General features: G+C 42.1%; 3 protein-coding genes across 4 annotated transcripts; all 3 read left to right on the plus strand.

The window, feature by feature from the left end:
* Nucleotides 1-12,300: 12,300 nt before the first annotated feature.
* LOC106565770 (red-sensitive opsin-2) lies at nt 12,301-16,455 on the plus strand. Its single transcript, XM_014133267.2, has 6 exons — nt 12,301-12,433; nt 13,456-13,752; nt 13,957-14,125; nt 14,209-14,374; nt 14,512-14,751; nt 15,806-16,455. Exons 1-6 carry the CDS (start codon nt 12,343-12,345, stop codon nt 15,902-15,904), a joined length of 1,062 nt encoding a protein of 353 aa, XP_013988742.2. The 5' UTR covers nt 12,301-12,342; the 3' UTR covers nt 15,905-16,455.
* Nucleotides 16,456-17,089: 634 nt separating this feature from the next.
* On the plus strand, nt 17,090-20,020 carry LOC100136940 (long wave-sensitive opsin). 2 transcript variants are annotated; one of them, XM_014133083.2, is made up of 7 exons: nt 17,090-17,240; nt 17,357-17,473; nt 17,777-18,073; nt 18,248-18,416; nt 18,506-18,671; nt 18,798-19,037; nt 19,261-20,020. In XM_014133083.2, exons 1-7 carry the CDS (start codon nt 17,117-17,119, stop codon nt 19,357-19,359), a joined length of 1,212 nt encoding a protein of 403 aa, XP_013988558.2. In that variant the 5' UTR covers nt 17,090-17,116; the 3' UTR covers nt 19,360-20,020. The 2 variants fall into 2 exon arrangements, with proteins under 2 accessions (XP_013988558.2, NP_001117177.1); NM_001123705.1 differs by lacking the exon at nt 17,090-17,240 and having other exon boundaries at nt 17,371-17,473; nt 19,261-19,359.
* Nucleotides 20,021-33,034: 13,014 nt separating this feature from the next.
* gnl3l (G protein nucleolar 3 like) lies at nt 33,035-47,702 on the plus strand. Its single transcript, XM_014133266.2, has 15 exons — nt 33,035-33,298; nt 33,403-33,443; nt 34,128-34,232; nt 34,360-34,476; nt 34,582-34,665; nt 34,843-34,978; nt 35,083-35,186; nt 35,368-35,512; nt 38,206-38,293; nt 38,377-38,554; nt 38,646-38,788; nt 38,893-39,029; nt 39,123-39,289; nt 47,239-47,413; nt 47,611-47,702. The coding sequence occupies exons 1-15, from the start codon at nt 33,283-33,285 to the stop codon at nt 47,676-47,678; spliced, it is 1,704 nt and encodes a 567-aa protein (XP_013988741.1). The 5' UTR covers nt 33,035-33,282; the 3' UTR covers nt 47,679-47,702.
* Nucleotides 47,703-53,028: the final 5,326 nt, after the last annotated feature.

Raw genomic sequence — 53,028 nt, forward strand, 5'->3', positions numbered from 1 at the left:
TGCAGCACTAACCTTTGACAATCTTCCTCAGATGACACTCCTAGGACATCATGTTACACAATACATGCATTTTTTTGTTCGATAAAGTTCATATTTATATATAAAAACAGCATTTTACATCGGCGCGTGACGTTCAGAAAATACTTTCCCTCAAATGCTTCCGGTGAATCAGCGCTACAATTTACAAAATTACTATTCGAAAACATTGTTAAAATGTAATATTTTCATTCAAAGAATTATAGATTAACATCTCGTGAATGCAACCGCATTGCCAGATTTAAAAATAACTTTACTGGAAAATCACACTTTGCAATAAACGACGTGGTATGCTCAGAAAAATAGGCTAGGCGATACATGTTAGCGCCATCTTGGATCCATCAACCATCAAAATACTATTGTAAATATTCCCTTACTTATGCTTTCCACCTAACTACCCCTACTGCATTCAACAGCACTGCACCCCCCACAGCTACTCGCCCAAGCCTCCCCCATTTCTCCTTCTCCCAAATCCATTCAGCTGATGTTCTGAAAGAGCTGCAAAATCTGGACCCCTACAAATCAGCTGGGCTTGACAATCTGGACCCTTTCTTTCTAAAATTATCTGCCGAAATTATTGCAACCCCTATTACTAGCCTGTTCAACCTCTCTTTCGTGTCGTCTGAGATTCCCATAGATTGGAAAGCAGCTGCTGTCATCCCCCTCTTCAAAGGAGGTGACACTCTTGACCCAAATTGCTACAGACCTATATCCATCCTACCCTGCCTTTCTAAGGTCTTCGAAAGCCAAGTTAACAAACAGATTACCGACCATTTCAAATTCCCACCGCACCTTCTCTCCGCTATGCAATCTGGTTTCAGAGCTGGTCATGGGTGCACCTCAGCCACGCTCAAGGTCCTAAACGACATCGTAACCGCCATCGATAAGAAACAATACTGTGCTGCCGTATTCATTGACCTGGCCAAAGCTTTTGACTCTGTTAATCACCACATCCTCATCGGCAGACTCAGTAGCCTTGGTTTCTCAAACGATTGCGTCGCCTGGTTCACCAACTACTTCTCTGACAGAGTTCAGTGTGTCAAATCGGAGGGCCTACTGTCTGGACCTCTGTCAGTCTCTATGGGGGTACCACAGGGTTCAATTCTTGGGCCAACTCTTTTCTCTGTATACATAAATGATGTCGCTCTTGCTGCTGGTGAATCTCTGATCCACCTCTACGCAGACGACACCATTCTGTACACTTCTGGCCCTTCTTTGGACACTGTGTTAACAACCCTCCAGACGAGCTTCAATGCCATTCAACTCTCCTTCCGTGGTCTCCAACTGCTCCTAAACACAAGTAAAACTAAATGCATGCTCTTCAACCGATCGCTGCCTGCACCTGCCCGCCTGTCCAGCATCACTTCTCTGGACGGTTCTAACTTAGAATTTGTGGACAACTACAAATACCTAGGTGTCTGGTTAGACTGTAAACTCTCCTTCCAGACTCACATCAATCATCTCCAATCCAAAGTGAAATCTCGAATTGGCTTCCTATTTCGCAACAAAGCATCCTTCACTCATGCTGCCAAACATACCCTCGTAAAACTGACCATCCTACCAATCCTCGACTTCGGCGATGTCATTTACAAAATAGCTTCCAATACCCTACTCTACAAGCTGGATGCAGTCTATCACAGTGCCATCCGTTTTGTCACCAAAGCCCCATATACTACCCACCACTGCGACCTGTACGCTCTCGTTGGCTGGCCTTCGCTTCATAATCGTCGCCAAACACATTGGCTCCAGGTCATCTACAAGACCCTGCTAGGTAAAGTCCCCCCTTATCTCCGCTCACTGGTCACCATAGCAGCACCCACCTGTAGCACGCGCTCCAGCAGGTATATCTCTCTGGTCACCCCTAAAGCCAACTCCTCCTTTGGTCATCTCTCCTTCCAGTCCTCTGCTGCCAATGACTGGAACGAACTACAAAAATCTCTGAAACTGGAAACACTTATCTCCCTCACTAGCTTTAAGCACCAGTTGTCAGAGCAGCTCACAGATCACTGCACCTGTACATAGCCCATCTATAATTTAGCCCAAACTACTACCTCTTCCCCTACTGTATCTATTTATTTTATTTATTTTGCTCCTTTGCACCATATTATTTATATTTTATCTCTGAACTTTCTTCAAACTACAAATCTACCATTCCAGTGTTTTTCTTGCTATACTTTATTTACTTTGCCACCATGGCATTTTTTTGCCTTTACCTCCCTTATCTCACATCATTTGCTCACATTGTATATAATCTTATTTTTTTTTTTTTTTTTTCTACTGCATCATTGATTGTATGTTGTTTTACTCCATGTGTAACTCTGTGTTTTTTTATGTTGTCGAACTGCTTTGCTTTATCTTGGCCAGGTCGCAATTGTAAATGAGAACTTGTTCTCAACTTGCCTACCTGGTTAAATAAAGGTGAAATAAATAAATAAATAAATAAAAACCTTTGATTATCTTCATCAGAAGGCACTTCCAGGAATCCCAGGTCCACAACAAATGTAGTTTTGTTCGAAAAAGTTAATAATTTACGTCCCAATAGTTCCTTCTTGTTAGCGCTTTCCGAAGGCTACTCATAATGTACTGAAGCGCGCGGGACTTGTCGTCACGAATGTGCAAAAAATATATATTTACGTTCGTTCAAACATGTCAAACGTTGTATAACATAAATCTTTAGGGCCTTTTTCAACCAGAGCTTCAATAATATTCAAGGCGGACGATTGCATTGTCTTACTAAACGTTTCGAAAGGGGAGGGTAGCCAGGGGCGCCCGCGTCATAATGGTAATGGCCCTCCCCCTGTGACCAACTTCCAAAGCCTCTCTTTGGGTCAGTTTCTACCATAGAAGACTCAAACCACTTTGTAAAGACAGTCGATATCTAGTGGAAGCCTTAGGAAGTGCTAAATGATTAATAAGTCCCTGTGTGTTTCAATGGAAATGGTTTGAAGTTATTCCACACGTAAGATTTCCATTTCCTGTTAGGATTTGTCTCAGGGTTTTGACTGCCATATGAGTTCTGTTATACTCACAGACACCATTCAAAGAGTTTTAGAAACTTTAGAGTGTTTTCTATCCAAATCTACTAATTATATGCATATTCTAGTTACTGGGCAGGAGTAGTAACCAGATTAAATCGGGTACGTTTTTTATCCGGCCGTGCAAATACTGCCCCCTATCCCCAACAGGTTAAACAGAAGGTGCTGTGAATTTTGGGGCTGCTCTGAAATTTGTGATATTTGGCTTCTAAACAAGTTGGAAAAAGTGGGTGTGGTGTCAGTTTGTATCAGTTTGGCGTCAGAATGATATCTAATTGACTGATGTACGGTGACGTGCTTACTGACTTGCTGGCTGACTTCCATTTGCAATATGTTTAAACAGTGATAGACCATCACCAAATTGACATTCTGAAATCAACACCAACGAGCGATGGAGAGGAACCAGAATCCCTGCCCGGCCATCCCGAGTTCATCGGGCCAGTCAATTTCACATTCCTGCAGTATTTTCGAGCATGTCAAATTCGTGATGGTAAACGCCCATTGAAACATATTGCAAATAGACAGCTGTGCACCTGGTGATTGGAATGGGTTACCAGGAGCACATTTTAAAAATGGTTTTTAATGCCTTTAGGAGGAGCAAGGGGTCTACGGTTGGGTAGGGAGCACCACCCACCCGTACCCATCCAATAGGTGGCGCCCCTGGTCATTTTGGACATTTTAAAAAAAAAAAATCATTTAAAAACAAAAGTCCCACTTCTCCATCATCATACATGACAAATAGACCATCTAGGTTGGCTTAACAAAGTGCTATATATCATTTGGGCAGTATAAATGCCATCTGGACATGGTTCACTGACTTTTGACTTCGACTTTTTACTTCCTATGATATCATATTGCAAATGGACAAAACATCCTGATTTGGCACTTTCAATACTTTCATATTGCATTTGGATATTTCTTATGGCATTTGTCAATGGTTCACTGACTTTTGACTTCGACTTTTGACTTCCTATGAAATCATATTGCAAATGGACAAAACATATGCCTTATGGACAAGTAAAAAAAATGACAAAAAAATATGACAAAAGTATGTTCATACAGTTGTTATACATGTATAATTGACAAAATAATCGAAAGAATTTCCAAAAACGGTCCAGAAAGCACTTTTTTACAGAATGAGCAGCAGCTACGTTTGGCTACATTAGCGGAATTCCCGCGAGAGAGTAACGGTTAATGTGATAGGATGTTAATTATTTGACTAGGCTACCTGTATTTGACATTGTGTTGTTATTTTGATAAACACTAGATGGTTTAATTTTATTTATGGCAGTGAAACGAGGCTACTCAGTGGGGGAAAAAAACTCGCCTAAATGTATTGCCCAGTTGGAAAATATAAATGTTTGAAAATTGTTTGAAAATGTGAAGATTTTTTTTTTTGTACAAAAAAATCTTCACATTTTCAAACAATTTTCAAACATTAATATATATATACAGTTGAAGTCGGAAGTTTACATACACCTTAGCCAAATACATTTAAACTCAGTTTTTCACAATTCCTGACATTTAATCCCAGTAAAAATTCCCTGTTTTAGGTCAGTTAGAATCACCACTTTATTTTAAGAATGTGAAATGTCAGAATAATAGTAGAGAGAATGATTTATTTCAGCTTTTATTTCTTTCATTACATTCCCAGTGGGTCAGAAGTTTACATACACTCAATTAGTATTTGGTAGCATTGCTTTTAAATTGTTTTTCTTGGGTCAAATGTTTCAGGTAGCCTTCCACAACCTTCCCATAATAAGTTGGGTGAATTTTGGCCCATTCCTCCTGACAGAGCTGGTGTAACTGAGCCAGGTGTGTAGGCCTCCTTGCTCGCACACACTTTTCAATTCTGCCCACAAATTTTCTATGGGATTGAGGTCAGGGCTTTGTGATGGCCACTCCAATGCCTTAACTTTGTTGTCCTTAAGCCCTTTTGCCACAACTTTGGAAGTATGCTTGGGGTCATTGTCCATTTGGAAGACCCATTTGCGACCAAGTTTTAACTTCCTGACTGATGTCTTGAGATGTTGCTTCAATATATCCACATAATTTTTCTTCCTCATGATGCTATCTACTTTGTGAAGTGCACCAGTCCCTCTTGCAGCAAATTCACCCCCACAACATGATGCTGCCACCCCCGTGCTTCACGGTTGGGATGATGTTCTTCGGCTTGCAAGCTTCCCCCTTTTTCCTCCAAACATAACGATGGTCATTATGGCCAAACGGTTCTATTTTTGTTTCATCAGACCAGAGTACATTTCTCCAAAAAGTACGATCTTTGTTGCCATGTGCAGTTCCAAACCATAGTCTGGCTTTTTTATGGCAGTTTTGGAGTAGTGGCTTCTTCCTTGCTGAGCGGCCTTTCAGGTTATGTCGATATAGGACTTGTTTTACTGTGGATATATATATTTTGTACCTGTTTCCTCCAGCATCTTCACAAGGGCCTTTGCAGTTGTTCTGGGATTGATTTGCACTTTTCACACCAAAGTACGTTCATTTCTAGAAGACAGAACGCGTCTCCTTCCTGAGCGGTATGATGGCTGCGTGGTCCCATGGTATTTATACTTGCATACTATCTTTTGTACAGATGAACATGGTACCTTCAGGCGTTTGGAAATTGCTCCCAAGGATGAATCAGACTTGTGGAGGTCTACAATTTTTTTTCTGAGGTCTTGACTGATTTCTTTTGATTTTCCCATGATGTCAAGCAAAAAGGCACTGAGTTTACATTTACATTTACATTTAAGTCATTTAGCAGACGCTCTTATCCAGAGCGACTTACAAATTAGTGCATTCACCTTATGATATCCAGTGGAACCACTTTACAATAGTGCATCTAAATCTTTTAAGGGGGGGGGGTTAGAAGGATTACTTTATCCTATCCAAGGCATTCCTTAAAGAGGTGGGGTTTCAGGTGTCTCCGGAAGGTGGTGATTGACTCCGCTGTCCTGGCGTCGTGAGGGAGCTTGTTCCACCATTGGGGTGCCAGAGCAGCGAACAGTTTTGACTGGGCTGAGCGGGAACTGTGCTTCCTCAGAGGTAGGGAGGCGAGCAGGCCAGAGGTGGATGAACGCAGTGCCCTTGTTTGGGTGTAGGACCTGATCAGAGCCTGAAGGTACGGAGGTGCCGTTCCCCTCACAGCTCCGTAGGCAAGCACCATGGTCTTGTAGCGGATGCGAGCTTCAACTGGAAGCCAGTGGAGAGAGCGGAGGAGCGGGGTGACGTGAGAGAACTTGGGATGGTTGAACACCAGACGGGCTGCGGCGTTCTGGATGAGTTGTAGGGGTTTAATGGCACAGGCAGGGAGCCCAGCCAACAGCGAGTTGCAGTAATCCAGACCGGAGATGACAAGTGCCTGGATTAGGACCTGCGCCGCTTCCTGTGTGAGGCAGGGTCGTACTCTGTGAATGTTGTAGAGCATGAACCTACAGGATCGGGTCACCGCCTTGATGTTAGTGGAGAACGACAGGGTGTTGTCCAGGGTCACGCCAAGGTTCTTAGCACTCTGGGAGGAGAACACAAGGGAGTTGTCAACCGTGATGGCGAGATCATGGAACGGGCAGTCCTTCCCCGGGAGGAAGAGCAGCTCCGTCTTGCCAAGGTTCAGCTTGAGGTGGTGATCCGTCATCCACACTGATATGTCTGCCAGACATGCAGAGATGCGATTCGCCACCTGGTTATCAGAAGGGGGAAAGGAGAAGATTAATTGTGTGTCGTATGCATAGCAATGATAGGAGAGACCATGTGAGGATATGACAGAGCCAAGTGACTTGGTGTATAGCGAGAATAGGAGAGGGCCTAGAACAGAGCCCTGGGGGACACCAGTGGTGAGAGCACGTGGTGCGGAGACAGATTCTCGCCACGCCACCTGGTAGGAGCGACCTGTCAGGTAGGACACAATCCAAGCGTCGGCCGCGCCGGAGATGCCCAACTCAGAGAGGGTGGAGAGGAGGATCTGATGGTTCACAGTATCAAAGGCAGCAGATAGGTCTAGGAGGATGAGAGCAGAGGAGAGAGAGTTAGCTTTAGCAGTGCGGAGAGCCTCCGTGACACAGAGAAGAGCAGTCTCAGTTGAATGACCAATCTTGAAACCTGACTGATTTGGATCAAGAAGGTCATTCTGAGAGAGATAGCAGGAGAGCTGGCCAAGGACGGCACGTTCAAGAGTTTTGGAGAAAAAAGAAAGAAGGGATACTGGTCTGTAGTTGTTGACATCGGAGGGATCGAGTGTAGGTTTTTTCAGAAGGGGTGCAACTCTCGCTCTCTTGAAGACGGAAGGAACGTAGCCAGCGGTCAAGGATAAGTTGATGAGCGAGGTGAGGTAAGGGAGAAGGTCTCCGGAAATGGTCTGGAGAAGAGAGGAGGGGATAGGGTCAAGCGGGCAGGTTGTTGGGCGGCCGGCCGTCACAAGATGCGAGATTTCATCTGGAGAGAGAGGGGAGGAAGTGGTCAAAGCACAGGATAGGGCAGTGTGAGCAGGACCAGCGGTGTCGTTTGACTTAGCAAACGAGGATCGGATGTCGTCGACCTTCTTTTCAAAATGGTTGACGAAGTTATCCGCAGAGAGGGAGGAGGGGGGGAGGGGGAGGAGGATTCAGGAGGGAGGAGAAGGTGGCAAAGAGCTTCCTAGGGTTAGAGGCAGATGCTTGGAATTTAGAGTAGTAGAAAGTGGCTTTAGCAGCAGAGACAGAAGAGGAAAATGTAGAGAGGAGGGAGTGAAAGGATGCCAGGTCCGCAGGGAGGCGAGTTTTCCTCCATTTCCGCTCGGCTGCCCGGGGCCCTGTTCTGTGAGCTCGCAATGAGTCGTCGAGCCACGGAGCAGGAGGGGAGGACCGAGCCGGCCTGGAGGATAGGGGACATAGAGAATCAAAGGATGCAGAAAGGGAGGAGAGGAGGGTTGAGGAGGCAGAATCAGGGGATAGGTTGGAGAAGGTTTGAGTAGAGGGAAGAGATGATAGGATGGAAGAGGAGAGAGTAGCGGGAGAGAGAGAGCGAAGGTTGGGACGGCGCAATACCGTCCGAGTAGGGGCAGAGTGAGAAGTGTTGGATGAGAGCGAGAGGGAAAAGGATACAAGGTAGTGGTCGGAGACTTGGAGGGGAGTTGCAATGAGATTAGTGGAAGAACAGCATCTAGTAAAGATGAGGTCAAGCGTATTGCCTGCCTTGTGAGTAGGGGTGGAAGGTGAGAGGGTGAGGTCAAAAGAGGAGAGGAGTGGAAAGAAGGAGGCAGAGAGGAATGAGTCAAAGGTAGACGTGGGGAGGTTAAAGTCACCCAGAACTGTGAGAGGTGAGCCATCCTCAGGAAAGGAACTTATCAAGACGTCAAGCTCATTGATGAACTCTCCAAGGGAACCTGGAGGGCGATAAATGATAAGGATGTTAAGCTTGAAAGGGCTGGTAACTGTGACAGCATGGAATTCAAATGAGGAGATAGACAGATGGGTAAGGGGAGAAAGAGAGAATGTCCACTTGGGAGAGATGAGGATTCCAGTGCCACCACCCTGCTGGCCAGATGCTCTCGGGGGATGCGAGAACACGTGGGCAGACGAGGACAGAGCAGTAGGAGTAGCAGTGTTATCTGTGGTAATCCATGTTTCCGTCAGCGCCAAGAAGTCGAGGGACTGGAGGGCAGCATAGGCTGAGATGAACTCTGCCTTGTTGGCCGCAGACCGGCAGTTCCAGAGGCTGCCGGAGACCTGGAACTCCACGTGGGTTGTGCGCGCTGGGACCACCAGGTTAGAGTGGCAGCGGCCACGCGTTGTGAAGCGTTTGTGTGGCCTGTGCAGAGGGGAGAGAACAGGGATAGACAGACACATAGTTGACAGGCTACAGAAGAGGCTACGCTAATGCAAAGGAGGTTGGAATGACAAGTGGACTACACGTCTCGAATGTTCAGAAAGTTAAGCTTACGTTGCAAAAGTCTTATTGACTAAAATGACAAATGATACAGTACTGCTGGCTGGTGAAGTAGGCTAGCTAGCAGTGGCTGCGTTGTTGACTTTGTTTGAACGTGTAGCTGGCTAGGTAACCTCGATAGTTTCAGTACTACACCTTACCATGATACAAAAGCAACTATGTAGCTAGCTAACATAGCACTAATCAAGACGTTCCTATGTAATGTATTTAGTTTCTACAATGCTGCTCGTCGGTAATAGTTGGCTAGGTTTGGAAAAATGGCGTCGCGGGGGACGAAAATAGCTGGCTAGCTAACCTCGATAATTACTCTAAACTACACAATTATCAAACTATGACAAAGACAACTATGTAGACAACTATGTAGTTTGAAGGTAGACCTTGAAATACATCAATAGGTACACCTCCAATTGACTCAAATGATGTCAATTAGCCTATCAGAAGCTTCTATTGCCATGACATCATTTTCCAAGCTGTTTAAAGGCACAGTCAATTTAGTGTATGTAAACTTCTGACCCACTGGAATTGTGATACAGTGAATTACAAGTGAAATAATCTGTCTGTAAACAAAAATTACTTGTGTCATGCACAAAGTAGATGTCCTAACCGACTTGCCAAAGCTATAGCTTGTTAACAAGACTTCAACTGTATATATATATTATATATATATACTGTTTTTTAAATATATATATATATATATATATATATATATATATATATATATATATTAAATGTGAATCACATTTTATTTGGCATACCCCCGACTGCATTGCGCGTACCCCAGTTTGGGAATTCCTGCTGTAGAGGTTAACCGCTAGGCTGTCTGCCACCCTAAGCAGACAGCATTACCTGTTAAACCATTATCTTCATGCTTCCTTTACAGTAAAAACATCTTGGTGTGGTCTGCACTTTAATTACTCTTAGTCCTTAATTACTTAATTAGTCCTTATCAGCTCTCAGTCCTTAAATAAAGATTTGCATGCAGCCACAGGTGTGTAGACTACAGTATAGATTTCAAGAGGCAAGAAGATAGCATCATACATCCCTCATTAGGTATATATTGTTAAGGGATAAAATAGTCTATGTTTAGCCTAATAAATGAGGCTATTTAAATTCTATTATGATGAAATAAAAATAAAAAATACACTTTTTTTATTATGTAAGCTACTGCAGAATATGTATTTTTTTTAAATTACAAATAATATATATAGATATATACCTTGATATAGATGGTTATGGAGGATATTCCTTCCTTCCAGGACAACAACAACAACAGCGAAACAACAACAACACAATGATTATAAATAATTATAGTTATTCATAAATGAATATACTAAATAAAACAATAACAACAAATTAGGCTATGACAGCAATAGTAATACCAGTTATAACACCAAAAGTAGGCTAAGTTATTATTATTAAAATAACAAAGTGACATGAAGGAAATTAAATCATGAAATAGTGTAAAATGTATTTTTTTATTTTACCTTTATTCAACTAGGCAAGTCAGTTAAGAACATGTTCTTATTTTCAATGACGGCCTAGGAACAGTGGATTAACTGCCTTGTTCAGGGGCAGAACGACAGATTTTTACCTTGTCTGTTCGGGGATTCAATCTTCTAACCTTTCGGTTACTAGTCCAACGCTCTAGCCACTAGGCTACCTGCCACCCCAAATGAATTCAAGGCCACACAAATACAATTTGCAACTCTTGTATATATCACACAACTAACATGATTAAAAGTCAATTCATTCACAGTATATTCCTGTACATTAGTCATTCAATACCAAAATCCCAATTTACACAAGAGCATTATTTTCTTGAAGAAAATCCGAGTTCTGCTATTAGTGAACTTTTACCAATCATGAATAGTTCAAAACTAGCGGAATTCTAGACTTACCCTCGAAGCAATGCAGCATTTTACAGAGGAGCACGATTAGGAGATTGCAGGTAGGCTTTATAAGAATGGGACTAGGCTACAATCAAAGCCAAGTTCCTTCAATTGAATGGTTCAGTTGTGCTATAGCCTAAAACATTTTGCGCATAAAAGGAGGATCATCTGTCAACCATCAAACAGTCAAACAGTTAAGAATAGTGAAAATAGAACCAAAAGACAGCACATAAAACAAAACACTGAGAGAGAGGTAACAAGTCAATAGACTGTTCTCGCACATCATCAAGTTTGCTGGCTCCATCCTCCACTATTCTTGGAGATCTTCTCAAGGCTGTTAGTTAAACATCACATTCAACAGCTGTAGGAAATGGAAAAAGATACCAGGAGTTAAATAAAACCCTTAATTTAACCTTCAGGTTTACTACTGTCAGGGATTAAACTTGACTCCCTTCAGGTGTTTGGATAAACCCTGCTTCCCCAAAATGAACCATCAATCAGGAGAGATTAGGGCGTTTCTGACTGCACTCCTGTCAATACTAATTAGACTTTCATAGGTAAAGTCCTGCGGAACCCCACTTGTCCGAATAAGCTGCTTTAGTCAGAAGACAAATCCGTCTAACCCAGCTATCAGATAACTGGCCCACTTGGCATGTTACATATAATAGGCCTAATAATGTTTAGGGTGGCATTCTTTATCACTATACTGTACATTCAACAGTTTAACTACAAAAATGTACTTCTAAAGAGATATTGATTTTAATAAAGTCAGTGTTTCCAATGCATTTCAGATGCACTTTTGTCATCAGTCATCATTCATTGAAATATGATGGATATGAGGTATTGTCAATCTGTAGAGTGATAGAGTGATGGTGCTCTCCCCCCCAATGTGGAAAATAGCAGATGAAATGAAATAAAGCACCTGGGACAGCCAAAAAGGCTTTTCTTTTTTTACTTATCAACCATTGCAGCTTCAATAGGGCCTTGTGGGCCTTCATGGCCTGTTGGCACCTGGATTTCTCTCGACACTATTTTTCCTGTTGAAGTGTAGTCAGTCATCATACATATTTCTCTTAGACAACTTTTAATTTTTTTAAGTTACACATTTTAAACCTCTTACCCTAATGCCATTCAATTGACCAATCTGGGCCTCAGTTACAGCAGCATGGCATTTAAATTACTTTTAACCTTCTCTGCCACCAAAGCCCTCTCAGACAAGATTATGGGCCTCTGAAATCCACCCTACTTAGTTGTTGGTGGTAATTAACAGTTAAGAAAAGACAGTCCAGCCCATGCCATGGTACAAATTATACCATGGCCCCAGTGCCAACCATGCCCTAATTCCTCCAAGGCCATAATCCTTTCAAAAGACCCAAAGGATGGTATATAAACCCTAGGAGAGTTGAGAAGCATGGCTTGGACTTCAGCAGTCAACTTCAGAAACTCCTGTTAAGCAGTCCAGGATGGCAGAGCTAGGAGTGTTTGCTGCCAGGCGGCACGACGATACAACGAGAGAATCAGGTTTCGCCTACACCAACAGCAATAACACCAAAGGTACAGTACATCTTGTTCAGTGTAGTGCCTCAGGGTGACATCATTTGGTAGAACTATTGAAAGAGCCTAATTCTGTATATTCCCCCAAAAGATTGGAGTTATTATACATTTACAGAGAGTAATGGTGTCCTTTTTAAATTAAATTGATGTTACTGAAGGTCTTTTGTTGCAGTGTAGTTCTCTCATACGTTATTTCACAAACAGCAGACATATACATTTGTAACTGGCATTAGCAGTACGCACAATGATACAACCAATACATTGAATAATTTCTGTCAGGACAGTGTTTTTCTTGGTCATAACTTTTGATGCACACATTCTGTTCAAAATGTTTGTTTACTGTCCACATATGACCAGTGGTGGAAAAAGTACCCAATTGTCATACTTAAGTAAAAGTAAAGATACCTTAATTAAAAATGACTAAAGTAAAAGTGAAAGTCACCCAGTAAAAATCTACTTGAGTAAAAGTCTAAAAGTATTTGGTTTTGAATCTACTTAAGTATCAAAAGTAAATGTAATTGCTAAAATATACTTAAGTCTAAAAAGTAAAAGTATGGATCATTTCAAATTTCTTATATTAAAACAAAACAGACGGCATGATTTTCTTGTTTTTAACATAGTCAGGGGCACACTCCAACACTCACCTATAATTTACAAACTAAGCGTTTGTGTTTAGTGAGTCCGCCAGATCAGAGGCAGTAGGGATGACCAGGCATGTTCTCTTGATACGCGTGTGAATATGACAATTTTTATGTCCTGCTAAGCATTCAAAATGTAACGAGTACTTTTGGGTGTCAGGGAAAATGTATGGAGTAAAAAGTATATTATTTTCTTTAGGAATGTAGTGGAGTGAAAGTAAAAGTTGTAACAAATATAAATAGTAAAGTAAAGTACAGATACCCCAAAAAACAACTTAAGTAGTACTTTAAAGTATTTTTACTTAAGTACTTTACACCACTGCATATGACTATATCAATAAGTCAGGAAATTATATAACATTTTTATCTCTTCTTCTTTTGCAGATCCTTTTGAGGGCCCCAACTACCACATTGCTCCAAGATGGGTGTACAATCTCTCAACACTTTGGATGATCTTTGTGGTCATCGCCTCAGTCTTCACCAATGGCCTGGTACTGGTGGCCACTGCAAAATTCAAGAAGCTCCAACACCCTCTCAACTGGATCTTGGTCAACCTTGCTATTGCTGACATTGGAGAAACACTTTTGGCAAGCACCATCAGCGTTTGCAACCAGATTTTTGGCTACTTCATTCTGGGACATCCAATGTGTGTCTTTGAGGGATACACTGTGTCTGTGTGTGGTAAGAGGCTCCTCAGTTTTACAAATATTTGAATTGTATTTATTGTACCAGTAATATGTGGAAATTGTAGATTAATGTATAGAGAAATTGATCGACACAAAGTGCTCCCTATAGTCATTTCCTTGGTGCATGTTATTACGGTGCTGTGTTTTCACATAGAATTAGAGTGTCTCTAACTTTCAGTACAACTGTTCCCCTGCACAGGTATTGCTGCTCTGTGGTCCCTGGCTGTCATCTCCTGGGAGAGATGGGTGGTGGTGTGCAAGCCCTTTGGAAATGTCAAGTTTGATGGCAAATGGGCCATGGGAGGCATTATCTTCTCCTGGGTCTGGGCTGCTTTCTGGTGTGCCCCCCCCATCTTTGGCTGGAGCAGGTGGGATTTTTTTCTCTTTTTATTTCACTGATTTGTGAAAAACTCAATTGTTCAAAATCTCACTATCTCTCTCCCTCCACCAGGTACTGGCCTCATGGCCTGAAGACTTCCTGCGGACCTGATGTGTTCGGAGGCAATGAGGATCCTGGAGTCAAGTCCTACATGATTACTCTCATGATTACATGCTGTTTCTTCCCCCTGTTTGTGATCATCTTCTGCTACATTTTCGTGTGGCTAGCCATTCGTGCTGTAAGTGATATTTTAAATATACTATACTGTAGCAAGCAACTATGTTGTTAAATACAGTAATGGTCAAGCATAGCTTTTGAAAAGGCATATTAAAAGGTTAAATCTAACCATTTGATATTCCTTCTGAATGACCACAGGTTGCTGCGCAGCAGAAAGACTCTGAGTCAACACAGAAGGCCGAGAAAGAAGTGTCCAGGATGGTTGTTGTCATGATTATAGCTTTCTGTGTATGCTGGGGACCTTATACCTGCTTTGCCTGCTTTTCTGCGGCTAACCCTGGGTATGCTTTCCACCCTCTGGCTGCTGCACTGCCTGCCTACTTTGCCAAGAGCGCCACCATCTACAATCCAGTTATCTATGTCTTCATGAACAAACAGGTAAGTGTGTTAGTCTGATAGCTACATGAACACTGAACAAAAATAGGCCCTAATATCTTGATTTCACACGACTAACCCTAACCCTAACCCTAACCCTGTTGGACACAGATACCTTAAAAAAATGCAGGAGCGTGGATCAGAAAACCAGTCAGTATCTGGTGTTCACCATTTGCGTCATGCAGCGCAACATATCTCCTTCGCATAGAGTTGATCGGGTTGTTGATTGTGGCCTGTGGAATGTTGTACCACTCCTCTTCAATGGCTTTGCGAAGTTACTGGATATTGTACATGTCGACAGGCACGCAGATAAACTTCCTTGAGGTTTCTGACAGTTTGTGCAGAAATTCTTCGGTTGTTCAAACCCACAGTTCCATCAGCTGTCTAGGTGGCTGTTCTCAGATGATCCTGCAGGTGAAGAAGCTGGATGTGGAGGTCCTAGGCTGGCGTGGTTACATGAGGTCCGTGGTTGTGAGGCCAGTTGGACATACTGCCAAAGTCTCTAAAAGGAGGTTGGAGGTGGCTTATGGTAGAGAAATGAACATTACATTCTCTGGCAACAGCTCTGGTGGACATTCCTGCAGTCAGAATGACAATTGCATGCTCCTTCAAAATTTGAGATATCTGTGGCATTGTGTTGTGTGAAAAAACGGCACATTTTAGAGTGGCGTTTTATTGTCCCCAGCAAAAGGTGCACCTGTGTAATCACAATGCCGTTTAATCAGCTTCCAGATATGCCATACCTGTCAGGTGGATGGATAATCTTAACAAAGGGTAAAATGCTCACTAACAGAGATGTAAACACATTTCTGCACAAAATGTAACAGAAATAAGCTTTTGTGGATATGGACAACATTTCTGGGATCTTTTATTTCAGAAACATGGGAAACATGGGACCAACAGTTTACATGTTACTTTTACATTTTGGTTAAGTATATTTTGACCCATCAATAATAAAGTGGTTAACAAAGGAATTACAGTATGTCTACCTAAATGTAGACGTACTGTATATTTTGAAGCTCTTTCCTCATGTTCCATTCTTATTCTCTCTCCCCAGTTCCGTTCTTGCATCATGCAGCTCTTTGGCAAGGCGGAAGATGATGGCTCTGAAGTGTCTACATCAAAAACAGAGGTTTCCTCTGTGGCACCTGCATAAACCCCAGACAATGGCGTACCTCTTGGAAACAAATCGTTCTATGGAGATTTTCAGAATGGGACTTTTCAAATGTACAGTACATCCTCTTGTGTTTCTTAAAGAAATAATTTCCCACAACTTTTCAGGAGATTATTAAGCTTTACCTCATACAGGTGCAATGTTTGTAAAATCATTACCCACAAAAACTAAATTGCTATGAACCACCCCTTGGAGCTTTTCCAATCAATCCATGGTCTTCAATTAAACAAGCTGAGAGTTGTGTGGCAATTGATATGCATACTATAGTTATTTGGTACATTATGGGAATATGTATATACTACTAGTATCAATGTCTGTCCAAGTGGCAATAATATGTTGGCGTATTGGAAGGCATTCTCTTCACTCTGCAGTTGCTAAACTAGACAGCATCACAGCTAAGGAAAACTGAAATGAACTGCCAATGGAAATCTGATAACTCAAAATGATGTGAACAATGTATGGTTTGAAAACCCCTTACTTTTAAAGTAATTTATGAGCTAAACATGTTCTAATCCTCTTGCAAATAAAAATAAAATAAAAAAATATATATATAGTATAAGAGAATTGTGTATACAATGTATTTAACAATGTTTTTTTTCTGATTGAAATAAATGTCATGCATGCAGCAAAATGAAAATACCCTCTGGACTCACTTTCAATTTTTATACACTGTTCATTCAATTTTTATTCACTGCTCCCTATTATCAATGATTGTTTAAAGACCAAACTCACATGACACACCCAATATAAACTGTCTGGTAAAGCGGATAGGATAGAGATTATCTCCCCAATCAGGCTAAAGGCCGAAGTGATCCACTTTCCTCATGATTGTTTTGTATTTACATGAGGAAAAGCTAGAACATAGAATTAAGTCAATTAAATCAATGTCTGATTATCCCCTCAAAGAATACTTCCCTGTTTACTTTGTTATAGTAAAAACATTCATATTGTTAAAATGCGTTTTCTTTATTTACAAGTAATAAGAACAATTGTTATGTCAACTATTTTCTCTTTTAAACATGAAGAGGATAAGGAATTTCACCTGAATGCTGAATTACGTGACAACAAAAGTACTTCTTATCCAAGAAGGATTAACCTTAAATTCAAACCTTGGCTTCAGTTCGACTTGCTGGCATAACTGAAGTTCTTTTTGGTGTGTGTGTGTGTGTGTTAGTTCTTAATCTCGATGACAACATGGCTTGTATAAAACCCCACAGATTGGGGTACACCATCTTGTGGGTTGCTAACACCACAACAGGTGATCAGCAAGACAAGATAACAGAAGCCAACCACAAGACAGAGAAAAAGCGACCAACAGGTAAAGGCAAAAAACATAACTATGGCAACAAACAACTAGCAAGGCAAATATTTTACAACAATTCGATGACTGAAATGGAAATTATATGTTGTCTTCTTTGTTTGTATATTCTTCAGATACTTTCTCAGAAATGGCAGAAAGGTGGGGAAGTGCTGCTTATGCAGCCAGGCGACAAAACCAAGATACAACGAGAGAATCTTCCTTCACCTTCACCAACAGCAATAACACCAAAGGTGAGAGAGCAACTACATCTTCCTTGATTGAAACTTCCAATTCATATATTTTCTTTCCTTTAAATCATGAGGTTATGTTAACTGTATTTAGTCATATTTTTCTAGAAGTTATATACAACATAGATGGTATAAGTAAAATTGCACTTTATACGTATAATTTGAATGAATTAATATAATTTATGTAATTTGCATAATTTTTGCATTTTAATTGATAATCTAAAAAGCATGTAGATCATTTAACCAGGCACTTGAACGTGTCATTTTCTCCTTCTTAGAAAAATAATTTTGTCTGTTTTATCTCAGATCCTTTTGAGGGCCCCAACTACCACATTGCTCCAAGATGGGTGTACAATCTCTCAACACTTTGGATGGTCATAGTGGTCATCCTCTCAGTCTTCACCAATGGCCTGGTACTGGTGGCCACTGCAAAATTCAAGAAGCTCCAACACCCTCTCAACTGGATCTTGGTCAACCTTGCTATTGCTGACATTGGAGAAACACTTTTGGCAAGCACCATCAGCGTTTGCAACCAGTTTTTTGGCTACTTCATTCTGGGACATCCAATGTGTGTCTTTGAGGGATACACTGTTTCTGTGTGTGGTAAGATGCAGTTTTACATGGACTATAATATTATCTAATATTTAACAAGAAAATTATAAATTGCTACACGGTGCTGAGAAAGAGTAATTGTCAGATGCTAGAACACCGTAGCATAGTGACAGTAATCAGAATTTCTCTTTTGTCTAATTTACATTATATGTATATATTATGCAGGTATTGCTGCTCTGTGGTCCCTGGCTGTTATCTCTTGGGAGAGATGGGTGGTGGTGTGCAAACCTTTTGGAAGTGTCAAGTTTGATGCCAAATGGGCCATGGGAGGCATTATCTTCTCCTGGGTCTGGGCTGCTTTCTGGTGTGCCCCCCCCATCTTTGGCTGGAGCAGGTGTGAATTTCTGTTCTTATTTCACTGAGGATTCAAGTTCAAAAGATTAAATTATTTAAAACATTTCTTTATCTCTCTCCCTCCACCAGGTACTGGCCTCATGGCCTGAAGACTTCCTGCGGACCTGATGTGTTCGGAGGCAATGAGGATCCTGGAGTCAAGTCCTACATGATTACTCTCATGATTACATGCTGCTTCTTCCCCCTGTTCGTGATCATCTTCTGCTACATTTTCGTGTGGCTAGCCATTCGTGCTGTAAGTGATATTTTAAATAAGCAAGCAACTATGTTGTTAAATACAGTAATGGTCAAGCATAGCTTTTGAAAAGGCATATTAAAAGGTTAAATCTAACCATTTCATATTCCTTCTGAATGACCACAGGTTGCTGCGCAGCAGAAAGACTCTGAGTCAACACAGAAGGCCGAGAAGGAAGTGTCCAGGATGGTTGTTGTCATGATTATAGCTTACTGTGTATGCTGGGGACCTTATACCTGCTTTGCCTGCTTTGCTGCGGCTAACCCTGGGTATGCTTTCCACCCTCTGGCTGCTGCAATTCCTGCCTACTTTGCCAAGAGCGCCACCATCTACAATCCAGTTATATATGTCTTCATGAACAGACAGGTAAGTCTTAACAGGATTCTCAGACACTGTTTTTTTTATCTTACGGATTTTATGTACCAAAGCTCTAACAATACAAATATTTCTAAATGTTTCACAATTTCCTTTCTTGTGAAGTACATTTTTTTTATTTTAAAAAACATCAGCTGACAATGTGTTCGCTCAATTTCGAGATAGACATATAATTTGAAAGTCTTCTTATGTTTAATTATTCCTCTCTCTCCAGTTCCGTACTTGCATCATGCAGCTCTTTGGAAAGGCAGAAGATGATGGCACTGAAGTGTCTACATCAAAAACCGAGGTTTCCTCTGTGGCACCTGCATAAGCCCCAGACAACGTTGTACCTCTTGGAAACAAATCGGGAACGTTCTGAGGAGATTTTCCAAATGGGACTTTTCAAATGTACAGTACATCCTCTTGTTTTTCTTAAACAAATATTCTCCCACAACTTTTCAGGAGATTATTAAGCTTTACCTCATACAGGTGCAATTTGTGTAAAAACGTTACCCACAAAACTAAAGTGCTATGAACCACCCCTTGGAGCTTTTTTAATCCACGGTCTTTGATTAAACAAGCAGAGAGTTGTGTGGTAATTGATATGCATATTATTGCTATTTGAGTGGTACATTATGGGAATATGTATATACTACTACTATCAATGTCTGTCCAAGTGGCAAGAAAAAGTTGGCTTCTTGTAAGGCATTCTCTTCACTCTGCAGTGGCTAAACTAGACAGCATCACAGCTAAGGAAAACTGAAATTAACTGCCAATGGAAATCTAATCATCTCAAAACGATGTGAACAATGTATGGTTTGAAAACCCCTTACTTTTAAAGTAACTTATGAGGTAAACATTTTGTATCCCTCTTGCAAATAAAAAAAACAAAAAAATAATAAAACTAGTAAATAGATACTTGTGTATACAATGTATTTAACAATGTTTTTTTTCTGATTAAAATACATTTCATGCATGCAGCAAAATGAAAATACCCTCTGGTCTCACTTTCTATGTTTATACACTGTTCATTCAATTTTTATTCACTGCTCCCTGTTATCAATGATTGTTTAAAGACCAAACTCACATGACACACCCAATATAAACTGTCTGGTAAAGCGGATAGGATAGAGATTATCTCCCCAATCAGGCTAAAGGCCGAAGTGATCCACTTTCCTCATGATTGTTTTGTATTTACATGAGGAAAAGCTAGAACATAGAATTAAGTAAATTAAATCAATGTCTGATTATCCCCCTCAAAGTATACTTCCCTGTTTACTTTTTTATAGTAAAATAATTTTAATTGTCAAAATGCGTTTTCTTTATGTACAAGTAATTAGAATCATTTTTAAATCAACTATTTACTTTTTTAAGCATGAAGAGGATAAGCAATTTCACCTGAATGCTGAGTAACATGACCCCAAAAGCACTTCTCATCCAAGAAGGATTAACCTTAAATTCAAACATTGGATTCAGTTCTTCCGGGTCAGCATAACTTAAGTTTGTGTGTGTGTGTGTGTGTGTGTGTGTGTGTGTGTGTGTGTGTGTGTGTGTGTGTGTGTGTGTGTGTGTGTGTGTGTGTGTGTGTGTGTGTGTCTGACCATTTCTGATTTAGATTCATCTTGATGACAACATGGCTGGTACAAAACCCCACAGATTGGGGTACACCATCTTGTTGGTTGCTTGTTGGTTGCTAACAGAGCAAGAAAAGACTAGAGAAGCCAAACCGCAAGATAGAGAAAAAGCGACCAACAGGTAAAGGCAAAAAACACAACTGTGGTAACAAACAACTGGCAAGGCAAATATTTTAGGACAATTCAATGACTGAAATGGAAATAATTTTGTTGTCTTCTTGATTTGCATATTCTGCAGAGGATTGGAGAAGTGCTGCTTTTGCAGCCAGGCAACATAACCAAGAGACAATTAAATAATCTTCCTTCACCTACAACAACAGCAATAAAACCAAAGGTGGGAGAGGACGAGAAACTACAGTAATGGCCAAGTTAACCTTTTGAAAAGGCATATTACAGGGTAAAATCTAACCCTTTAAAATTCCTTCCGAATGACCATACTGTAGGTTGCCATGCAGCAGAAAGACTGAGTCAACACAGAAGGCTCAGGAGGAAGTGTCCAGGATGGTTGTTGCTATGATTATAGCTTACTGTGTATGCTAGGGACCTTATACCTGCTGCCTGCAACCTGGATTCAGGGTATACGTACATTTTAAATGAAAATTTGTGACACTCAAATGAGTATGATATGTTACATTTGGTATGGTATGTATTAATTTGTGGATGTCCAGCATCCATTTCATATGATATGTTACGAATTACAATTTGTACAAAATGTTAACAATTTGCGATACCTATGATATTAAGTTACAAATTCCAATGTTAGCTAGGTGGCTAGGTGGCTAACATTAGCTGGCCTAGGGATTAGGGGTTAAAGGGAAATTTCACCCTGGCTCTGCCACAGCATATAGTCATTACTATATTAACAACATTACGTTTTGTCCTAAACATCAAAATGATCCAAACCACAAGCTAGAATTTGCGCATTTTCATTTCACTGTTAGAATCGGGAAGTTTTGACTTCTTGTGTTTTCGTCTGCTCATAGTGAACCACAAATTCCGGCATTCATAATGAATACAGCTACCGCCGGTAGGTAGATGGGGCGTGTCCACAAACGTGAGTGACGGTGTTGTTTACTTTGAAACGAACAACACAGTAATCTCAAAACTTCTCCAGGCACATTTTTTGGGGAACATTTGTTTTTCACTAACGTTTGTCATCATGTCCATGTGGTGTTCTGTGCCTGGCTGTGTAAATTACAAACATGCACGAAAACAGGCTATCTTTCACCCTTCTGCCTACCAGAGATCTACCCCGATGCCGCCAGTGGATTGCGGCTATCAAGAATGATGCTTATGATGACCAAAGACTATCAGAGGGATTTTCAGGGTGAACTGATGGGTAATCCATTTCGACGACAGCTGAGAAGTGATGCGATACCATAGATTTTTTCCTTCACAACAAAACAGAAGATTTTTGATTAGAGGTAATCTAACATTAGCTAGCTTGCTAGCCTAGCTGGACTAGGTAAATTAGCTAGCTAATGTTTCAGTCCTGTAATGAACTCCGAAAGCATTCAGCTAAATCATATAGCTAGCTATCATTTGGATACACACTGTCAATCCATTTCGCCTATGCCATGGTAGTCACTGCTAGACTGGTAGCTATATTTGCACAGTAAATATGTTTGTTTATTCATTCTATCTTTTACTAACGGTAGCTAACGTACGCTAGCAAATAAGACTGGTAGCCATAAGTCTGGTAGCCATCTATTCCACTTTTGTCTGGAAAACATTCATCATTGCTACCAACTCTAAAAATAGAAATGTTGATATAGCTAACTCACTCTCTGTTTGTGTGTTGGTAGCAATGATGACTGTGTATAAATTGTCTATGAATGATAAGTTGGTTCTAAGCTGACTAGCAATCTTGCTGCCAATGTAGTGACGCTAGCTAGCTAACAGCAAGCTGACAATATTGAAATGTCCATGTTAGGTGTGCTAAGGAAGCCAGTCTAATAGAGATAAATATAATAGTGTGGTGGTTGAATTGTGTATTGTTGTGTATTTTGTTGTAGGTGGTACAGAATATGATTCCACCAGCATGTGCTTCCAACCCTTAGTTATGCACAAAGTACGTTGGCAAAACACAATACAAGCTCACAGCTAAGATAGCTCAATTTACATTAAGCATGGCATGAACATGAATTGGCTAATGTTTGTATGGGTTTGTGTTATTGGGATAGAGTTAGCCTGAGGACCACAGAGTACCTTCCAGACCATGTTTTTATTTTTTAAATGTAATTTATTATTTCACCTTTATTTAACCAGGTAGGCAAGTTGAGAACAAGTTCTCATTTGCAACTGCGACCTGGCCAAGATAAAGCAAAGCAGTTCGACACATATAACAACACAGAGTTACACATGGAATAAACAAACATACAATCAATAATACAGTAGAAAACTCTATATACAGCATGTGCAAATGAGGTAGGATAAGAGAGGTAAGGCAATAAATAGGCCATGGTGGCGAAGTAATTACAATATAGCAATTAAACACTGGAATGGTAGAATGTGCAGAAGATGAATGTGCAAGTAGAGATACTGGGGTGCAAAGGAGCAAGATAAATAAATAAATACAGTATGGGGATGAGGTAGATTGGATGGGCTATTTACAAATGAGCTATGTACAGGTGCAGTGATTTGTGAGCTGCTCTGACAGCTGGTGCTTAAAGCTAGTGAGAGAGGTAAGAGTCTCCAGCTTTATTGATTTTTGAAGTTTGTTCCAGTCATTGGCAGCAGAGAACTGGAAGGAGAGGCGGCCAAAGGAAGAATTGGCTTTGGGGGTGACCAGTGAGATAAACCTGCTGGAGCGCGTGCTACGGTTGGGTGCTGCTATGGTGACCAGTGAGCTGAGATAAGGCGGGACTTTACCTAGCAGAAACTTGTAGATGACCTGGAGCCAGTGGGTTTGGCGACAAGTATGAAACGAGGGCCAGCCAACAAGAGCGTACAGGTCGCAGTGGTGGATAGTATATGGGGCTTTGGTGACAAAACAGATGGCACTGTGATAGACTGCATCCAATTTGTTGAGTAGAGTGTTGGAGGCTATTTTGTAAATGACATCGCCGAAGTCGAGGATCGGTAGGATGGTCAGTTTTACGAGGGTATGTTTGGCAGCATTTGTTGCGAAATAGGAAGCCGATTCTAGATTTAATTTTGGATGTAATGTGTAATCCATTTAGTCTACCCCTTTTCTCTTTTTACATTTTCTCTTTGTAAAACTGAGGTTATCTGGAGTTCTTCCACAGTGCCCTGCTAAAAAATACCACAAAGCGCTACACAAGCATGAGGGAGCGGACACACCTTGCGGTTATGGAGCACACAAGATTGTGGAACAGAAACACCAGAAACGGAAAGGTATAAAATCAAGACTACAGTAATGACACAACCACCTCACTCTTCTCTCTGCAGATTCTCAAAACACAACACAAAGACATGTCTACAAGAGTCCCCTGCCAAGGGCTACTGTTGACAAGAATGATCTATCAAAGTCAATGGGCTGGGGGAGGTTTACAGACAGGTCTTTGAGATGAGGGAGGGTTTTTGGTTTTGCAGGGTTGTGCTTAGAGACAGTAAATGTATTGTGTATGAGAACGATGGACAGGTAGCATTTCTCCTCAATCTCCAAAACACAACAATACATACTGTGTAAAAACGGCCCTCGTAAGACTATTCACATTTCGCTACGCCAGCAATAACATCTGCTAAACATGTGCATGTGAACAAAAAAAATTGATTATTTTAATTTTGATTACAGGTGCAGAACTTACAGTGAAATGCTTACTTGCAAGCCCTTAAAACCATCAAAATTCAGACAACCCCATCTCTTCAACCAATTTCTGCCCGCACCTGCCCGCCCGACTAGCATCACTACGCTGGACGGTTCTGACTTTGAATATGTGGACAACTACAAATACCTAGGTGTCTGGTTAGACTGTAAACTCTCCTTCCAGACTCCCAGTAAGCATCTCCAATCCCAAATTAAATCTAGAATCGGCTTCCTATTTCACAACAAAGCCTCCTTCACTCATACCCTCGTAAAACTGACTATCCTACCGATCCTTGACTTCGACGATGTCATTTACAAAATAGCCTCCAACACTACTCAGCAAACTGGATGTAGTCTATCACAGTGCCATCCGTTTTATCACTAAAGCCCCATATACTACCCACCATTGCGACCTCTATACTCTCGTTGGCTGGCCCTCACTACATATCCGTTGCCAAACCCACTGGCTCCAGGTCATCTATAAGTCTTTGCTAGGTAAAGACCCGCCTTATCTCAGCTCACTGGTCACCATAGCAACACCCACCCATAGCACACGCTCCAGCAGGTATATTTCAAAGTCTCCAAATCTCCAAAGCCAACACTTCCTTTGGCCGCCTTTCCTTCCAGTTCTCGGATGCCAATGACTGGAACGAATTGCAAAAATCACTGAAGCTGGAGACTTATGTCTCCCTCTCTAACTTTAAGCATCAGGTGTCAGAGCAGCTTACCGATCACTGTACCTGTACACAGTCAATCTGTAAATAGCACACCCAACTACCTCATCCCCATATTGTTATTTAAGTTGTTAATGAAGATAAGCCTCGGGCTGTTAATGGCTTGTTCCTTGTTGGAGAGCAATTCATGAGTAAGGATGTTTTTTGGGAGACCCATTTGCTGTCACGGAGATGGTGAGGGATGCATTGAGAAAGGTGGAGGCAGTCAGAGTGGCCAGGACTGGTATGATGTTAATTTTATGTGTGTCAGAAGAGCAAAAGGAGTGTGCATTGTGCCTCTCAAAATATTGACATATGAAAGTGGTTTGCTATGATTTTCTGAATAGCGCACCGACAAATGTTGTTATCTCTAGCATCTCCTTAGATACTGTGGTTTCGGTTTAGCCAGGACATAGTTGATGTTTAGCCAGTAGTTGATGCACATAGCTTGAACCACATGGTAGATGGAAAGAAGAAGGAAAGCCTATTGGTTTTACTGTCGTTTGATGAAGAGTTTCTCCAGACACATGTGCCTTCAGAAAGTATTCATACCCCTTGACTTAATCCACATTTTGTTGTTTTACAGCCTGGATTCAAAATGGATTCAATATTTATTTTTTTCTCACCCATCTACACACAATACTCCATAATGACAAAGTGAAAACATGTTTTTAGAAATACAGAAATATCTAATTTACATAACTATTCACATCCCTGAGTTAGAATCACCTTTGGCAGTGATTACAGCTGTGAGTCTTTCTGGGTATGTCTCTAAGAGCTTTGCACACCTGGATTGTACAATATTTGCACATTATTCTTAAAAAAAATATTCAAGCTCTGTCAAGTTGGTTGTTGATCATTGCTAGACAGCCATTTTCAGCCCAGTGGGTGAATGGAGAAAAATAAGAAAGTCTGTCGGTGTTGTTGTTTTTTGATGAAGAGCAAATACCTACGCATGTGAAGCTTGGTTATATAAGATACGTGGTAAGAGCTTTCATACCCAAACCACTGCAGTGTAAGAATTGTAAAGGATTAGGCCATGTTTCAAGTGTGTGCAGATGGACAGAGTATACTGATGAATGGTGTGTAGAAGAACGACGATGTTGCAAAAGTGGTGTGGATCATGATCCCGAATTCCTGGAGTGCCCTGTAAGGGTGAAGGAGATTGAGGTGGCAAAAATTAGAGCGGTAAATCGAATCTCCTATGCAGAGGCGATTTAAAATAATTGAGAAAACATGTGATGCTAGTGAAGATATGGTAGTGGATGCACCACAGCTTGTAGTAAATGTTTCCTGCCTGTCAAAAGATACCCTGTGCGGCCTCCTGAGTGGTGCAGTGGTCTAAGGCACTGCATCACAGTGCTAGCTGTGCCACTAGAGATCCTGGTTTGAGTCCAGGCTCTGTCATAGCTGGCCGCAACTGGGAGACCCATGGGGCGGCGCACAATTGGCCCAGCACCGTGAGGGTTTGGCTGGCAAGGATGTTCTTGTCGCATTGTGCTCTAGCGACTCCTGTGGTAGGCCCGGACGCAATGCACGCTGACACGGTTGCCAGGTGTACGGTGTTTCCTCTGACACATTGGTGTGGTTGGCTTCCGGGTTAAGTGGGCATTGTGTCAAGAAGCTGTACGGCTTGGCTGGGTTGTGTTTCGGAGGATGCACAGCTCTCAACCTTCGCCTCTGCCGAGTCCATATGGGAGTTGCAGTGATTGGACAAGACTGTAACAACCAATTGGTTACCATGAAAAAGCGCTAAAAAAATATTTAAAAAGGTGAATTGTGTGGCATTCAAAGAAGTCTAAGAAACTGGACATTATTGTGGCTGCGGCAAAAACGTTTTTGCGACTTAAGAATTTTACGTCTGAAGACTTGCAAGGCGCCGAAAGACCTGTCTTCCCAGGTTCCCCTTGAGCCATTGTAGGGATCAGATCTGTTAGATTTTTTAACATAAACGTTTTTTGATTTATTTTATTCAAACATTTGTTGTAGTTTTTTGGTAGTTTGTTCCGTTTTTGGGGAATCCTGTTTCCATCCCGCACAGTAGGTGGCGGGATGCACATTCAATTGTGCAATCACCAATATGCAATAGAAGAAGAAGAAGAAGAGGTCTGGTGAAGCATGGTGCTGCAGAAAGTTTTGTGGATTAAAATGTGTTATCCGGGGGCTCAAGGGAATGGCATCCCTTGAGAGAAAGAGATGTATGTTAGGGGAAGTACAATATTATCATAAGGAGACATATTCTTGGAATACAGCGGAGGAATGGAGGGAAAAGGAGAGGCAGAAGAGGTTGAAGAGAGAGAGGGAGGAAGTGTGTGATCTTGAATCTGTTAAAAATTGGTAAAGATGAGTCCATCAAACAAATGGGGACAAGAGATGTGAATTGTTTTGCTCTCAAGAAAATTGTGCCATTGAAAGGAGTGATGACTGGGGTAGTGGTAAAAGTGAAAGTTTACCAACTGAAGGGGAAGATTCCAGGTGTTTGTGATGCTCGTCGTTCGGTGTGACGCAGACAGGGTGGCGTGAGTGTTGAAACAGAGGAGTCGTTGTCTGTTCTTTTGTGTTTTGATGTTGAATCTTTGCCTGACAAAATGATGTTAGGATATATAAGCCATCTCGTACAAGCTTTTGTGCCGAACACATTATGTTGTTGCAGGTGTCAAGCTTATGGGCATGTGGCAGTAGTGTGAGGTAGGACTAGATATATTTAAATAGTGGAGTAGGGTGGTGGGTTTTTAATGAGTATACTCCAGTCTAGTAGTTGGCAGTAATGCAACTTTTATTAGACCTAGCAAGATGGCGCCGACAGAGATGGTCGCCTCGCTTCAGGTCCTTAGGAAACTATGCAGTAATGAGTTTTTTTATGAATTATTTCTGACATTGTTAGCCCAGAAAATCTCAAGTGTTATTACATACAGCCGGGAAGAACTATTGGATATAAAAGCGACGTCAGCTTACCAACATTACGACCAGGAATACGACATTCCCGAAGCTGATCCTTTGTTTGGAACTCCACCCTGGACATGGGATCTAATCCCAGAGGCCGACCCAAAACAATGCGGTCACCGCAAGAGAGGCAAACAGAACGGCCTACTGGTCAGACTTAGAAGGTGAGCACACCATCCACCGCTTCCGAGCATATTACTCGCAAATGTCCAATCTCTAGACAACAAGGTGGACGAAATTAGGGCACGAGTTGCCTTCCAGAGAGACATCAGAGATTGTAACATTCTCTGTTTCACGGAAACCTGGCTCACTTGGGATATGTTGTCAGAGTCGGTACAGCCACCTGGTTTCTTCATGCATCGCGCCAACAGAAACAAACATCTTTCTGGTAAGAAGAAGGGCGGGGGTGTATGCCTTATGATTAACGACGCATGGTGTAATGACAACAACATACAGGAACTCAAGTCCTTTTGTTCACCTGACCTAGAATTCCTTACAATCAAATGCCGACCGCATTATCTCACAAGAGAATTCTCTTCGATCATAGTCACAGCCGTGTATATCCCCCCCAAGCAGATACTTTGACGGCACTGAAAGAACTTCACTGGACTCTATGTAAACTGGAAACCATATATCCTTAGGCTGCATTTATTGTGGCTAGGGATTTAAAAAAAGCTAATCTGAGACCAAGGCTTCCTAAATTCTATCAGCATATCGAATGCGTGACACGAGCTGGTAGCATTCTGGACCATTGCTACTTTAACTTCTGCGATGCATACAAAGCCCTCCCTCGCCCTCCCTTGGCAAATCTGACCATGACTCCATTTTGTTGCTCCCATCCTATATGCAGAAACTAAAACAGGAAACGCCCGTGCTCAGGTTTATCCAATGCTGGTCTGACCAATCAGATTCCACGGTTCAAGATTGCTTCGATCACTTGGACTGGGATATGTTCCAGGTAGCCTCAGGCAACAACATTGACATATACGCTGACATGGTGAGCGAGTTAATTAGCAAGTGCATCAGAGATGTTGTACCCACTGTGACTATTAAAACCTTCCCAAACCAGAAACCGTGGATTGATGGCAGCAGTTGTGCAAAACTGAAAGTGCGAACCACTGCTTTTAACCATGGCAAGGTGACTGGAAATGTGACCGAATACAAACAGTGTAGTTATTCCCTCTACAAGGCAATCAAACAAGCAAAGCGTCAGTATAGAGACAAAGTAGAGTCACAAACATGAGACGTATTCGGCAGGGTCTACAGTCAATCACGGATTACAAAAAGAAATCCAGCCCTTTGCGGACATCGACGTCTTGCTCCCAGACAAATGAAACAACTTCTTTGCTCGCTTTGAGGACAATACAGTGCCACTGACACAGCCCGCTACCAAAGCCTATGGGCTCACCGTCACCATGGCCAACATGAGTAAAATATTTAAACACTTCTATGGGCTAGGTGGGACGTGACCGTCCCACACTATTCAACAGCCAGTGAAATATCAGGGCGGAAAATTGAAAAACAACAAAATGTCATAATCCAACTTTCCCAAACATACAACTATTTTACACCATTTTAAAGATAAACTTCTCGTTAATCTAACCACATTGTTCGATTTCAAAAAGGCTTTATAGTGAAAGCAAAACATTAGATTATGTTAGGAGAGTACATAGACAAAAATAATCACACAGCCATTTTCCAAGCAAGGATGTGTCAATAAAACCCAAAACACAGCTAAATTATGCGCTAACCTTTGACGATCTTCATCAGATGACACTCCTAGGACATTATGTTACACAATACATGTATGTTTTGTTCGATAAAGTTCATATTTATATCCAAAAACAGAATTTTACATTGGCGCGTGATGTTCAGAAAATGTATTCCCACCAAAACGTCCGGTGAATGTGCACATCAATTTACAAAGATACTCATCATAAACGTTGACAAAATATATAACAATTATTTTAAGAATTATAGATAGACTACCCATGGATGCAACCGCTGTGTCAGATTTTAAAATAGCTTTACGGAGAAAGCACATTTTTCAATATTCTGAGTACATAGCTCAGCCATCACGGTGAGCTATTCAGACACCCACCAAGTTCGGGGCAACCTAAACTCAGAATTAGTATTATAAATGTGCTCTTACCTTTGCTGATCTTTGTCAGAATGCACTCCCAGGACTGCTACTTCCACAAGAAATGTTGTTTTTGTTCGAAATAATCCATATTTATGTACAAATACCTCCATTTTGTTCGTGCGTACAGATCACTTATCCAAAGGCATAATGCGCGAGCGTGGAACGAGAAACGAAAAGTCTAAATGTTCCATTACCGTACTTAGAAGCATGTCAAACGCTGTCTAAAATCAATCTTTATGGTATTTTTAACGTAAAATTGCGATAATATTCCAACCAGACAATAGCATATTCATTCAAGAAGAAAAAGAAGGGGCGGGACCGAGCATATCCTATCCCTTTGTTGCCAGGCAGACCACTCAGTAACTGAGCTCCTATTATCTGCCCAGTGACAGGAAAATGCTCAAACCACTTTCTGAAGGCTTTAGACAGCCAATGGAAGCCTTAGGAAGTGCAATGTCACCCCACAGACACTGGAGCTTCGATAGAGAATCAAAAGAAGAACTACAATTCTCAGACTTTTCACTTCCTGCTTGGATTTTTCTCAGGTTTTTGCCTGCCATATGAGTTCTGTTATACTCACAGACACCATTCAAACAGTTTTAGAAACTTCAGAGTGTTTTCTATCCAAATCTACTAATAATATGCATATTCTAGTTTCTGGGCCAGAGTAGTAACCTGTTTAAATTGGGTACGTTTTTCATCCGGTCGTGAAAATACTGCCCCCTAGCCCAGACAGGTTAACCCTCGCAAGACTGCCGGCCCAGACGGCATCCCTAGCCGCGTCCTCAGAGCATGCGCAGACCAGCTGGCTGGTGTGTTTACGAACATATTCAATCAATCCCTATCCCAGACTGCTGTCCCCACATGCTTCAAGATGGCAACCATTGTTCCTGTTCCCAAGAAAGCTAAGGTAACTGAACTAAATGACTATCGCCCCATAGCACTCAATTCTGTCATCATAAAGCGCTTTGAGTGACTAGTCAAGGATCAGATCACCTCCACCCTACCTGATACCCTAGACCCAGTCCAATTTATTTACCGCCCCAATAGGTCCACAGACGACACAATCGCTGTCACACTGCACACTGCCCTATCCCATCTGGACAAGAGGAATACCTTCGTAAGAATGCTGTTCATTGACTACAGCTCAAAATGTAACACCATAGTACCCTCCAAACTCGTCATTAAGCTCATGACCCTGGGTCTCGACCCCGCCCTGTGCAACTGGGGCCTGGACTTTCTGACGGGCCACCCCCAGGTGGTGAAGGTAGGAAACAATATCTCCACCCCGCTGATCCTCAACACTGGGGCCCCACAAGGGTGCATTCTCAGCCCTCTCCTGTACTCCCTATTCACCCATGACTGCGTGGCCATGCACGCCTCCAACTCAATCATCAATTTTGCAGACGACACTACAGTGGTAGGCTTGATTACCAACAACGACGAGACGGTCTACAGGGAGGAGGTGAGGGCCCTCGGAGTGTGGTGTCAGAAAAATAACCTCTCACTCAACATCAACAAAACAAAGGGGATGATCGTGGACTTCAGGAAACAGCAGAGGGAGCACCCCCCCTTCCACATCGACGGGACAGTAGTGGAGAAGGTGGAAAGTTTTAAGTTCCTCGGCGTACACATCACAGACAAACTGAAACAGTGCCTCTTCAACCTCAGGAGGCTGAATAAATTTGGCTTGTCACATAAAACACTCACAAACTTTTACAGATGCACAATCGAGAGCATCCTGCCGGGCTGTATCACCACCTGGTATGGCAACTGCACCGCCCTCAACCGCAAGGCTCTCCAGAGGGTAGTGCGGTCTGAACAATGCATAACCCGGGAGCAAACTGCCTGCCCTCCAGGACACCTAAAGCATCCGATGTCACAGGAAGGCCAAAAAGATCATCAAGGACAACAACCACCCGAGCCACTGCCTGTTCACCCTGCTATCATCCAGAAGGCGTGGTCAGTACAGGTGCATCAAAGCTGGGACCGAGAGACTGAAAAACAGATTCTATCTCAAGGCCATCAGACTGTTAAACAGCCTTCGCTAACATAGAGGTTGCTGCCAACATACAGACTCAAATCTCTGGCTAATTTAATAAATGGATTTAATAAAGGCATCACTAGTCACTTTAAATAACGACACTTTAATAATGTTTACATATCCTACATTACTCATCTCATATGTATATACCGCCCCTTCTTGCCTATGCCGCACATCCATCGCTCATCCATATCTACATATTCATCCCTTTACATTTGTGTGTGTAAGGTAGTCGTTGTGAATTTGTTCGATTATTTGTTAGATAAAATCGGAACTAGAAGCATAAACATTTCGCTACACTCGCATTAACTGCTAACCATGTGTATGTGACCAATAAAATGTAATTTGATTTGGATGCCAACTGCCGTTAAACTTCATCAAGAAGAAGAACAACATGGTGCTGCAATTGTGGTGGGATTCAGAGCTTCTGAGTAGTAGCAAGGATCAAGGTCTGTCACGCATGTCTCCTTTGCAGAGGCAGTGCAAATAGCTGAAGCAGTGGATGCCCTGCAGCCTGAGAATGAAGGTGTTAAAGAAGGTTCATTTCGTTGTTTGTATTGCCCAAGGGATAGATTGTACTGGCCAAACGAATAATAATAATTAAAAAAAAAAACATTACAGGGAATACTGACTAACTATGTTCCCCCCTCACAAGGCCCCAGAGCCTGTGTAGGGATCTGAGTACATTTTTGAGTAAGGCTATGCATTTTTGTTGACGTTTTTTTTAACATGAGTATGTTTTTCCCCGTTTTCACCCCACTCAGCAGGTGGCGGCAATACACCTCATAGGATGTAGTCTGCCATAAACCCCCACAGAAGAAGATGCAGAAGAAGTTTAAAAACAAGTTCGCATCGCAGACATGCGGTTTCAGGGCATATAATCTGCAGTTGCATGCGCTTCTTGTCTTTTGGGTTTGCTGAGCTTTTATTTTGAAGAGCGTTAACCTGATGTAGTGATTTGACGTCAGATCCGCGCAATCCATCACCAACCACTCCACATGTGGAATCATGTCGAAGGCCAGAAGTGCGTAAATACATAAATGTTATTTGACTTTGATAGTTTAAACATTTTATCAACATTGTAGTTAGGTTGATGTGTAACTTATTTTATTGTTCTGGCTTTTGCAGAACAAAAGCGAGCGAAAATACTTTTCCAAGGAAAACAAAAGGTATGTTTAGCTAGCCTGCTTGCTACTCAGAACGTTAGCCAGATTGTAAAGTTATAACTAACAATATGTTATTCACAGTCGAACAATTTCCAATAGATTATATTTTAGAACAGCGCGCTGCAAGCCATAATGTTGAATACAATATAATATCATTTGAATTTCACTTGCGTCGCTGGTGAGTATAGTAGTAATACACAAGAGATGCTAATTGCGGCGACTAGCTAAGTTAGCCTGTTGTAACCACATTGGACACAACAGCCAGGCAGCTGACCCCATTTTGGCGTATACTGTACAACATAGATTGCTACAACTTCACAAAACCTCAGTTTTTGACAAAAACATAGCAAATGACCTGAGAAATGTCTCTGCAGCCCAATATAATACCTTTGTCCGACTCCGTGTGAAGTAAACGGGGCGGCAGGTAGCCTAGTGGTTAGTGGTTAGATCGTTGGACTAGTAACTGAAAAGGTTACAGGAACTGTTCCTAGGCCGTCATTGAAATTAAGAATTTGTTCTTAACTGACTTACCTAGTTAAATAATGGGGGGGGGGGGGGGAATGACGCACTGTACACATTTTGTATACTGTAACCAACTAGTTATAGCTTAACTAACTATAGTTTAACTACTTATGTTATGTTAACGTCGGTGGCCATATCTCATTGGAGTTTTAATTTCAATTGGAGGGCAAAGATGGACAACAGACTCAAGGAGGGAAAATGCATTCAGAGCTGTCCAATGCACGCCATTCCAAAGAGTATGGAAAACCAGAAGAAGTCCGGAAGAAAAGGGTGAACCATGATATACATTTATTTTTATTACAACTGTTAATTTATGTCATGACAATGGCACAATTCTTCTGGTTTGGCAAATGATTTATAGGTATTTAAAATATGTTGCTCTCTTTGCCATGGTCAGCTTCAGGAGCTCCAAGAAAAGCAGAGGTTGTCAAGAGAACAGGAGCAGATGAAGAGGAGAAGTCTGGACAGTTTTCAGAGAGATATTCTAGAGCGACAAAGAGAGTTTGAGCAGAGGGTAATTTAACTCGTGTAGGTTATAGAAAGAGCAGCTCTCCCAATGCTGTTTTTTACATTAAATGAGAAAGCTTGTCATGAGTGTTTTTGTGTTCTCTGATTGCAGGAAACTGAGATGCAGAGTTTAGAGAAGCATGTCAATTTTGAAAATGAGAATTCAAGAAAGGCGTACTACAGGGAATTCAAAAAGGTAACTTTTCTTAATCGAGTACAATTGTCTGTGAGTGTGCACAGTAGCACGTGTGTAACAACTTGCAGTATTGCACTTGAGTGATACCCATTTATTTACATTACATTTCTGTACCTGTGTGTAGTGCTTACAAGTTATAGTATAACAATGTGTTGTATTCCCTGTTCTGTATAAAAGGTGGTTGAGGCCTCTGATGTGATTCTGGAGGTTCTGGATGCCCGTGACCCTCTTGGCTGCCGTTGTCCTCAGGTGGAGCAGGCTGTCATTCAGAGCGGCACTGACAAGAAAATAGTCCTCGTGCTTAACAAGATTGGTGAGTGTGTGAGAGATTCATTAATATGCATAGTTTTATACATTAGAAAGCATGGTGCCATATTATCTTTAACTGACAAACATGTCTTTCCACTGTACTCTTAGACCTGGTGTCCAAGGAGATTGTGGAGAAATGGATCAAGTACCTTCGCAATGAATTTCCCACTGTGGCTTTCAAAGCCTCAACGCAACAACAGAACAAGAATTTGGTGAGTCAGACTATTCAGAACTATGTAGAACATGGACAGGATAGTTTAACGAAATCAATTTAAGTTACATAAAATATTTGTTTTTTACTGTTAAGCAATAAGGACCTATGTACTAGATGAAAACTGAATAAACTTTTTTCAGTTAGGATCTAGTAACTATACTTATGTTTTCTATTTGCAGAAGCGAAGCAATGTACCTGTTACCCAGGCCACCGCTGAGCTCCTAGGTAGCAGTGCCTGTGTGGGTGCGGAATGCCTGATGAAACTTTTGGGGAACTACTGCCGAAACCTGGACATTAAGACAGCCATCACTGTTGGTGTGGTTGGTGGGTACATTTTAAATGTACATTTGAGTCATTTAACAGACGCTGTTATCCAGAGCTTCTTCAAATCAAAATGTATTTGTCACATGCGCCGAATACAACCGGTGTAGACCTTACAGTGAAATGCTTACTTAAACCAACAATGCAGTTTTAAGAAAATACCTGCCAAAAAGTAAGAGAATTATAACAAATCCTTAAAGAGCAGCAGTAAATAACAATAGCGGGGCTATATACAGGGGGTACCGGTACAGAGGCACCGGTATTGAGGTAATATGTACATGTAGGTAGAGTTATTAAAGTGACTATGCATAGATAATATACAGAGTAGCAGCAGTGTAGAAGGGTGGGGGGTCAATGCAAATAGTCTGGGTAGCCATTTGATTAGCTTAGGGGTAGAAGCTGTTTAGAAGCCTCTTGGACCTAGACTTGGCACTCGGGTACCGCTTGCCGTGCGTTAGCAGAGAGAACAGTCTTTGACTAGGGTGGCTGGAGTCTTTGACAAAATATTTAAGGCCTTCTACTGACACTGCCTGGTATAGAGGTCCTGGATGGCAGGAATCTTGGCCCCGGTGATGTACTGGGCCATACACACTACCCTGTGTAGTAGAGGTCGACCGATTAATTAGGGCCGATTTCAAGTTTTACCGACAATTTTGAATCCCACCGCACCTTCTCCGCTATGCAATCTGGTTTCAGAGCTAGTCATGGGTGCACCTCAGCCACACTCAATGTCCTAAACGATATCGTAACCGCCATCGATAAGAAACAATACTGTGCTGCTGTATTCATTGACCTGGCCAAGGCTTTCGACTCTGTCAATCACCACATCCTCATCGGCAGACTCAATAGTCTTGGTTTCTCAAATGATTGCCTCGCCTGGTCCACCAACTACTTCTCTGATAGAGTTCAGTGTGTCAAATCGGATGGCCTTTTGTCCGGGCCTCTGGTAGTCTCTATGGGGGTGCCACAGGGTTCAATTCTTGGGCCAACTCTTTTCTCTGTATACATCAATGATGTCGCTCTTGCTGCTTGTGAGTCTCTGATCCACCTCTACGCAGACGACACCATTCTGTATACTTTTGGCCCTTCTTTGGACACTGTTAACAACCCTCCAGACGAGCTTCAATGCCATACAACTCTCCTTCCGTGGCCTCCAACTGCTCTTAAATACAAGTAAAAGTAAATGCGTGCTCTTCAACCGATCGCTGCCCGCACCTGCCTGCCCGTCCAGCATCACTACTCTGGACGGTTCTTACTTAGAATATGTGGACAACTACAAATACCTAGGTGTCTGGTTAGACTGTAAGCTCTCCTTCCAGACTCACATCAAACATCTCCAATCCAAAGTTAAATCTAGAATTGGCTTCCTATTTCGCAACAAAGCATCCTTCACTCATGCTGCCAAACATACCCCTTGTAAAGCTGACCATCCTACCGATCCTCAACTTCGGGGATGTCATTTACAAAATAGCCTCTAATACCCTACTCAATAAACTGGATGCAGTCTATCACAGTGCCATCCGTTTTGTCACCAAAGCCCCATATACTACCACCACTGCGACCTGTACGCTCTCGTTGGCTGGCCCTCGCTTCATACTCGTCGCCAAACCCACTGGCTCCAGGTCGTCTACAAGACCCTGCTAGGTAAAGTCCCCCCTTATCTCAGCTCACTGGTCACCGTAGCAGCACCCACCAATAGCACGCGCTCCAGCAGGTATATCTCTTTGACCAGCCTTTCAAAGCATTTCATGGCTACAGACGTGAGTGCTATGGGTCGGTAGTCATTTAGGCAGGCAAACTTCGTGTTCTTGGGCACAGGGACTATGGTGGTCTGCTAGAAACGTGCTGGTATTACAGACTCAGACAGGGAGAGGTTGAAAATGTCAGTGAAGACACTTGCCAGTTGGTCTGCGCATGCTCGGCGTACACATCCTAATAATCCGTCTGGCCCTGCAGCCTTGTGAATGTTGACCTCTTTAAAGGTCTTACATCGCCTGCGGAGAGCGTGATCACACAGTCGTCCGGGAACAACTGACGCTCTCGTGCATGTTTCGGTGTTACTTGCCTCGAAACGAGCATAGAAGTTATTTAGCTCGTCTGGTAGGCTCGTGTCACTGGGCAGCTCTCGGATATGCTTTCCTTTGTAGTCTGTAATAGTTTGCAAGCCCTGCCACATCCGACGATTCGATTTTAGTCCTGTATTGACGCTTTGCCTGTTTGATGGTTCGTCAGAGGGCATAGCGGGATTTCTTATAAGCTTCCAGGTTAGAGTCCCGGTCCTTGAAAGCGGCAGCTCTACCCTTTAGCTCAGTGCGAATGTTGCCTGTAAATCCATGGCTTCTGGTTGGGGTATGTACGTGCAGTCAATGTGATGACAAAGTCCTCGATGCACTTTATTGATACAGAAGCAATTAGGGTTCAGTGCCTTGCTCAACTGCACATTGACCGATTTTTTTTTTTTAAATATATTTTTATTATTATTTTAAATTTTTATTTATTAAAAAAAATAAACACCTAGTCGGCTCAGGGATTCGAACCAGCAAACTTTCACTTACTTGCCCAACGCGCCAAACCTCTAGGCTACCTGCTCAATCTTCACACAATTTCGAAGGATCATTGCCACGTCATTCCAGACTTTTCAAACTGGGCAAAGGTTTGAAGTTATGCAATATTTTGGATGGTTTTCTTTTTTTCAGGCTTTCCCAATGTTGGAAAGAGTAGTCTGATAAACAGTTTGAAGCGGGCACGTGCATGCAATGTTGGAGCCACACCTGGTGTAACCAAGTAAGTATAAAACTTTTGGCTTTATTTATGTCTAGGCCTACATGTTCTTCCCTTGCTTGACTGACCTGTATGATGGCTTTTAGGTGCCTTCAGGAAATACACTTGGACAAGCACATCAAGCTTTTAGATTGTCCTGGCATTGTAATGGCAACCTCGACGACTGACGCGGCCATGATCCTTCGGAATTGTGTAAAGATTGAGCAGCTTGTAGACCCTCTACCTCCAGTCGAAGCCATCTTAAGACGCTGCAATAAGACACAGGTATCCAAAGATTATTTTAAAGGCACATTCACTGCAATGATGTGACAAATGTTTCGTCCATGTCATATTATTTCATTTAATTTTTCAATAGATCATGGAACACTATGGTGTTCCAGACTTCCACACAGCTCTCGAGTTCCTGGCTTTGTTGGCGCACCGACAGGGCAAGTTGAGGAAGGGAGGAGTGCCTGATAATGACAAGGCGGCAAAGAGTGTCCTAATGGACTGGACAGGGTGGGTGCAAACTGCAAAAACATTTATTACATCTGAGGTTTTCAAAGCAACACCGTCCCTACCTAATAATGTCCCATTATTCTGTTTAATTTACGGTCATGTAGGGGTAGGATCAGCTACTTTACACACCCTCCGGAGACGCACACTCTTCCCACTCATATCAGTGCTGAGATTGTGGCAGAGATGGGCAAAGCTTTCGACTGGGAGGAACTAGAGAAGGGAAACCAGGAAGTGCTAGCTGGTAGGATACACGCACACATTTGACAGTTACCTAGTAATTGAAAAGTATGTTTGGATAAAAAGAGTTTGTGCTAAATGTTTGTTTTTCTTGTAGTGTCGTCTTGCACTGATGTCCAAATGGGTTTCTGCATGGCAACTGCTGGGATGACTCAGGGTGGTCAAGAAGAACCACCTTGTGACCTGGAAATGGAAGGTGGAGCTTTGGATGAGGTTGAGTCCAAGGATGAAACTGAACCCATGGATGATGATCAGGACCCTGAGGTATTGCAGTGCTTTTACTTGACAAGTTAAACGGATTCTGTGGTACTTTTTAGACATTTTTAGTTCTTAACTCTTGTGTGGTGATCATGTTTTTGTTATTCACCTAATGTTTGTGGGTCTGGTGGACCCACTACATTATTGGGTTTTTAAAACAGTGCTGTAATCATTTATTTAAAAATACTTAGATGTTGACTTATCAATTACAAGCAATATAGACAGCATAGATGGTTAATATTTACCTCTGCTAGATCACATTTATCACTAAAAGCGCAATTAATTTTTTTATTGATCAAATGTTATTTTTGTAAACAAATCAATTATAATCAAGACATGGGTAGAAAAATCATGTTTATCTTGAACAATTATAAATCAAACAAGGTTTTCATCACTTGATGTTTATTGGTTTGAACTGAACAATTTGGAAGGACAAATTTTACATACTGTATTTTATGGAAATTATAAATGAGCCCCATTGAACACACATTAAGGTCGGTCTACACACCACATGAGGGACAGAGTTCTACTGTGTGTGTGTTGCAAATGTATTTCTTGCACTTGATGCATGTGTACTTTGTCTTCCTGTCCTTCTTGGGTCCACACACATCGCAGAGCTTCTTGTTGCTACCAGCTGCAACCTAGAATGATGAAAACACTTAGTTCAGGAATTTTACTAACGTCTCACACACTCACTCACATACATAGTCACATGCATAGTTACAGCAGGCCAAGGTAGGAGAGTCAGACACACACATTCAACAACATCACTCACACTTACTTCCGGTATTGGCTTTGTTGGTTCTGTGAGACGGACTGATGGGTGATAAGCATCCTCCTCCTGAATCCCCCTCACGATGGCTGCATAAGCTGGGGTCCTTGATCTGCTGCTGCCTCTGGATTTGAGGTCTTGCCAATGCCTTGCCCAGCTCCTCTAGAAAGAGCCGTCTCCTCCGGAGCTTCCATCTGTTCCAATCTGGGTTCAACGCCATCCAGATGACAAACGTGTTCTAAGCCAAGATGTTGAAGAATATCACAGCTGTAGCCAGTCACCAGCTTGTCTAAATTGTCCTCCCCTCCTTTTGTGGCAATGTAATCCACTATGATTTGTGGTTTTTGATGTTCCTGGCCACAGATTCTCCCATCCCTATGCAGCGTACTCATGAGTACCACCTTTTTGCCTGCCTTTGGCATGTAGGAGACTAGGGACGTGTCGGCCGTGAACACCAACTTAGAGGAATTGATAGGCCTGTTTTGTGTATTCAACAGCTGAGGTGGAAGCTTTGGCTTGTTTTTTTTCATACTGTTCCTACCATCGTCAGGTGCTCCAGTCCCAGCTTGTGCGAAGTAAAAAAAAAAAAAAAAAAAAAGTTTGAAAATGTGATGTTGTGGCCACGGAGTCCCTGTGTCAGTTTCAGGACAACCTGCATCCCCTGATTCTTCTCAGGGGCTCCTCTGTCTGGCTTCCTTGTTTACACTTGCATGTTCCACGCATATGATGAAGCAGCATCATTGGCAGCCCGGATCTTGATTCCATATTTTGTGGGTTTATACAGTATGTACTGCCTGAAGGGGCAGCGGCCCCTAAATGGCATAAGCTGCTCATCAACAGTAATGTTGGGCTCAGGGTTGTAAAACAAGGGAAGGCGGTCCACTCACTTGTCCCACACTAACCTGATTGCAGCTAGCTTCTCTCTCTGCCGCCGAGTTGGTCTGGCGTCTCGGATAATAAGCGGATAATCCTGGAAATAATGTGGACGTTTTCCAGAGACATCGTTGCACTGAAAAGTTCTCTGCCAGTTTCTGCATCACACAGGGATTCTCCATTGTATCTGAAAACACCAGCAAGGATATGAACCCCAAAGTATGAATGTAAATGAGTTGGGTCCATCTCCTTTCATCTCTCTCCAAAAAACACGCCTTCTCTCCAAATTAGTGCCATCCAGAATGGTTTTCTGGATGGTGTCTGGGATGACCAGTTCAAAATACTTTATATCCTGCACATAAGTAACCGCCATCCGCGTCGGCCCTGGTTGCATCCTTATCACATTGGCAGCCATGCGGGGTGTCTCATTACTTGGGTAAGAAGACCATTCAGTTTCACAATTTTTTTGACATCAAAATTTCTCCTACTGGGTCAATCTCAACCTCTTCTTTCAAATCACTGTCAGACTCTGAATTGACAGAGACATGATCCTCAAATTCTGAAAATTCTTTGTTTTCCAACGTGTCTTCTCTCTGCAAAAAAAATTATTTCTAATGCTCTCTGAGCAGAGATTATTTTTGCCATACTGATTGATTGTGGTAAGGAGCCACACATGCAAAGCTATTTGTTGTGTCCCTCCCCTAATGTATACCTGGATGGGTTAGGGTGTGGGAAAATACAGCTTTTTTACAATGTGTTGTAATAACATTTTGCAGGTTTCCGCAAGACATGAGTTTCACACACTACAAAGGGTAAAGAGTGTGAGAAAAGCGGGAGACAGACAGGTTATTGGTGCTATGTTGAAACAGCAGCCCCAGGGAGGAGTAAGGCAAACAACAAACCATTTTGAATAAGTTTTACTTGATTTCACCAACACACACTTTTCCACACTTTTTTTATTAACCTCTGGTCCAGTGGACTCTGAACACCACATACAGTACCAGTCAAAAGTTTGGACACGCCTACTCATTCAAGGGTTTTTCTTTATTTTTACTATTTTCTACATTGTAGAATAATAGTGAAGACATCAACTATGAAATAACACATGGAATCATGTAGTAACCAAAAAAGTGTTACATCAAAATATATTTTATGGTCATCAAAGTAGCCACCCTTTGCCTTGATGACAGCTTTGCACACTCTTGGCATTCTCTCAACCAGCTTCACCTGGAATGCTTTTCCAACAGTCTTGAAGGAGTTCCCACATATGCTGAGCACTTGTTGGCTGCTTTTCCTTCACTCTGTGGTCCAACTCATCCCAAACCATCTCAATTGGGTTGAGGTCGGGTGACTATGGAGGCCAGGTCATCTGATGCAGCACTCCATCACTCTCCTTCTTGGTCAAATAGCCCTTACACAGCCTGTAGATGTGTTGGGTCATTATCCTGTTGAAAAACAAATGATAGTCCCACTAAGCGCAAACCAGATGAGATGGTGAATTGCTGGAGAATGCTGTGGTAGACATGCTGGCTAAGTGTGCCTTGAATTCTAAATAAATCAGTGTCACCAGCAAAGCACCATCACACCACCACCTCCATGCTTCACGGTGGGAACAACACATGCGGAGATCATCCGTTCACCGACTCAGCGTCTCAAAGACACAGCGGTTGGAACCAAAAATCTCATTTTGAAAGATTTCCACCGGTCTAATGTCCATTGCTCGTGTTTCTTAGCCCAAGCACGTCTCTTCTTCTTTTAGGTGGCCTTTAGTAGTGGTTTCTTTGCAGCAGTTTGACCATGAAGGCCTGACTCACACAGTCTCCTCTGAACAGTTGATGTTGAGATGTCTGTTACTTTACTCTGAAGCATTTATTTGGGCTGCAATTTCTGAGGCTGGTAACTAATGAACTGCAGCAGAGAACTCTGGTCTGCCTTTCATGTGGCGATCCTCATGAGAGCCAGTTTCATCATAGCACTTGATGGTTTTTGCGACTGCACTTGAATAAACTTGAAGTTTTCTGTTTTGACTGAACTTCATCTCTTAAAGTAATGATGGACTGTTGTTTCTCTTTGCTTATTTGAGCTGTTTTTAATATGGATTTGGTATTTTACCAAATAGGGTTATCTTCTGTATACCACCCCTACCTTGTCACAACAACTGATTGGCTCAAATGCATGCAGTAGGAAAGAAATTCCACAAATGTCTTTTTAACAAGGCACACCTGTTAATTGAAATGCATTCCAGGTGACTACCTCATGAAGCTGGTTGAGAGAATGCCAAGAGTGTGCAAAGCTGTCATCAAGGCAATGGGTGGTAACTTTGAAGAATCTAAAATATGTTTTCATTTTCGTTACTACATGATACCATATGTGCTATTTCATAGTTTTTAATCTCTTGACTATTATTCTACAATGTAGAAAATAGTAAAAATAAAGAACCCCTGGAATGAGTAGGTGTCAACTTTTGACTGGTACTGTATGTAATATGCACTCAATAGATTTGTTATTTCACATGTTCTTCACAGAAAATGAGCCAAGGCCAATGTGACTCGGGTTGAAAAATTAATTACTTGTATAATTTTTCTTTTAGTAAACATTGAAAATGGGTCCCACAGACCCGAACGCCAGGCAAGGGTTAAAGTAGCATTTGAGCCGAAAGTCATATGCCGATATGTGCACCACATCATTGCTCTCTCTCGCTCTGCTGTGGGTGCATCATGTGCATCTTGCTTGCTGTCACTCATATGGCGAGGGGCTGAAGCTCATTGGCTAATTGAACAATTGAGGGGAAATGTATGGCACAGCACAGCTTCCAGAAAATCACTAGCTTTCAAATGAGGGATTTTGTGGCCAATTGAGGTAAAACAGTAATTCTGCTCATAGATTATGCATGTATGAAGTACAGTCGTGGCCAAAAGTTGAGAATGACACACATATTAATTTCCACAGTCTGCTGCCTCAGTGTCTTTAGATATTTTTGTCAGATGTTACTATGGAATACTGAAGTATAATTACAATCATTTCATAAGTGTCAAAGGCTTTTATTGACAATTACATGAAGTTGACGCAAAGAGTCAATATTTGCAGTGCTGACCCTTCTTTTTCAAGACCTCTGCAATCCGCCCTGGCATGCTGTCAATTAACTTCTGGGCCACATCCTGACTGATGGCAGCCCATTCTTGCATAATCAATGCTTGGAGTTTGTCAGAATTTGTGGGTTTTTGTTTGTCTACCTGCCTCTTGAGGATTTGACCACAAGTTCTCAATGGGATTAAGGTCTGGGGAGTTTCCTGGCCATGGACCCAAAATATTGATGTTTTGTTCCCCGAGCCACTTAGTTATCACTTTTGCCTTATGGCAAGGTGCTCCATCATGCTGGAAAAGGCATTGTTTGTCACCAAACTGTTCCTGGATGGTTGGGAGAAGTTGCTCTCGATGGATGTGTTGGTACCATTCTTTATTCATGGCTGTGTTCTTAGGCAAAATTGTGAGTGAGCCCATGTCCTTGGCTGAGAAGCAACCCCACACATGAATGGTCTCAGGATGCTTTACTGTTGGCATGACATAGGACTGATGGTAGCGCTCACCTTGTCTTCTCCGGACAAGCTTTTTTCCCGGATGCCCCAAACAATCTAAAAAGGTGATTCAGAGAAAATGACTTTACCACAGTTCTCAGCAGTCCAATCCCTGTACCTTTTGCAGAATATCAGTCTCTCCCCGATGTTTTTCCTGGAGAGAAGTGGCTTCTTTGCTGCCCTTCTTGACACCAGGCCATCCTGATGCACTAGCACCTGCCTGCTGCAATTCCTGAGCAAGCTCTGTACTGGTGGTGCCCCGAATCCCGCAGCTGAATCAAGTTTAGGAGACGGTCCTGGCGCTTGCTGGACTTTTTTGGGCGCCCTGAAGCCTTCACAACAATTGAACCGTTCTCCTTGAATTTCTTGATGATCCAATAATTGGTTTATTTAGGTGCAATCTTACTGGCATCAATATCCTTGCCTGTGAGGCCCTTTTTGTGCAAAGCAATGACGACGGCATGCGTTTCCTTGCAGGTAACCATGATTGACAGAAGAACAATGATTCCAAGTACCACCCTCCTTTTGAAGCTTCCAGTCTGTTATTCAAACTCAATCAGCATGACAGAGTGATCTCCAGCCTTGTCCTCATCGACACTCACACCTGTGTTAACGAGAGAATTACTGACATGATGTCAACTGGTCCTTTTGTGGCAGGGCTGAAATGCAGTGGGAAATGTTTTTTGGGGGGATTCAGTTCATTTGCATGGCAAAGAGGGACTTTGCAATTCATCTGATCACTCTTCCTAACATTCTGGAGTATATGCAAATTGCCATCATACAAACTGAGGCAGCAGACTTTGAAAATTAATATTTGTGTAATTCTCAACTTTTTGCCACGACTGTACACATTGACACATCCATCCCAAAGCTGGGGGAAAGAAAAATATATATATGTATATACACTGCTCCAAAAAATAAAGGGAACACTTAAACAACACAATGAAACTCCAAGTCAATCACACTTCTGTGAGATCAAACTGTCCACTTAGGAAGCAACACTGATTGACAATAAATTTCACATGCTGTTGTGCAAATGGAATAGACAACAGGTGGAAATTATAGGCAATTAGCAAGACACCCCCAATAAAGGACTGGTTCTGCAGGTGGGGACCACAGACCACTTCTCAGTTCCTATGCTTCCTGGCTGATGTTTTGGTCACTTTTGAATGCTGGTGGTGCTTTCACTCTAGTGGTAGCATGAGACAAAGTCTACAACCCACACAAGTGGCTCAGGTAGTGCAGCTCATCCAGGATGGCACATCAATGCGAGCTGTGGCAAGGTTTGCTGTGTCTGTCAGCGTAGTGTCCAGAGCATGGAGGCGCTACCAGGAGACAGGCCAGTACATCAGGAGACGTGGAGGAGGCCGTAGGAGGGCAACAACCCAGCAGCAGGACCGCTACCTCCGCCTTTGTGCAAGGAGGAGCAGGAGAAGCACTGCCAGAGCCCTGCAAAATGACCTCCAGCAGGCCACAAATGTGCATGTGTCTGCTCAAACGGTCAGAAACAGACTCCATGAGGGTGGTATGACGGCCCGACGTCCACAGGTGGGGGTTGTGCTTACAGCCCAGCACCGTGCAGGACGTTTGGCATTTGCCAGAGAAGACCAAGATTGGCAAATTTGCCACTGGCGCCCTGTGCTCTTCACAGATGACAGCAGGTTCACACTGAGCACGTGACAGAGTCTGGAGACGCCGTGGATAACGTTCTGCTGCCTGCAACATCCTCCAGCATGACCGGTTTGGCGGTGGGTCAGTCATGGTGTGGGGTGGCATTTCTTTGGGGGGCCGCACAGCCCTCCATGTGCTCGCCAGAGGTAGCCTGACTGCCATTAGGTACCGAGATGAGATCCTCAGACCCCTTGTGAGACCATATGCTGGTGCGGTTGGCCCTGGGTTCCTCCTAATGCAAGACAATGCTAGACCTCATGTGGCTGGAGTGTGTCAGCAGTTCCTGCAAGAGGAAGGCATTGATGCTATGGACTGGCCCGCCCGTTCCCCAGACCTGAATCCAATTGAGCACATCTGGGACATCATGTCTCACTCCATCCACCAACGCCACGTTGCGCCACAGACTGTCCAGGAGTTGGCGGATGCTTTAGTCCAGGTCTGGGAGGAGATCCCTCAGGAGACCATCCGCCACCTCATCAGGAGCATGCCCAGGCATTGTAGGGAGGTCATACAGGCACGTGGAGGCCACACACACTACTGAGCCTCATTTTGACTTGTTTTAAGGACATTACATCAAAGTTGGATCAGCCTGTAGTGTGGTTTTCCACTTTAATTTTGAGTGTGACTCCAAATCCAGACCACCATGGGTTGATAAATTGGATTTCCATTGATTATTTTCTTGTGATTTTGTTGTCAGCACATTCAACTATGTAAAGAAAAAAGTATTTAATAAGATTATTTCTTTCATTCAGATCTAGGATGTGTTGTTTAAGTGTTCCCTTTATTTTTTTGAGCTTAGTACTTAGTAGTTGCTAAAGTCCCTGAGGCAACTCCCCATTTTCATGCCTACTGAACACAACCCAGATGATACCACTTTTACAGTGGTATTATGACTTGTGCTGGGTTCCACTTAAATGCAATTCATCAAAGGACTTTCATCTTAAAACAGTGTACAAAACATTTGAGTACACCTGCTCTTTCCATGACATACTGACCAGGGGAATCCAATATTAGGAACGTGGTGTCAGTGTTTTGTAAATCTTGTCTATTTTATTTAACACTAGTTTGGACCTATGACTGTGGAGATAAAAGCACCAAGGCCAAAGACTGGTGGTTCAGTTGATGCTGCTGCCCCCAGGACCCTCGATTTAAAGGATATCTGGAATGTAGACCCTCTTCAGCAGGGCCAAGCACTCGTGGCTGCTGGGAAGAAGAGGAAGAAGCAACAGAAAAGATCTGGTATGTCTTATGTTTCAACATGAAAAATTTGTTGTATAAATCCTTGGTTTGTATATCACTTGACAACTATATTTTGTTACCTTGAGGTTTTTAACTTCGATATTGTTTAGGTGTTTTTGGTCTACCATTACTTCTGTAATTGATAGGTTGATCTGTGAGTTTATACAATTTCTCCATTCTCACTATTTTCTTTTCAGACAAAATTGCTACCAAACTCTCAGACAGCCTGACCACGGCGATGAACTTTGCATTTTCAGATATATGAAAAATAAAAGGTAATTTAAAACAGGGTGTTTTGTTTGTTTTTTATTTAGTTCTGTTCAGTCAATATCATCAACCTTATTCACAACATCCCCTAGTGGTAGGCATTATGTGCAATAAAGTATATCAGCATTTACATGTCAAGACTGAGGGTGTGTTGTACCAACATAGATTAACTCTTAAACTGGGTTTAATAAAGGTTTATTTATTAATCTTGTTGCACCAAACTTGAATCCTATTTTTAAATTAATCCCACTTAAACTTAGTTAAGAAGGATTAGATTACATTTTGACTTTAAACCAGGATAAAATGTAATATTGTTGCTCCATTGTTTTAAAACTAATTTTACTAATGTTAAATTAGTAAAATCTGAACTACCATTGGAGGAGGTTTAAATTCAGCAAATATTAGTGTATGTGCTTTATTTTTGGTGTGATTAACAATTTTATCTCTGTGGTTTATGTTTGTTAAACTCAACTAGCCAGCTAACTTATTTGACAAAAAAGTGCAATTAATTTCATCCTTAGCCTGAAGTGAAAACTCACTTTGCTAACTAGCAATGACCAGTGCTGGTTTCTTTCCATAGAATTATAACATATTGCTATGGTGAATCCATTATGACACGTGTCACTAATCATAGTTTAGAGATTTAGCCTTAGATTAACAAATCTAGTTTTTAAAATTAAGCAGTTCAATTAGAAACCTAGATTTAGAAAGTCTAGGTCAAATCTAATATTTATTTAAATTACATATTTGTAGCCATGTGAACTGGAACCTCGGTGGCAAATCTAAAGTTGGTCTCTAAGGTCATGCATTTGGTCCTAATATTTCGACACACCTTTACTTGGCAATACTTTCTTCATTCTCGATTTGGAAGGAACCGGTGTCTTAACTCCGTTTTGTAGTTGCAGGTTGGATTCCGATAACGAAGGAATACTCAGAATCATATTAAATCCACTTTTTGCACCGATTGAGAAATTGTTGTTTGGGTCACTGTGACGCGCTGTCTTCCTCCTCCTAAACTCAGCAAAAAAAGAAATGTCCTCTTACTGTCAACTGCGTCTATTTTCGGCAAACTTAACGTGTAAATATTTGTATGAGCATAACAAGATTCAACAACTGAGACATAAACTGAAGAAATTCCACAGACATGTGACTAACAGAAATGGAATAATGTGTCCCTGAACAAAGGGGGGGTCAAAATAAAAAATAACAGTCAGTATCTGGTGTGGCCACCAGCTGCATTAAGTACTGCAGTGCATCTCCTCCTCATGGACTGCACCAGATTTGCCAGTTCTTGCTGTGAGATGTTACCCCATTCTTCTACCAAGGCACCTGCAAGTTCCCGGACATTTCTGGGGGGAATGGCCTTAGCCCACACACACTGATCAAACAGGTCCCAGAAGTACTCAATGGAATTGAGATCCGGGCTCTTTGCCTGCCATGGCAGAACACTAACATTCCTGTCTTGCAGGAAATCACACACAGAATGAGCAGTATGGCTGGTGGAATTGTCATGCTGGAGGGTCATGTTTCATGAGGGAGGAGGATGTCTTCCCTGTAACGCACAGCATTGAGATTGCCTGCAATGATGACAAGCTCAGTCCGATGAAGCTGGGACACACCGTCCCAGATCATGACGGACCCTCCACCTCCAAATCAGTCCCGCTCCAGAGTACAGGCCTCGGTGTAACGCTCATTCCTTCGACGATAAACGCGAATCAGACCATCACCCCTGGTGAGACAAAACCGCAACTCGTCAGTGAAGAGCACTTTTTGCCAGTCCTCTCTGGTCCAGTTACGTTGGGTTTGTGCCCATAGGCGACGTTGTTGCCGGTGATGTCTGGTGAGGACCTTCCTTACAACAGGCCTAGAAGCCCTGTCCAGCCTCTCTCAGCCTATTGCGGACAGTCTGAGCACTGATGGACGGATTGTGCGTTCCTGGTGTAACTCAGGCAGTTACTGTTGCCATCCTCCACCTGTCCCGCTGGTGTGATGTTCGGCTGTATCGATCCTGTGCAGGTGTTGTTACACGTGGTCTGCCACTGCGAGGACGTTCAGCTGTCCATCCTGTCTCCCTGTAGCACTGTCTTAGGCGTCTCACAGTACGGACATTGCAGTTTATTGCCCTGGCCACATCTGCAGTCCTCATGCCTCATTGCAGCATGCTTAAGGCACGTTCAAGCAGATGAGCAGGGACTCTTGGCATCTTTCTTTTGGTGTTTTTCATAGTCAGTAGAAAGGCCTCTTTAGTGTCCTAAGTTTTCAGAACTGTGACCTTTATTGCCTACCGTCTGTAAGCTGTTAGTGTCTTAACGACCATTCCACAGGTGCATGCTCATGAATTGTTTATGGTTCATTGAACAATCATGGGAAAGTGTTTAAACCCTTTACAATGAAGATCTGTGAAGTTATTTGGATTTTTACCTATTGTCTTTGAAAGACAGGGTCCTGGAAAAGGGACATTTCTTTTTTTGCTGAGTTTAGTTATTGTAGATGTATAGAGGGAAATTGTGCTTTTTAAACTAAATATGTTGCGAAAGGTATTTTGTTGAAAGTGGTCTAAGAGTTGTCACTTTCATCATGATTTTCAAATGGTTTGTGTAAGAATTTAACAAGCATATGAAACATCCTTCCTCCCAATAAAATTCCTATGTGAGAATTGAGAGGTACCAAAAATATTTCTTTACTATGCTGGCATGGAATTGCCCAAATGTACGATATGCTCTGGCTTTTGTATGCCCTGACTGTATACCTCAACCTAAGATAAAAAGCACTGCAATTTAGAATAATGAACAAAATTATATTTCCAACACCTCGATGAACCAGCAGAGTAAGTTGAAATGGGATTTTGTTCAACATTCTGACTTGCTGGGCTCCTTATTGTAGACGCAAGATAGGTAGCAGCTGTCTGTCTGAGGAGAATCCGACTACACTGCATGCACAATTGTTAGGCAAATTGTATTCCTCGGGATTAATTTTATTGAACAGACACAATGCTCTCAGTCAATCCAAAATGTTATTGAAACTCAAACCTGAATGTTTTACAAAGGAAAAGTGAGTTTTGTCTTTCTCAGGGAAATATGTGTGCAGAATTATTAGGCAACTAAATTACAAAAATAATTTCTCTCAACTCACTTGTTTATTCTCAATTTTTAGAGTGAGTGTAACAGATAAGTAACACAAAATGACAATTATATAAAATTTTTGCCCTTTAAAAAATATTCAGTGACCAATATAGCCACCCTTATTTTCAATAACTGCCATGAGCCTTCCATCCATGGAGTCTGTCAGTTTCTTGATCTGTTCACGATCAATTTTCGCAGAAGCAGCAACCACAGCCTCCCAAATGCTGTTCAAAAAGGTGTATTGTCTTCCATCACTGTAAATCTCACGTTTGAGAAGGCCCCACAAGTTCTCAATGGGATTTAAGTCGGGTGAGGAAGGGGGCCAGGTCATTAATCAGGCATCTTTGAGGCCCTTGCTGGCTAGCCAAGCAGTGGAGTACTTGGATGCATGTGATGGAGCATTGTCCTGCATAAAGATCATGGCCTTCTAGAATGCTGAGGACTTCTTCCTGTACCACTGTTTGATGAAAGAATATTCCAGAAACTGGCAGTAGGTTTGGGAGTTGAGTTACAGTCCATCTTCAACCCGAAAAGGTCCAACTACCTCATCCTCAATGATAGCAGCCCATACCAGTACCCCTCCTTCACCTTGCTGGCACCTGACTCAAAGTGGTGCCCTGTGTCCATTACTGATCCAGCTACGGGCCCATCCATTTGGTCCATCAAGAGTCACTTTCATTTCATCTGTCCATAAAACCTTTGAAAAATCTGTCTTCAGGTATTTCTTTGCCCAATCTTGACACTTCAACTTGTGAATCTTATTCAGTGGTGGTCTTGTTTCAGTCTTCTTGACCTTGGCCATGTCTCTGAGCACTTGACACCTTGTACTTTTTAACACTCCAGGTAGGTTGCAGTTCTGGAATACGGTGGCACTGGAGGATAATGGGTTCCTGGTAGTTTGACGTTTAATTCTTCTCAAGTCTTTTGCAGTTAATTTGCGCCTTTTCTTCCCCATGCGTTTTTTGAACCCCAGTTGACAATTCGCAACAAAACATTTGAATGTCCGGTGGTCACGCCTCAATAGTTTAGCTATTTAAAGAGTGTCGCATCCGTCTGAAAGGCATTTTACATTTTTGGCTTTTCAGTGTCAGTTAAAAAAAAATGTGGGTCCATTTTTATCTGAGGTAATGAGGCTGCCTAATAATAGTTATTGGCATGGCCAGTTCTGAGCTTTTGCCTCCGCGGGCAAGTATCTGGAGCCAAAAAGTTACCTCATTGGACAGAAAGAGATTTAGATAACTAACCATATGAAACCTTAGAGGGGTATACTACAAAGTAGGATCAATGAGTTAGCCAGCTAACTTTAATAAACAACCAGAAATAACTATTGATTTTATGATTATACATTTTGTGTTTTGGATTGTTGAATCAGTTAGGCCATGCCCATTTCAAGCTTTAGCACACACACACACACACACAAATATTTAAGAAAATGTGGACGTTGGCTGGCTAACTCATTGAATCTGCTTTGTAGAATACCCATCAGCATTAGCTGGAGAGGTGAAAATGTTGACTTCTTACTGCGATGAGAGTATGGCCATATACACTGCGTGCACAATTATTAGGCAAGTGAGTATTCTGATATTTCTATTCACATTTTCGAACTCCAAACCATATAAAGTGGAATGCTTATTGGATTTAATCATTTTCAGGTGATATGTATTTGTGTAATGAGGGAGGATGTGGCTAAAGTGAATAACACCTTATATCAAGGTGTGCATAATTACAATTAGGAGCGCACTGGAGTGATGTGTATACTGGTGTTTCTGGAGACCTCTTTTGGCCTTGAATGCTTTTTTGTTGTTGCACGATTTACCAGAAACCCCAGCTCTCATTGGTATTCAACGCTGGGATGACATAGCATCAACATCTGCTCTGGCTGTGGGAGATTTGAGACAGATCTTTACTCAATTGGATTTGCTCCTCTGCTGAATCCTCTCTCTTCCTTCCTCTCTGGCCTCAAAGGTAATTGAGGAGAGGCGACGAGGAGAAGGAAAGTAGATACAAAATGCGTCATCGGACAAATTACGTGAACAGGGTGGAATACTAACGAATTGACACTCGACCACATCAGTTTCCGGGTCACGGCGGAGCGAGGCGATGGAGCGGGCGGACAACGGACTTTTTCCCAAATGAGAATAGGCAAGAAAAAGTGGATGTGATTGAAAAGGAGATGAATCAATTCCATTTACAATGTCTTCAGGACAGGTGAAATGTGATTATGGG

This window comes from Salmo salar, chromosome ssa12, assembly GCF_905237065.1.
Source record: "Salmo salar chromosome ssa12, Ssal_v3.1, whole genome shotgun sequence".
Taxonomy (NCBI): Eukaryota; Metazoa; Chordata; class Actinopteri; order Salmoniformes; family Salmonidae; genus Salmo; species Salmo salar.

Coding starts and splice junctions, on each gene's coding strand:
- LOC106565770 (XM_014133267.2), top strand. CDS start 12,343: ATGGCAGAGCTAGGAGTGTTTGCTGCCAGGCGGCACGACGATACAACG. Junction 14,375..14,511: donor TGTGGCTAGCCATTCGTGCT/GTAAGTGATATT, acceptor GAATGACCACAG/GTTGCTGCGCAGCAGAAAGA. Junction 14,752..15,805: donor ATGTCTTCATGAACAAACAG/GTAAGTGTGTTA, acceptor CTCTCTCCCCAG/TTCCGTTCTTGCATCATGCA.
- LOC100136940 (XM_014133083.2), top strand. CDS start 17,117: ATGGCTTGTATAAAACCCCACAGATTGGGGTACACCATCTTGTGGGTT. Junction 17,474..17,776: donor CAACAGCAATAACACCAAAG/GTGAGAGAGCAA, acceptor GTTTTATCTCAG/ATCCTTTTGAGGGCCCCAAC. Junction 18,417..18,505: donor CCCATCTTTGGCTGGAGCAG/GTGTGAATTTCT, acceptor TCCCTCCACCAG/GTACTGGCCTCATGGCCTGA.
- gnl3l (XM_014133266.2), top strand. Junction 34,477..34,581: donor AAAGAGAGTTTGAGCAGAGG/GTAATTTAACTC, acceptor CTCTGATTGCAG/GAAACTGAGATGCAGAGTTT. Junction 34,666..34,842: donor ACTACAGGGAATTCAAAAAG/GTAACTTTTCTT, acceptor TCTGTATAAAAG/GTGGTTGAGGCCTCTGATGT.